At 42.0% G+C, this 60,443-nt stretch overlaps 3 protein-coding genes and 1 pseudogene across 3 annotated transcripts; 3 read left to right on the top strand and 1 right to left on the bottom strand.

Annotated features, from left to right (window-relative positions):
• The first annotated feature begins 16,763 nt into the window (after nucleotides 1-16,763).
• LOC139656201 (ovarian cancer G-protein coupled receptor 1-like) lies at nucleotides 16,764-20,697 on the top strand. Its single transcript, XM_071533704.1, has 3 exons — nucleotides 16,764-16,904; nucleotides 17,571-17,758; nucleotides 20,145-20,697. Exons 1-3 carry the CDS (start codon nucleotides 16,764-16,766, stop codon nucleotides 20,695-20,697), a joined length of 882 nt encoding a protein of 293 aa, XP_071389805.1.
• Nucleotides 20,698-29,365: 8,668 nt separating this feature from the next.
• Nucleotides 29,366-32,747, top strand: LOC139656200 (G-protein coupled receptor 4-like; annotated as a pseudogene).
• A 4,686-nt stretch (nucleotides 32,748-37,433) lies between these two features.
• On the top strand, nucleotides 37,434-42,482 carry LOC139656199 (G-protein coupled receptor 4-like). The gene is made up of 4 exons (XM_071533703.1): nucleotides 37,434-37,492; nucleotides 38,105-38,257; nucleotides 38,964-39,151; nucleotides 41,936-42,482. The coding sequence occupies exons 2-4, from the start codon at nucleotides 38,120-38,122 to the stop codon at nucleotides 42,480-42,482; spliced, it is 873 nt and encodes a 290-aa protein (XP_071389804.1). The 5' UTR covers nucleotides 37,434-37,492; nucleotides 38,105-38,119.
• Nucleotides 42,483-54,662: 12,180 nt separating this feature from the next.
• On the bottom strand, nucleotides 54,663-56,754 carry LOC139656197 (G-protein coupled receptor 4-like). The gene is made up of 3 exons (XM_071533701.1): nucleotides 56,596-56,754; nucleotides 55,785-55,972; nucleotides 54,663-55,215 (listed from the first exon to the last, which is right to left on the bottom strand). Exons 1-3 carry the CDS (start codon nucleotides 56,752-56,754, stop codon nucleotides 54,663-54,665), a joined length of 900 nt encoding a protein of 299 aa, XP_071389802.1.
• Nucleotides 56,755-60,443: the final 3,689 nt, after the last annotated feature.

Below are 60,443 nucleotides of genomic sequence, written 5' to 3'. Positions count from 1 at the left end.
GACTGACAGTTTTTCTTGATCACTGAGATAACATTGATTTGGCATGAAGTTGGTTCAGTTAAAAAAAAACAAAAAAACTAGTAGCTCTGATGTAGAAAACTACTTTTGCCATGTTGCTCGTAGCTTAGCTAGCTACATTTTTCTGGGGGATAGCTTCAGTGTAGTGGAGCTTCATTTAATGTAGAGTAACTGGTAGCTTAGCTCACTACATTTACATTACATGTACATCACTGCATACAAGTAGCTTGCCCAACACTGCATTTATGGTTTATGTTTTCAATTATTACTCACAGTTTTTTTTTTTACTACATCTTGTAAAACACATTAATTGTTTGTAATTCTGTATCTTTAAATAAAGCTTATTATCATCATTATCATCATTGTTATTTTGAAAATAAAACTTGGTCCAGATACATTTCTTCTTCTTCACAGGAATGATTTTAGCATTGTAAAGACAGTCTGTCTTAAATTGTAGCTATGCCACAGTAAGATGAATTCTATCAGTATTATCCTGTAGCCTCTTGACACAGGACACATGGTGTACAGTAGTTTTAATAGCAGGTAATGCTCATAACAGCCGTACATAATCCCTGTTACTCACATAGGATTCAATTCCAGCTAATTTTTATATTTGATGTCTCTGCATCACAAGTTCATAGGGAGCAATGTAATTCTGCAGCAGCGTTGCCTCAGCCGGAGATTTGCTGAAATTGCTTGAAATTGCTTGGATTGTTATCCATCTCTGTTCATTTAGTTTACTTTAGTTTGCTACAGTCAGAGCCACAGTGTCAACAAATAGACTGTTAGAAATAAAATTAATACTGTGTTTTTTTTATATGAATAACACACTCTGCTTTTTTGTTCTTTGTTCTCAGAGTAGAGTGTCTTTTTTCTTTACCATAATGATGTAATCAGTGCATGTACGTGTGCATGTCCACAATATATGGTTATGAGACATTTTGAGTGTTCTTATAGGTGGACAATATTATATGTTATCCATACGTGTTTCCATATTAAGTGAGGTTCTGGGCTTTGAGTCAAGAAACCCGAACTGTGGGTTGTATTTGAGCCAAGTGGGTTTGGCTCTGTGCCAAGATTTACAATTTTGTTTAATCTATATAAGTGAATCCTCTCCACTCCTTTCTTTGTCACTTCTTTGTTGCTTGTCTGGAACACTGAACTGAACCATGCATGTCTGAATAAAGAATCCACAGAAGACTCTTGAACCATTGCTCATTCAATTTGACCCACAAGGTGAAGCTTATTTTTCCTCTACATTTTGGCGACAAGGATCGGATGGACACAGCACTGAGCGCCGTCTGAGACTGAGTTGAGTGTCAAACTGCTGGCAGGAGTCTCCAGAGACTCAGGGAGAATTCCACTCCATAAAAAGGGAGGTCTGGATCCCGCCTGACACCAGCGAAGGCGCCGTTCAGTGGGTCGTCCATCCGTTTTAAAGAGCAAGTGGTGAGTTTCTGTGAATTCTTTTTCATAAGAAGTGAGTCAATGAGATTGTAAAGGCTTCTGGGAGGTAATCTCATGTGTAGTTGCAACAAGAGAGATAAAGAGAGAAAAATCCTAGGTTAATGGGGGGCCTAAGAGCAAGGCCTTAAGAGAAGAAGAAAAGAAAAAGAAAAAAAGAAAAACTGTTTGTGATATTCTGTGAGTGAATGGGAATGGCGCTGTGATATCAGTGTCCTGTGGGTATTTATCCACACAAAGGGTACGTTGCTCTGAACGAAAGTGTCGTACAAACTACCTGGCTGATATCATGGTACATTCCATTGGCATTGTGTGAATGATGTTGTGAAAAGAGTGATGGGTATATAATAATAGTGTATATTATAATAGATGATAATAATAATAATAATAATAATAATAATAATAATAATAATGATAATAATAATAATAATATATGATTATAATAGGGTGTATAGTGTAAAAAATAAATGTGAGAAGAGACATGACCTATTTAGTGGCCAACAGCAAATATAATTCAGAAAACAGGCACTTATTGTGCTATTTAATGTAAAAGACTTTGATATAGTAATTTGTTACAGGAGATATTATTGTATGGTCCAGTCATCCAGGGTGGTGAAAAAGAAAAAAAAGAAGAAAGTGAGTCAGGGTGCAGAGCAGAGAGAGCAGAGAGGGGAGGGGGAGCTTGTCGGTGCCAGCATCATAAATTTTGTCTAGGGAAGAGGCTACACTAACCTTCTGGGGAAAAAAAAAAACACAACTGAGAGCGAGATGGAAAACACACTAGGAAAATTAGAACAACTTTCTGACCCACTTGCGGGTCCTGTTAAAGTAATGGCAGAAAAATGGGGTAAAAGCATGGTTGATGACGTTCTGCTCTGGCACTACGTCACTGAAGGTATTTTCCCCATGAGAGGCACTTTGAGCGTAAACTGTTTAACTAGATGTAGGACAATGTTAGAGGAAAGTGACTATCAGAAGGAAGAAAAAGAAAAGTAGAGACAGAAATAGGGATCTGCCTCCCCCGTACGCTCTATCTCGCACAGCTCCACCCTCAGGAATGCGTGATGACAAGGGTGATGATGAGAATGATGACGACGATGATGCGGCCCTGCAGGCAGCAGCCTCAGCCCCTCCTACATCTCAGGCCCCACCTCCACCACCCACTGTTTATCCATCTCTTCAGGGAATGGGAGGGTCTGATCTCAAGAAGGAGGAGGCTTCATCGGGGCTTTCACCCCTTCCTTCCAATGTAGGTTCCGCCTCTTTCTCTCCTGTTTCACATCGCCCACAGACCTGCAGCATGGCAGCAAAACTAGAGACAGAGACAGTGACCCAGATGCCTATGATGATGTATCCAAATCCGCAACCAGATGACGGTCAAAGCCTCTGGGAACCACATGTATTGGTCTACAGGCCATGGCAATCTGATGAACTGAAGGAAGTTGCCAAATAATTGCCAGACCCCCACAAAACTGGAGGTGAGAAATGGGAGATTGCAATGAAACAGTTGTTGACAATAATAATAATAATAATGATAATAATAATAATAATCACTTTATTTGTATAGCACTTTTCTAAAAACAATGTTTACAAAGTGTTTTACATACAATAAAACCCAAAAGCAGTGATGTGATTAGGAGGGATTTAAAAGATGAAACTGATTTAGCTAGCCTAATTTCCTCAGGCAGGTCATTCCAAAGTCTAGGCGCTCTAATAGAGAAAGCGCAGTCACCTTTAGTCTTGAGCCTAGACTGTGGAACAACCAAAAGGGCCTTGCCTGAGGATCGAAGGCTGCGTTCCGTCTCATAAAGAGTTAAAAGGTCAGACCTTTCTGTGCTTTAAATGTAATCAGTGAAATCTTAAAATCAATTCTAAATCTCACTGATAGCCAGTGCAGATGTGCTAGGACTGGGGTAATATGGTCTCTACGTTTAGTGCCAGTTAAAATTCTAGCTGTAGCATTTTGAACAAGTTGGAGATGTGAGACTGATTTTTGAGGTAGGTATAGAGAGAGTTGCAATAGTCTAGGCAAGATGAAATAAAAGCATGAATTACCTTCTCTAAACCAGCATGAGATAAAAATGACTTGATTTTTGATACATTTCTTAGTTGAAGGAAGCAGGACTGCACGACTCTCTTTACCTGCTCCTCGAAAGTCAGGTCACTGTCAAAAATCACTCCTAAGTTTCTGGTCACAGGCTTTATGTTAGATGATAAGTCACCTAGATCATGTAAAATAAGATTTCTTGCATTGGGCTGCCCAAATAAGACTATTTCAGTTTTGCTTTCATTTAACTGAAGAAAGTTTTGTGACATCCACCACTTAATGTCCTTGAGACAGTTTCTGAGAGTATTAAAGCATTTGGGATCATTATGTCTTAGGGGTAGATATAACTGTGTGTTGTCAGCATAGCTGTGAAAGGAAACATTATGCTTACGAATTATATGACCAAGTGGAGGGAGAAGAGGATGGGGCCAAGAATTGAGCCCTGTGGAAGGTGATGTCTGCTGATGTACAATGTATAATCCTACGGAGTTAGAAGCAGTATGCCGTAGGTGTTTTCTGTTAAGATGGCCAAACATCAAGCCAGCCAGCTGGAACACAAACTACGATCCAGGCTACCAGGAATACTGAGACCAGGTGGATGAGCTCTTCTTTGCTGTGAAAACCTGGCCTGAAATTTACAGGACCAAGCTGAATGATGGTGAGTCTGCCACTGATTACCGTGTTAGAATGGAATCTGTGTTTGCTGCCCATTCTGGTGTTGACCAGGATAATGATGCCTACAACAACCTGCTGAAGAATGCTTGACACGAGGTCTCCATTCAACTCTGAAGAGCCAAACCGTGGCTTCGTGCATCGCCTGGGAAACCAAACCCCTCAGCGAAGTCTGGGCTCATGTCCTCCACACTGAAAGGAACCAAACTGACATAGAGCAGAAACAAAGTAAGAAACTCCAATCTGCACAGTTAATGTTCTATTAACAGGCTGGAAATCGGGGCAGTGAAGCACACAGAGGACACGGCTATGGACAAGGCTATGGACAAGAACCACCCATGCAGCCTCCTAACCAGCAACGCCTGCAATTCTACAACTGTGAAGGGTATGGCCATATGGCTTGTGACTGTCTGTCAAATCGCATGGCCTACAAAGACATGAGAATGCACCTGATGGATCCTGGCCACATGCAACCTTCAGGACTGTCTGTGAATGCTCCAGGATTCCAGTCAGCAAGCCATAGGAGACAGCGGGGACAGGTCAGATAAGTGAACAGCATAGCTCAGATGAATAGACAGACACTGAACCTATCATAACTTATGGTCAATATACTAAATTAGACCCACAGAAACAGGAAGCAGCTAAATTAAGTATGAAAGTAGGAAATGTAGTGGTGTCCTTTTTGGCTGGACCGCAACAGCGGGGCCAGCCCTACAAACGCGAATGTCTGTCACTGACTGACTGACTGACTGACTGTCTGAGTGACTGAGTGATCAAGTTACACCATTGGTCGGCCGTGGCACGTGGCACATCATAGCGTCACAGAGCCAGACATTTAGGTTTCGTTTTCTCCGCCGTCTAGTTTCTCCGCTGAGATTGGGAGCCCGTTTCTCCCACACAGTAAGCAGGCTGACCAATATCATGCATGTAAGCTGAAGCTAAAGTAGAATCTATACAATTATATCATATCACCGTTTATGTCGATGCATATGCGCGAGCTCAGTCCACCTGAAATCCTCTGTTCTGTCGGGGGAGAGAGACACACAAACAAGCATGGAGGTTTCATCACGCCGAGGGCTTATTGCCGACCTTCCCGAAGTTTCCCGGGGCCACGGTTCCGGCCAGTGCCACTAGCTGGGCGCCGATTTGTTCCCGGTGATCCGGCCGAGATTTCGGCCGGGGTCCCGACGACGATGCGCCCCCGGTGTCCGGCGAACAGCGTTTTCGGCACCGACGGGTAACAGGGCACCTGCCGCTTGGAACGACAGGATCAATGCGGGCCGTGGGTGGAGACGACAGCGGTGGAGAGAGAGACGGGACGCGCTGGAACGTTCAGTATGGATGTATGGACTATTATTCTGTATTAGCAGTCTACAGCCAGGGGTTAAAGTGGGCCGGAACGATCTGGAACGGCGTTCCGGCACCTTCGATTAATAAGTAAATAAATCTGTTTGGCAGTTTCATAGGCTACATAATAATGACAAGCGAGTTCACAGGGCTGCCAACTCTCACGCATTGACCGAGAGACTCACGCAATTGACATTTTTCACACGCTCTCACGCCACAAGTCTATTTTCTCACGCAGTGAAAAACAAATTCATAACTGATAACGTCGCGACGTGAAAAAAGGAAACTGACAGCAGGACAGACGAGACAGAGCAGCACAGCGCAGCGAGTTATTCAGACCATCTGAATAGCGAGAAATATACACAAATTATTATATTATATTATTATATATATTATATTATTATTATATAATTATTATATTGTAATTTATTCCAATGCATGCAGCTCTTCTGCGTCTCTCCCTCTCCTCTTGCGCCGTGCGCACGCAGGCAGGAGTGAGAGTGAGTTGCTATGGTTACGGGGACGCTCTGTGTCTGTCGCTCTGAAACTTTCTCATGATTCCCAATAATAGTTTTTTTAGGTTAGTATGCCTATGCAAGATCATGAATGTAAGCACCTCCATGCTGAAATCTAGTAATATAACATTTTGGTTAATATTATACAGGGTTGCTGTTTCTTGACTTAATCCAAGAGGTTAGGTGGTGTAGAAATGCAGGAAATTTGTTTTCAATTACTATTTTTTTCTGACCCCCCCCACCAATTATGTATCTACCCCCCGTAGAAATGCAGGAAATTTGTTTTAAATTACTATTTTGTTCTGAACCCCCCCCTCCGAAACAGGGTTCCCCCACCTGCCAAATCCCACTTTAACCCCTGTCAGCAGCGGAGTTAGTTACACCATTGGTCGGCCGTGGCACGTGGCACACTCATACACGGTCCAGCCATATACTAGGTTTTGACCTAGTCTTGTTGGCTGACTGGTGCTGATGTTTCCATTGTGCAGTCCAAATTACTCCCAAATGCACCTAAATCAACAAAATTTCTTAAAACAGTTGGCTCATCAGGAGTCCCGGTGTTAGAACCGATTTCTGAACCACTTTCTGTCACTTATGGTGATTACACAGGAGATCATCCTTTCTTGCTGACAGATTTCTGTCCAGTTAATTTGTTGGGGCGTGATCTCATGTGTGCTTTGGGAATAAATAAGTACTGCAGTCCAGATGGCATTATTCTCTCTTCTAAAACACTAGGTATTTTTATTATGACAACACATGATGGTTACTTCTGGCTACTGGCTACTTCTCACAGAGCATGTAGATGGGGATGTTCTTTTTCACCAAGAGTCAGACACCACTCCCTCTTCTTTTCACATGCCAACAACTGAAGAAGAGGATATGCTTTCCATAGTTCCACCTACACTATGGCTAAATTTGATTTTGGCTGTATGAAAACTGCTACACCTACAGTGGTAGAACCTAAATCCTCTTTCAGACCATGTAAGAGACAATATCCCCTCAGCCCAGAGGCTGTAAAGGGAATTGCTCCTGTTATTGAGTCACTGAAAGAACAAGGTGCCATTGTGGAATGTCCTCATTCTCCTTGCAACACCCCTCTTCTGCCTATTAGAAAGCCATATGGTGGTTGGAGACCTGTTCAGGATTTGAGAGCTGTAAATGATGCTGTGCAACACCCAGCGCCCACAGTACCAAATGTGGTAACTCTAATGTCTCAAGTCCCATCTGATTCTTGTTGGTTTACTGTGATTGACCTGGCAAATGCTTTTTTCAGCATTCCTGTGCATCCTGACTCCAAGTTCTGGTTTGCCTTCACCTTTAATGATAAGCGCTACACATGGGCCCGTATGCCTCAGGGTTTCTCAAGCAGCCCAACTCTGTTTGCTTTGGCTGTAGCTGAGAACCTCTTAGGTTGGGAACCCCCTTGTGGTAGTACATTGATACAGTATGTGGATGATCTTCTGTTGTGTTCTCCCTCTGAGCAGGCCTGCAAAACAGACACTGTCTCCCTTCTCTGTTTCTTAGCAGAGAACGGACACAAGGTCTCAAAAGACAAATTCCAGCTGGTTTCACAGTCCGTATGCTATCTAGGACATGTAGTCACACCTGACAGTCGAAAACTCGGTCCCGAACGCGATACAGCAATCTTGGAGGTACCAAAACCTTGAATAAAACAGCAAATTATGTTGTTTTTGGGTCTTGTAGGCTACTGCCGCCCATGGATACGTGACTATGCAGAGATATCTCAACCACTGTATGACTTTGTGTTCGGTGGTAAACATTTGGCCATGACTGACCCCCTGACTACTGAGGCTGACAAAGCATTTACTGACTTGAAATTGGCTCTTTCTAGTTCTCCCTGTTTAGGACTCCCTGACCACAAAAAATCCTTCAATCTGTTCGTCTCTGAACGAGATGGGTTTCAGCTCTTTTGACTCAGTCCCATGGTGACAAGCAACGCCCTGTTGGCTATTTCTCTAAACACCTGTCTACAACTGAAAGAGCAATGGTCCCGTGCCTCAGGTCTGTTGCTGCAGCTACTGAAGCTGTCCTTGCAACTGCTGACATTGTTGCTATGTGTCCTTTAACTGTTCATGTACCACATACTGTCCATTCTCTCATCCTTCAGGCTAAGACTGCTTACCTGACTCCTGCAAAGATGCTACATTGGCAAAACGTTCTACTCACTATGTCTCATGTTACTCTGGCCACGCCCACAAAGTCGTTATTTTTGGCAGAGTACCACAATTCTGTCTTTCTGCCACCGAGCTTGATGCAAGAAGACGACTGCTCCACAAGACAGATCGGAGAAAGAAAACACAAGTAAGACATGGAATAACTTTGATTTTCGGTTGGTTAGTATCATGTTCTAGAAAGCCATGATTTATGGCTATTTTGCACCGGGGGGGTTTTACCTAGCGCAGTTAAACTTGACATCGGCTAACGTTATGGTTAATGTAAGGAGTGAATGAGGCAAATATTTCAGTTGTTAAGTTAATTCGACTTTTGAATGCAATATACGTAAATAGCTATTTCTTTTACCTATTCACTCAACCTTAGCCAATGCCAGGTTCAAACCCGCCAGGATTAATTTAACCGCACTTGGTTAACAGTCTATGCTAAGCTATGCTAACAGTTGACACTAGCCTAAAATTAGCTTGCTTACTACAATCTTACATTACTTACAAGCTAACGTTAATTCAAGCCTTCCAAAAAAGTAGAATTTACGTTGCATGGTTTATTATAGAAAGCGGTCGTATTTGGTTAATTACTGACCCCCAAGATGTCTTTTCACCATTTTGAGAAGTACTGAGAACATGTGGGCAGGGCTGCTCCTCACAGATACAGAGCCTCATCTTCAGTGCTTCTTTTCTTCACCTTTTTTTGTTTTGTTTTTTACAAATTATAACATCCAGTCACACCTGAAATGATGTTAACAGTTGTCGTACATTTGACAAATTTGTGTTGTGCTTTTATTTTATAGGCAGCAACGACAGCAATGCTGTTCAAAGTTCAGTACCAAGGAAAGAAGAGGTACATCAAACTAAATGGAGCCTCATATTCTACATTTCTCAAGGAAGGTAATGGGTTTATATTGATAAAACAGATCAACTCAAGATCATGCAGTTGAAATTTTAGATTTGAATTCCAAGTTTTAACCTGAACTTACTGTTATGACTCTGGTCATTTGTGTTGTTTGTGTGGGTTAACAGCTCTCTTCTCTCCTCCTCAATGTGTGCATTCCAGTGTGTGCATTCAGAGTGTGTGTGTGTGATGAGATTCAGGTGTTGGTGTTCTCCTGGATTGGTTTAGGGGACGGGATTTCTGCTGGCTGATTGGCTCACTTAGCCTCAGCCTACACCTTACTAAACACTATTCACTATTATTTGTGTATTCTCAGCCAAAGAGAAGTTCAGCATCCCCAATGACACTAGCATGTATCTGATGGATGAAACGGGAGGAAAAAACAAGCATGCTTTGGACTATTGTTGATGCCTATTCAGTGATTGGTAAGCGATTGTACAGTTAAAGTCAGGTGCACATAAATGGTAAACCAGTACACATGAGCAGCCATAACTACAATTGTGCAGTTGGAATTTTGTGTACAACACGCAGATACATACCAATCACTTTTTGGGAATATTAACCTTAAACTGTATGCTTTTCTCCCCGCATCATTCGTAAGAAAAATTTTGTTCCTTGGAGTTTTAAAAGTACTGATGCTACAAAGTTAGTAAAAATGCTGTTGATGACTAATTAACTATGTAACTATGTAAACATAGTTTGGCCTACAGTTGGACTTTATCCTCTTTATGTTAACATAGTTTGGCCTACAGTTGGACTTTATACTCTTTATGTTAACATAGTTTGGCCTACAGTTGGACTTTATCCTCTTTATGTTATGTGCACTGCACATATGTCAAATTGCTCAAAATCAGCTTGTGCTGTTCCCTACTATGACGCATATAGTCACTCTTTTGAGATTGAGGTGCCAAGGTGTTTTATTTGCAGAAAGCTGTGGAGAATAAAAACTGAAACACTGAAGAAAATAAGTGATTAAAAGGTGTATTGAAGGGTCACAGCTTCACCATACAACCAGTGAACTGATATTCAATTACAAGCCAGCAAGCATGAAAATATTCGGTCAAAGAACGGAAGATGCAAACAAAACCATACTCTACTATTACAATGACTAGACCTTAACAGCTAAATTATAGTGCGTTATTTTGATTTTGTTCCCTACCCCACCCCTTCAGGTCCTACAAGACTTCCAGCTGCTGTTTGGAGAAGAGACCTCATCAAAACCTCTGGAGAAGTGGGGACCCAAGGGATATAACATGCGGTGTGCCACACGGCTCAATATTGGGGCCTCTTTTATTCCTCATTTATGTAAATGACATGCTTTACATAATGCAATTACAATTACAATTTCACATTTGGCAGACGCTTTTATCCAAAGCGACTTACACATGAGATTTGCATACAACACAAGCAAGTTTCTAGATAGGAGAGAACAACGAGAGTAAGTGCTATAGAGCTAAGTTCTGGTCCAACAGGACAAAGGTGCTACGAGACAGTGCAACAAGCTAAGTTCTGGTCCAACAGGACATAGGTGCTATGAGGGAGTGCTACAAGGCAGTGCTATGAGGTAATGCATAGAGTGCATCAAATGTTTTTTTTTTTTTTTTTTTTTTGCTTTACATAAAATGCAGGCTTTTATTGTATGCTGATGGCTCTTCTTTACTGGTGGCTGGGAAAAGTATCCACCAAATTGAGGTCACTCTTAGTAGAGAGTAAGAAAATGTAAGGGAGAGTGGCTCATAGACAACAAGCTGTCATTGCACCTGGGCGAAACTGAGTCAATTCTGTTTGGCACTAAGCGTAGGCTGTAGAAGGCAAACAGGATAAAGGTTACATGCAATGGAAATGAAATCGTATCGCAGGCTTGTGTCACATACCTTGGCATTACTCTGGATCAGTCACTCTCAGGTGAATTTATTGCTGAGAAAATACTATACAAAAGTGCCTGTAAACTCAAGTTCCTGTACCGCAGAACGAGGCAGTTTGACATTAAGATTAAATAACTCCTTGTAACAACACTGATACAGTGCCATTTCGATTATGCCTGTTCTGCATGGTACAGTGGCTTGACAACGAAACTAAGGAACAAGATGCAGGTTATGCAAAATAACATCATTCATTATTTACTAAATGTACCTCCCAGAACTCATGTAGGAGGTAACAAATTCAAGAAGGTGGGCCTGTTGCCAGTGCAGCTCAGGGTGAAACAGCTGAAACTCAACCACATGTATAACATCATCAGTGGTGCTGCTCCTGACTACCTGGGCTCGCAGATAGTCATGGTCCATACACAGCATGGACACAACACCAGGGCTAGTGTGCGCTCATGCAAGGTGCCACGAGTAAAGTGCGTAGCTCGGAGCTCCTTTTTTTTATACAGGGACCTTACTGTGGAACAGCCTTCCACTTAGCATCACACTGTCAGAATCCAGAGAGGTTTTCAGAGGTCAGGTCCGGGCTCATCTCTGGGGTAAGATGACCAGATAGATAATGACAGGCAGGTCCTGTGAGCATATTGTGTTTTTTTTCTTCATCATTATGTTTGATTTGTGAAATGCTGTTAGGACGTATTGAGTGTGACTAAAAGGGAAGATACTAGGACAGGGATTGAAGTTTCATGTCTGTTGTTTTTATATTAGGTTGTCTTTGGATTTTTGTTGCTTGTTGTTTTAGAGGATTCTATGGATGTTATGTGTTACTGTCTGTCCTGTTTTCTGACATCAGGGACCTTGTTGGAAATAAGTGTTCTCACTTTTACATGTTATCCCTTGGATTCATTGTCTTCTATATCCATTAATAAAATCAATCAATCAATCAACGTTCCTGAAGACAAAAGTCGTAAAAGAAGCAAACAACCTCACCAAGACACTCATGCTTGATTCCCTCATCCATTCTGCAGAGGAGAACCCTAATGAAGATGAAGATGTCCCAGGTAACTGTCAATTGAGGTCAAATTAGTTTATGTCCAGCCACCGTTTGTCAAACACTGATCCAAGTTGCTCTCTCTTATTACCAGTGACAAGTCTATAGTACTTGTATTTCTATAACATGAGCGTTTAGATTTGTAGTATTGACTGCTTTATTAGATGTTTGCCATGCTGAGATTGTTTTTCCCTCTTAAAGTTGGGATAGTGACATGGCCTCGCTGCTGCTGCTCCTGCCTCCACCACCCGGTGGGAAGAAGAGACCTGCGAAGATCAGTGTCCGGGAAGCTTTGGATCATGTAGTCAAGTTTCACAAGGTCAGTGGGCTTAGATTTGTGCCAGTTATTTTCATATCAAAGTGTCATTTGCGATGTAGTTTAATGTTTGCTAATTCTATTTTACAGTCATGCCGCAGCCTTCAGGAGGTCACTGGTTCAGACCAGCGGAGACAGCCGTACATCCTGCCAGTTGGGACATCAAGAAACAGCATCCATGACTACATTGTGGTGGACGGTCAACTCCTTCTCTGCAAGGCTAAGTAAATGATGGCAGACAATCTGCATGTTGACATGGACTGTGAAGTTGATGTGGCCTCTTGGATTCTTTGTTTTGGTACAGAGTATCGCTCAGGTCTCCTGGTTTGTTTGAAGATAGAGGAGGGGATGCCAACATTTAGTCAAATAAAAGACATTGTTGGGTTTGGTGAACAGTATTTTCTTGTAACAGAAGATTTTGAGACACGTGGTTTTGCAGAGCATCTTCATTCCTACCATGTGCTGGAGGGAGGTGGGGGGAAATGTTTCTTTGCTGAAAGTTGACCAGTTGCGTTTCTTTAAACCGTTTGACCTGCAGACAACTTATGGTTTTGACAGAGATGACCAATATGTTGTTCCTGTTCATGTATTTTTGTAAGAAATTTGTCATTTTAGTGGTTGCCATGGACATTTTTTTTTGTTTGTTGGTGATTAACTTTATTGTAACAGGACTGGGACAGTTTACTTTGCGAAGCATCTTCAGCACTTCCATGATGGTCAGTTCAAGTAGATTTTCTTTAAAATTCAGAAATTTGCTATAGTTTTGTTAGATTAGAGCGATATTGAATTCCTAATACTCAGTCAAACTAATGTACATTGGTGAATTTCATTTGACATTTTATTTAAATTGACTGAACAGAAGGTGATTTGAGTCCAGCTTGCTTCATTACAGAGAGAAGACAAAAATGTTCTCATGTTGATCTTATCTGCTTTTTCTGAGCCATTTGAACAGCAATCAGTGTATGGTATTATAATACATATAGTCTGTAATGTATGCATTGTAGAGATGACCAATATGTGGTTGCATTGTTTTTGAGAAACTGTTTTATACTGTTTAAAAAGCATTTCACTGCTTTAAAAAAAAAAAAAAAGTGCAAGTGTCTGTTTGCCGGAAAGTTTTGAAATAAAATCTGAGGTGGACTACATTTAAACTCTCACTGGTGTTTATGAAGCTCTGAATTGAAGTAAAATGTTACCTTCAGTAAGTGTAAGTTTAAGTGTAAGTTCAAGTTGAAGAACGAGAGGAAACCACTCTGCATCGTATGTGCTAGTAACCTCTCCAGAGTGGTGACCCTCTACTGAGTGTAAAGCTCATGGGTTGAAGACAACATGCTTTATTGTGTTCCTTTTTTTTCCCTCATTTATGTGTTTTTTTTCATTCATATTGATTGAAGCTTGCTTGTAACTCTTAGAAGTAATGTTTTCCTCACTAAATAAGTGATGCATTCATAGATTAGGATGCATCTAGTGTTATTTTATTTTAATCTTAGTTGTCTCTCTGTGACAAAAGGGAGGAAAGTAAGAAATAAAGTGAATACTGTGTTTTTTTATATGAATAACACACTCTGTTTTTTTGTTCTTTGTTCTCAGAGTAGAGTGTCTTTTTTTCTTTACATGCCATAATGATGTAATCAGTACATTTACGTGTGCATGTCCACTATATATGGTTATGAGTGGTTTGGAGTGTTCTTATAGGTGGACAACAGTATATGCTATCCATACATGTTTCCATATTAGGTGAGGTTCTGGGCTTTGAGTCAAGAAACCCGAACTGTGGTTTGTATTTGAGCCAAGTGGCTTTGGCTCTGTGCCGAGATTTACAATTTTGTTTACTCTAATCTATATAAGTGAATCCTCTCCACTCCTTTCTTTGTCACTTATTTGTTGCTTGTGTGGAACACTGAACTGAACCATGAATGTCTGAATAAAGAATCCACGGAAGACTCTTGAACCTTTGCTCATTCAATTTGACCCACAAGGTGAAGCTTATTTTTCCCCTACAAGATCAATAAAGATATCCCTGTGACCTCAGAGTAATTCTGTATGATACAGAAGTGCTAGGTAAAGAACTAAGAGCCAGGGAGAAAAGGTACAAACTTTTTGTTTCTTTTCTAAACATGACAGGAGGATTTTTAGTACCAGTACCAGAGGAAGATGGACATGATGAAATCAGTCATCAGCTTTTCTTATGTTTCAGGAAATACATGTCAACTTGGATGATTCCTAGCAAAGAAGCTGTTATCTGTTCATTAGAAGCAGCATCAATAATTTGTAGTAGCTTAATACGGCTACTACAAAACTAAAAGTCGCACAAATAAGGCCATTGTGTAATCGTGTTACTTGAGTTAGTGAGATAAACAATGAGGGTGGCAGGACAGCCGAGCGGGCCCTGGCATTCAGATGAACCTGCCAGTCAAGCCAGTAGGGCCAGTCAGACTAAGCAGATACAATGTGGATATGCGGCCTGCTGAGTTGGCCGGGCATCTGCTCTCTGCTTGGGCAAGTCAACATGATCGCATAAAAAGTCATGAAATGAGTAGGGGTGTAACAATACACTCAGCTCACGGTTCGGTACGATACACGGTACATGCTTCATGGTTCGATACAATGATGATATTTTTAACAAAGTTTAAATGGAAACAAATGACTGTAGAAGATTCTTTGCTTATTGTTTAGACAAAATGTCAAAAAAACTATTTTTTTTACTTTAAGTTTAACCTATACCTACAGTTTATTTTATAATGGTTTCTTCCTTTGTTATATATTTTTCAGTGCAAAAAGCAAATAATGGAATCTGTTGAATAAAATAAATCAGCTTTTAACAGCAGATGCTTTTCTAAATGAAACAAATTGTAAATTAAAATAAAATGTCTCAACAAGGATGTCCTCTTTACAATTTGTGCAAATGTCTGAACATGGTTAATCTAACATTCTCCAAACACCTTAGTTGGCCAGGCAGGCCACAAAACTTAAACTTAAATTAAAACAACAAATATGTTCACCTAGGAGGACATGTTTTTTTTGTTTTTTTTGTTTGTTTTTTTAGAAAATTAGCATGTCAACATTTTCAAGCAGCAGCTGGCACCTTTGACACACACTGCCAGAATTTGGTAGTGACAACCGAATTTATGAATGCGAATGAATTTGCATCTGTCTGGTCACTCTGGAGCAGAGAGGAGTAAATTGCCACTGTGTCTGTACGGATAATCTCTGTAACCATAGTAACGTTTATGATCACAAACTCTGAAACGCAGACTTACTTTAGTTTCTACAGTCAGAGCCACAGTGTCACCAAAACAGATCAATAAAGATATTCCTGTGACCTCAGAGTAATCCTGTATGATACAGAAGTGCTAGGTAAAGAACTGACAGCCAGGGAGAAAAGGTACAAACTTTGTTAAACATGAGAGGAGAATGTTTAGTACAAGTACCAGAGGAAGATGGACATGATCGAATCAATCATCAGCATTTCTCATATTACAGGAAATGCATGTCACATCTGACAAGTCCTAGCAAAGAAGCTGTTATCTGTTCATTAGCAGAAATAGATAACTAGGAAGCTGCTGTGGGGGATTATTCACACTATAACTGCTGAAGGTTGGCTGTTTGGATGCAGACAAAGAAACAGCGGACCTTGGCAGATGCAACACATTCAGGTAGTGGTCCAGCAGCTTTCAAAACGTACATTTATGTTTTATTATTTAGCATACAAGAAATGTCATGCTGTCACTTCTTAGAACATATTTTTTATAGATAGGCTTAAATGTAGTTTGTTCTTTTTTTTTTTACCTGTTTTAGTCCTGCTGTATATGCCTGTTTCATTCGTTTATCAATTCTGCTTTTAATGAATTCCTAAATTCTTTATTACTGTTATTGTTATTTGTAGTAGTAACAGTAGTATTAACAGTAGTGAATAGCATGATGTCTATTCAGCCTGAGGAGCCACATGCTCCCTTGGAGATTTGATATCCGAAATCTCTCAGATATACAACTAACCTTTTCTCTTGCTTTTCCTTTTCTGGTATTTATTATTTATTCCTGATGATTCTAATTTGCCATAGCATTGCATCTCAGTAAAACAACTTTTGTTTCCTCTTCCTCATGTCTTAAGTTCCTTCCACAAGAACGCTGTATTAGAAAGTGCAGCTGCCGCCTAGATGCCAAGTCCCTTTCTTCTGTGGTTTTATTAACTATGTTATCTATTGTTTAGCAGTGAGGACATGTTTATGTGAACTTATGTCTCCTCAACAATTTGGGGAACACTATGTCTCTGGTAGCAGTAGCAGTAGTGGAGGTAGTAAGAGAAGTGTTGAGTAGAGGCTAAGAAACCCTCCACCTTTCCCTGACCTGCTCTCCCCAACAACAGGTCTCACTCTGAAGAATGGAAGCTTTGCACAACAACACAACCTTAAAGAACGACACATATGATGACTTCTCAACCGCTGTACATGTGACAACATGGATCGTCATCTCCATCGGCCTTCCTTTGACCTTGCTGGCCATCTATGCTCTGGTTTCCCTGGTGCGATAATTATGATTGAGATCTATTAATTTGTGTGTGTACTTGTCTATCTTTGTCTATCAGTCTTTCTGTTATTTATCTATTCATGATGTCACATGCAGGTGTGTGAATTATGATTGAGATCTTTTCATTTGTCTCTGTGTCTATCTGTTTGTCTCACTATCAGTTATTTATCTATAGTCAATGAAAGGTGATTCAGTTTTTTTCAAGCACTACGTTCATTTATTTTCTACCCACTTATTCCTTTTCTGATTCACTAGAGACTGGAGCCTTTCCTACTAGATTCATAGCTACAGGCAATTTAGTGTCTTTGAAATGTAGGAGGAAACCTCCGCTGTGACAGGGAGAACATGCAAACTCCTCACAGCAGGGCAGGGAATCAAACCTGCGTCCTTCCTCCTGTGAGGAAACAGTGCTAACCACTGATCCACCGTGTCAGCCCTGTTAAGCACTACAGTGTAGCATTTTATTAAATCATCTTTATTCTGTCAAGTTCTGCTTATTGTTTCATCCAAGCCTTGATTCACATATTTCATTTATTTGTGTCTTTGTTCAACCATTATTTCATCTACACATCTATGCATTCATTAATTTATTTGTGCATTTCAAATACATATATTTCTACTTTCTCAGGTCATTCAGTTCTTTCTACCACTGTTCCTGTAGGTGCGAGGCGGCCAGGTTGCTCCGATCTACGTCATCAACCTCCTCGTCTCCGACCTCATCCAGCTCTGCTGCATGGTCGTCCGGGAGGCAGCACCCTTGGGACTCACCCGCTCTCTTTTCTCTTATCTTTTCTACAACATGGGGATAACAGCCAGTGTTGGCTTCATGGTGTGTGTAGCCCTGGAAAGGTAGCTAACCATCTGTGTGCGTTTGTGTGTTTCCTAAGCATCTATCTATCTATCTATCTATCTATTTCTATGCTGCGTTCAAATTCTGTTCGAAATATTGTAATTACGGCTAGAGTGTAATTGAACAGCCCAATAAAGTGGTAAACACAAATGGGAAAGTTGAATTTTACATGATATCCAAGTTACATTACAATATGAATTACATAACTGAATATTCTCCTCTAGTATCTCTGTACCACTTGGTTTTACAAATAGTCACCAAAAAAGCTGCTTGTTTCAGAGTGTGTTTTGTTATTTCAGACTAAAAACTACTTGAATTCACGATGAGACATTGAAAGCTTTCAAACTTCAAACATTCAAACTTGAAAGTATGAGTTTAAAAGGAGCACATGAAGGCAGCAATACATAAAGTTTCCTTTCTGTTGACTCAACAATATAATTATAATTATAGTTAATATAATGCATTTAATAATAATAATAATAATAATAATAATAATACAGTTAATTTGTAATGCACTTTTCATGACAAGTAAATCTCAAAGTGCTACAGAGTAAAAAATAAAACAGATGCATAAAAACAGATAAAACTGGAAGGGCACTCGGAGAGTGCAGACCTCCGCCAAGGTTCATGCTATTATTGCTTGTAGTGGAGATAATAGTAATAGGCTCAGACTGGGCGCTAGTTAGGTGTTTGTCACTAGGTTCACCCCGGGGGTGTCGGCCAGAACACCACTTAAGGTCACAGTTTCCAGAGTATGGATAAATAAAGAGCTGAGAGGTAGATATGTGGGTGACTTCCTTTCTTTACTTCTCCTTTGCAGCAACACATACAAGTATTCCAGTGCTCATGCAATAACAACTGGATGTTATGGTTGTGGTTTCCTATGAAGAAGGAATAACAAAATACAACTGGATGAAGAATAACAAACATATACATACATTAATTTCACCCATATGCATTAATATGCATGATATTACCGACTTAATATAAACAGTAATTGTAAACAAATGAAGTAATCAAATGACTACAATTACACTTCTCTCTCTCCTTTACACTATCACAGAAACAAAAACAAACCCAAAACACTCATTACACGGGTTTCTCAGACATATTAACACTGTGATAAGTTACTACTAATGTTGACATAACACTTCCTGTTGTTTATAATTCGTGTTAAATCCGTATTTTAGCTTAATCATAAACCACTCTCAACAGTACCAATAACAGGTAATAAATGTATGAACATGTTCTAAACTCGACATGACATATTTCAATCCGACGTGCTAAGTCAGGTAAGCTGACGGCCATAACTAGCGTGCATGAAACCGGCTATCATTAGCGTAGTGATCACATGGCGAGCACCTAGGCTCCGACTTCTCCTTCACATTAGCTAACAGAAGTTATCTATAGCTGCATCAACACAAGGAAATACAATACCACATCGAATGCAGCGGATAAATACTCACTCTTTCATTCACGCACAGATCGCTTGTAATAAAGTTATTGCACTGCACAACCGTCGCCCATCACTTGATTGAAGCACATGACCTTTTTACTGTGTGACGTCAGTTACGATATAACACCATCAGGTAGGTAGGCTCACCCTATAAAATTATCAGCACTGGATAAACAGATACCTAACAGCACATCAGACATAGAATCCCCATACGGGCAACAGTACTTAATACTCTAACTTGTAACTTTGGGGCCTTTTCTACATTGCTTGTTCGTGAGTCGGATCCGGATCCGCTCCAAAATTTAATGGGTTCTTCCTTGGCCCATGCTACACCCTTCCACAAAGTTTCATGAACATCGAGCAAGTAGTTTTTCCGTAGTCCTGCTAACAGACAAACAAACAGACAAACAAACAAACGGCACCGAAAACATAACCTCCTTGGCGGAGGTAATGGACTAACAGCAAAGATCATTAAAAGCAACACAAAGGAAAAAAAGGCCTGATTAAAAAGGAAAGGTTTATAGACAATGCATAAAAACAAAGAGATAAAAACAACAACACAAAGTTAAGGAAAGGCTCTGTTAAAAAGGAAGGTTTTTAGGCCCCATTTAAAAGCACTTGTTGGATCACTGCATTTGGTTTGTATTGTGTATTGCTATTTAAATGTATTCTAACCTATTTAAAACATGTGTCCACTAAATGTTCTGCTTGTCCAGAATCCTGAAATCTTACCAGCCATGTTGGCCGGCAAAAAAAATCTCTAAAAGAAAACCTGGACGTGACTGATGGGCCAGTTGCCTTACACTGCGTACTTCACAATAACAATGCTGAAACAATATATAATTCAGCCTATCTATCTATCTATCTATCTATCTATCTATCTATCTATCTATCTACCTATCTATCTATCTATCTATCTATCATTACAGGTATTTGATCATTGCCTGCCCACTGTGGTACCGCTTCAGACGCACCATCAAGTTCTCTCTGGTGGTCTCCTTCATGGTCTGGGCCTGCTCCATCATCCTCATCATTGTCATCTATTTTGTGAGGCACTTGTCGCTCATCCTCCTCTCCATCTTCGTCATCCTTCCCTTCCCCCTGCTCATCTTCTTCCTGGCTGGGACCCTTAAAGCTCTGTCTGCTTCCATCGCTGTCCCCCCTGAGGAGAAACGACGAATCATGGGAGCCTTGGTTCTGGTGCTGCTTAACTACACGCTGCTGTTCCTGCCCACGATCATTTGGGTCCTGGTGGCAGCAATAAGTTGGATTTCCCTCACTTTTCATCCTACATACAAACTACGTTTTATCTTAGTCCAGTTCAGTCCTCTTGTGGACTTGGTTCTGTATGTTTTCATGAAGAAAGGAGCCGTAGACAAGCTGCTGGCCTGCCTGTGTCGGTGCAGGATGACCAGAGAGCAAGAGCAGGGACAGATCAACACCGTGAATGACGATACCACAGAGAGGGTCAGCTCCGTGTAGGAAGAGGAGGAGAGGGAGAGAGAGAAGGGGGAGGGAGGGGGAAGAAATGGAGGGAAAAGAGGAGGTGAAGAGAAGAGATGGGAGGAGCCTCCCACCACCTAGAGTAGAGTCACTGATAACTGTTGGGAATGTGACACCTGAGAGTTGAGTTAGGGGGAGCAATTTTTGTCCAGGGGGGTTGGTGGTACCAACCTCTGTCTGTTTTTTTTGTCTATTTGTCTCTCCATCCATCCATCACACATGATATGTCACAGTGTCCACAGACTGGATGTTGGTGAAATTTAGGGGAATAATGATCTCAGCCCTGCATCTTCATAATTACACTGATTAGCCCAAGAGTGGATGCTACAATTACACATCAAAACTGAACATTTTAATAACCAGTCCCACATCACATGTTTGAATTATATGAAATTTGGTCTTTTAATCCCCTGGGAACTGTTGTCCATGCTTTTATTTTGTCACATCTGGACTATTGTAACTCCCTGTGCACCTGTCTCACTCAGAAGAGTAGATCCAGATTACAGTGAGTCCATAATGCTGCAGTCAGACTCTGAACAGGAACTAAGAAGAGACAGCTTATTACCTGTATTTTAGCTTCACTTCATTGGCTCCGACTGAAAATTAGGATTGATTGTAAAATCTTACTGAGCACATTTAAGACACGCTTTGGACAAGTGTAGTAGTAAGTAGTAGTAAGCCGTCCCGGTGGGGATCCCTATTTGCCTCAGCCCACCCAAGGTTTCTTTTCCTACTAGGTTTTTCTTGGGAGTTTTTCCTTGTGTGCATTTAGGGTCTAAGGCTGGGGTGCCAGGTACGTTAGGCTATGTAGAATAGGTAGATTGTTTGTCTTGCTAAATCTGCTCTTGCCTACCTGTGTGTTTTTGCTATGTTTGTCCTACATAACTTTGTTCACCATTGATTGTGTTTAGTTAGACCTAGCTAGACACATTCTCTGTAAAGTCCTCTGAGACATGCTTGTGACAAAGGGCGATATAAATAAACTTGACTTGATGTGTATAGCTACAGTATATCTCTAAGCTTTTAACCCCTTATGGGCAACCTGAGATCCTCAGGCAGCGCTCTTTTAATTGTTCCACAGTCTAGGTTGAAGACTAATGGTGCTTTCAGTCTACGGGCTACAAAGCAACAGGAAGTCATTCGTTTTCAATGGAAGCCGTCGACATGAAGCTACAAACACCAGAGCGTAAAATGTAGCAGTGCGTCGGGCGAGCGCAGCTACAAACTGAAGTTCAGCTGGCTTCAACTTTTTTCCACGCGGTGAAGCGCAAACAAATCAAGGTAGTGTAGGGTCGTTATATATTTAAGTTATTATTGTTTACTTGATGAATTAAAAGAACGAGTTTTTGCCAAATAAAATAAAAACTAGACAAATGCAACATTATCATACTGATAACGACAGTCTGACATTATCAGTTGGTGCAGCACTTTTCTGCTCCGTTGGCAACAGTGTAGCTTGGTACACCAGACCGTTCTGTAGCTTTTGCAGCCCGTGGTCTGAACGCACCTTAAGGGAGACGGAGCTTCCTCCATCAGGCTCTGAGGCTCTAAGACCTGCTGATAAGATAAAGCTAGGCCCATTCATCTGCAGTTACTGTTTATGTTTTTAACTACTGCTCAAAAATAGATTTCATTTTTTATTTTGTATTGTAAACCAAGTTTAATTGTAATTCTGTATCTATAAATAAAGTTCCTTATTATTATCATTATTGTTATCATCATTATCATCATTATTATTATTAGAATTTTGAAAATAAAGCTTGGTCCAGATATACCAGATGTATTTCTTCTTGTTCACAGGAATGGTTTTAGCATTTTAAAAACAGATTTACACAATTTTATGAAAAGCTAGGCCCATATTCCTCACATTATTTATTGCTCACATTTTTTATTTTGTAAACCACATTAACTTGTTTGTATTTCTACATCTATAAATAAAGCTTGTCATTATTATTATTATGATTTTTATCTTTATCTTTATCATTATCATTATCGTCACCATTATTGTTTTGAAAATAAAGCTTGGTCCAGAGAAATTTCTTCTTGTTCATTCTTGTTCCCATTCATTTGAATGAAGCCATGAAAATAGACTGAAAACTGACATTTAACATGTTTTTGAACAGATTCAAAAACAGATCACACTACTGTGACTTTCAGTTGATGTTTGGTCTTACTTTTTAGAACGCCATTTTGCCAAATAGCATTTTTATTGATAGAAGAGAACATTCACTAGCAAGGACCACACCATCAACAAGATGTGTTTAAATGATTTATTGAAGGAAGACTGATGAGCATGGTTTCTGGTAGCTGAATGCGTTGTGGGGAGGCTTCGTAGGGAATCCGCCGCGGCACCCGGGCCACGACGGACCCACAAGGGGGAGGAAGGAGAGGGAGAACAGGAAGAAAGAATAGGGCGGGGGGGAGGGGCGAAGAATACGAGAGCGAAAGGGGAAGAGAGGGTTAGGATGGTATTTAAGGGATGCCGGAAGAGGCGCGGTTGAGGTGTGGTCCTGCTCCTGAAACTCGCTAGGTAAGCTTCAATTCACTAGCAAGGACCACACCATCAACAAGATGTGTTTAAATGATTTATTGAAGGAAGATTGATGAGCATGTTTCTGGTAGCTGAATGCGTTGTGGGGAGGCTTCGTAGGGAATCCGCCGCGGCACCCGGGCCACGACGGACCCCCAAAAACCTCCAGTTACTTAAGGAGATAAGATTGGGCGGATATGAGATCTTTGAGATCTGAACGGATGTAGCGGTGATATGTTTGGGAGGACCAACGGCCCATGAGTTGAATGAAGTGTTCTGGGATGCCATTGCGGGAGGCTGAAGTGATGGCTCCGATCCTGAAGGAGTGTCCGGAGTAGTGAACGGGAGAAATGGTGGACAAGGAGAGTACGTGGCGGAGGTGATGGTGGAACCAAAATCAAGTAGCCACTCGTCTGGATTCGGAGACGAAGAGAGGATCTGAAGATGTTATGCTCTGGGATTTCCGGAACGCCGAGTAGTCTGCGAGGGTCTGGAAGGGATTCAGTGGCGATTGGACTTTGAAGTAGAAGACGGGTGTAGGCTGACCGGATTGATTGGTTTTGGTTCGCTTTAGGTGGAATACCATGGTGTCTTCTGAGAAATATGACAAGTCTGAAATGCAAGCGTGGTGGCGCGGGTCGAAGTGGACGGTTGAGGCGGTGAATTCAGAGCATCTGAAGAAAGCGAGTAGTAATATGGCTTCTAGGGTTCGAGCTACGTGGGGAGTGCCGTATCCGGAGCGGATGGTGTGGATGCAGGCTGACAGCAAGTCGGCAGTAAGAAGAAGGCGGTGAGGATTTTTTGCTGGCTCTTGACGTAGGAGTCCTTTGAGGAGCGAAGTTATCTGAGGATGGCTGGAGGCTAGGCTCGGACTGCCGGTTATGAGTTTGGAGAAGAAGCTGATGCCGCTAAGATAAACTTTGATGGTGTGTGTTTTGATGGCCATCACGGAATGGGAATAGGTAATGAAACTAGTCAGGGTGACGAGATCGAACGACGGGAAGGTTATGTTATGCTGGACGTGAAAGTGACAGAAACTTTCCAAGCTGTCCAGTAGGATGATAGGGTTGTGGGTGATAGGCTGTTGATGATGGAGTTTTGGGATTCGACGATCAGGGGTATTAGGGCAGGATTTACGAGTTGAAAGTCGATGGCGTTGGAGTGGCCGGGAACATCGGCTGCGCGGAGAATATATTGGTGTGTAACAGAGTGCCGGACGAGGCGGCGCATGAACGGCATGATGGATGGAGAGTTGGAGCGTCCTTTGTTGATTATGTCAACAACTACGAGGTTGTCTGAGTAAATAAGGATGGCCTTGCGGGACCATTCGTGACCCCACGGAATGGCGGTGGCTATTATGGGGTAGATTTCGAAGAGAGCGGAGGAAGCGACCTGGCATTCGTTTGCAAGCTCCGGGGCCATTCTGCTGCGAACCATCTTCCGCTGTAGAAACCCCCAAAACCGGCATCTGTGTACAGATTGATGTCATGCGGGTGAGTCAGATGGTCATCATAAGAGAAGGTGATCCTGTTTCAGTTGGCGAGGAGGTTGAGCCACAGACGGAGTTTGGCGTGGCTTGGACTGTCCCGGGAGATGGAGGTCAAGAGAGATGGGGCGGAAGAAGCGATGGCTAGCAGGTGAGAGATAAAGGCCCGCCCTTGTGGAATGATGCGAAGGGCGAAGTTGGGATGGCCTAGGAGGGAGAGACGTTGGCGTTTGGAGCAGCACGGGGCGAGCAGGAAATTGGAGATCAGAAGGCTGATTCGATTGAGCTTTTTTCGACTGGGAGAGAAGCCTGAAACAGAATTGTGTCAAGAGTGATTCCTAGGAACTCAAGGGATGTGGAGGGGCCCTCCATTCTCTGCAGACAGGGGAACCCCGAGGTCGGATAAAACCAGAGTGAGTATAAAGTCAGAGTGACCAGGCCGGAAGAAGGTGGCGATGAGGGAGGGGAAATGCACGTAAGGCACGTATGGGCTGCACGGGCAGCGAAGATGCGACAGTAAGTTTCGGTGTCGAGAATACCCCAGTATGTGGCCTTGTTGAATTGCAGAAGGCGGCGGCTTCGGAGGCAAAGTGGGTGTGATATTAGTAGAAACCGTTGCCTCCAAAACGGAGGGCCAGATTAAGGACGGTGGCCATATAGTCGTACAGTTCCTGGCGGCGGGTGGGAAATTGTGAACAAAGAACGTCTCTGTAGAGAGAGAAGGCGTAGGCGAACTCGGTGGGTGTAAGCTCTCTGGAACGGGTGGGTGTTCCCTCTTTCAGGCGGAGAAGGGTGCCTTCATGTCCTTCGAGGAATCTATCGACGGGTAGTTGGTGGAGGGAAGGCATGAGAAGGAGTGCAAGGTCTATGTAATTACCATCGATGATTTGTTTACATAGATTAGCGGGAACCGGAGAAGGACGGGAGGCGAAGGTATAAGGAGGACGAATGGGAGGATTAGCCATAGGCAAGGTGAAGTTGACGGTTGCCTGCTGGGCTGGAATGGTTTGAGAGAGGAGATCGGAGTTAGGTGCAGCAGGAACTTGCTGCAGCGAGAGCTGTGGAAGAAGCTCGGTGCCAGCATCCCGGTGCTGGAAGCCCCGGCTAGAGCGAGCTGCTGCGGTTGCTGGAAGCGGGCGGCGGGAGGCGCCGGCATCCCGGTGCCGGAAGCCCCGGCTAGAGCGAGCTGCTGCGGCTGCTGGAAGCGGGCGGCGCCAGCATCCCAGTGCCGGAAGCCCCGGCTAGAGCGAGCTGCTGCGGTTGCTGGAAGCGGGCAGTGGGAGGCGGCGGCATCCCGGTGCCGGAAGCCCCGGCTAGAGCGAGCTGCTGTGGTTGCTGGAAGCGGGCGGCGCCGGCATCCCGGTGCCGGAAGCCCCGGCTAGAGCAAGCTGCTGCGGTTGGTGGAAGCGGGCGGCGGGAGGCGCCGGCATCCCGGTGCCGGAAGCCCTGGCTAGATCGAGCTGCTGTGGTTGGTGGAAGTGGGCGGCGGGAGGCGCCAGCATCCCGGTGCCGGAAGCCCCGGCTAGAGCGAGCTGCTGCGGTTGCTGGAAGCGGGCGGCAGGGGGCGCCGGCATCCCGGTGCCGGAAGCCCCGGCTAGAGTGAGCTGCTGCGGTTGCTGGAAGCGGGCAGCAGGGGGCGCCGGCATCCCAGTGCCGGAAGCCCCAGCTAGCGCGAGCTGTTGCAAATGCTGGAACTGGATGGCGGGGGGCGCTGTGTCATTTGCCCTGGATGGTGTAGGCTGTCGGTCCTGGTGATGAGAACCTAGATGGGAGGTGGAGGGTCCTGGAACTCCGGTGTCGGGCACTCCAACTGACGTGGCTGATTGTGCAAGATATTGACGGGAGGTGGTTGCTGAAACCCTGGTGTTATGTGGTCTGGCTGGTGATCCAATTTGTTGCTTTTGTTGCCGCACTTTTTGCTGCTTTTGAGCTGGAAGGCTGACGTCGCGACGTGTCGTTGGGGTGCGCGTGATGATGTCACCCGGAAGAGCGCTGTGATGGAGCAGGGTAGGGGAAAGGTAAAGAGTGGAGCTGGCATCCCGGTGCCAGTGACGTTCGCTGAGGGGGGAAGCTGTTGGGAGGAGAGAGGAAGGGTTGAGTGAGGACCTGGCATCCTGGTGCTGGAGGCGTTCATTGTGGGAGGAAGCTGCTGAGATGGGGGGAAAAATAGGGTGAGCAACTGGCAACCCGGTGCTGTTCGTTGAGGGAGGAAGCTGCTGAGATGGGGGGAAAAATAGGGTGAGCAACTGGCAACCCGGTGCTGTTCGTTGAGGGAGGAAGCTGCTGAGATGGGGGGAAAAATAGGGTGAGCAACTGGCAACCCGGTGCTGTTCGTTGAGGGAGAAAGCTGCTGAGATGGGGAGAGAATAGGGAGAGCAACTGGCAACCCGGTGCCGTTCGTTGAGGGAGGAAGCTGCTGAGATGGGGGGAAAAATGTTGTTGCTCTCTCGCTACACCGGAGGGCTCTTCCTCGGATGGATGGAGTTCTGGGATTGTAGCTTCTGGGTGGAGGAGACCGGATTTTTGAGCGATGGTGTGGTTGACTCTCTGGAGTGTTGCCGACATCCATTGAGGTTGCTCGGGTCTCGGGTGCAACCAGGAGGTTTTCGGTGTCGGTTGCTGGGTGTTGAGGTGAATCTTCCGGCTGAAAGGCCTGAGCGGAATGGACGGAACCGGACGGAGCCGGGAAGAAGAGGTCGTCGTCGGACGGGCTGAGGCACAGGTGATCCATCGGGCGTGACTCCCGGAGAGGAGAGGTGAGTAAAGTCTGGTATACTTTTCGATGCTGGCCTATGCCTAGCTTGGCTTGGTGTGGCAGTATGCGAGCTGTCAAACGTTCCGCACGTAAACGAGAACGAAGCGCAGAATACGAGAGCGAAAGGGGAAGGGTTAGGATGGTATTTAAGGGATGCCGGAAGAGGCGCGGTTGAGGTGTGGTCCTGCTCCTGAAACTCGCTAGGTAAGCTTCAATAGCGGAGGAATACCACTTATGGGCAGTAAAAATCTGAATGCTACAAACTCGTCCAGCTGCATCCGATCTTGGTGAGTAGTTTATATTCTGGTTTACATGGTGGTTAAGTGCAGAGTAACCCCCATGTTAAAACTAAGTGGAATATTTCTTTAAATTTTATGCCGCAGTAAGCTGAATTCTATCAGTATTATCCTGTAGCCTCTTGACACAGGACACATGGTGTATGAGTTCATAGCCAGAGTTCAGCCACAGTAGTTTCAATAGCAGGTAATACTGATAACAGCGCAGCTTTTTGTTATACTTCATGTCTCAATTTTTATATTTGATGTCGCAGCATGGCAAGTTTATAGCGAGCAATGTAATTTAACTGCAGTCAACTTTTCTTGAGGCAGTGATACACAGAGCAGCTTTTTGTGGCGGCTCTAGAAAGCAGCAGTGTTGCATCAGCAGGAAATTTACCAGGAAATGTTTGAAATTTTTGACTTCTTGTCTCACTTTGTTGCTTAGATCGTTATCCATCTACGTTCAATTAGTTTAGTTTAGTTTAGTTTCTACGGTCAGAGCCACAGTGCCACCAAAATAGATCAATAAAGATATTCCTGTGACCTCAGAGTAATCCTGTATGATACAGAAGTGCTAGAACTAAGAGCCAGGGAGAAAAGGTACAAACTTTTTGTTTCTTTTCTAAACATGACAGGAGGATTTTTAATACGAATACCAGAGGAAGATGGACATGATGAAATCAAACATCAATTTGTATCTTATTGCAGGAAATGCATGTTAAATCTTACCAGTCCTACCAAGAAGCTGTTATCTTAGAAGCAGATGTAGATAACCAGGAAGCTGCTGTGGGGGATTATTCACACTATAACTGCTGAAGGTTGGCTGTTTGGATGCAGATGAAGAAACAGCGGACCTTGGCAGATGCAACACATTCAGGTTGTAGTCCAGCAGCTTTCAAAACGTACATTTATGTTTTATTATTTAGCATACAAGAAATTTCATGTTGTCACTTCTTATAACATATTTTTTTATAGATAGGCTTAAATGTAGTTTGTTCTTTTTACCTGTTTTAGTCCTGCTGTATATGCCTGTTTCATTAGTTTATCAATTCTGCTTTTAATGAATTCCTAAATTCATTATTACTGTTATTGTTATTTGTAGTAGTAACAGTAGTATTAACAGTAGTGAACAGCATGATGTCTATTCAGCCTGAGGGGCCACATGCTCCCTTGGAGATTTGATATCCGAAATCGCTCAGATATACAACTAACCTTTTTTCTTGCTTTTCCTTTTCTGGTATTTATTATTTATTCATGATGATTCTAATTTGCTATAACATTGCACCTCAGTAAAACAACTTTTGTTTCCTCTTCCTCATGTCTTAAGTTCCTTCCACAAGAACGCTGTATTAGAAAGTGCAGCTGCCGCCTAGATGCCAAGTCCCTTTCTTCTGTGGTTTTATTAACTATGTTATCTATTTTTTTAGCAGTGAGGACATGTTTATGTGAACTTATGTCTCCTCAACAATTTAGGAAACACTATGTCTCTGGTAGCAGTAGCAGTAGTGGAGGTAGTAAAAGAAGTGTTGAGTAGAGGCTAAGAAACCCTCCACCTTTCCCTGACCTGCTATCCCCAACAACAGGTCTCACTCTGAAGAATGGAAGATTTGTACAACAACACAACCTTAAAGAACGACACTGGAGTTTTTGTCGGGGTGGAGCGTTTCTTCCCAGCTGCCTTACATGTGACGGCATGGGTCGTCATCTCAATCGGATTTCCTTTGACCTTGCTGGCCATCTCTGCCCTGTACTCCCTGGTGCGAGAATTATGATTGATATCTATTAATTTGTCTGTGTACATGTCTATCTGTTTGTCTGACTATAACTTTATAGGCAGTGAAAGGTGATTAGGTAGTTTTCAAGCACTACATTCATTACACTGGGTTTTTGTCTGTATGTCTGCTTGTCTGCGTGTCACTAACACACATAACTTGCTCCGCTCAGTGTTGTACTTTGCAAATATTTACAAAGGCAAGGACCTGCACTATTGTTTTTTCCTCCGACCCTAACCCAAAGATTGCTGGCGCAGTCCACTGAACATGTCGCAGTAAGATCCTATTGGACTGGCACCACCTTGTTGTTTCGAGGTTATGTCCCATGTCCCAAGCTTTGTACAACAACACAACCTTAAAGAACGACACGTATGATGTTGGCGAGACATTTTTTTTCTTCCCAGCCACCTTACATGTGACGGCATGCATCATCATCTCCATCAGCCTTCCTTTGACCTTGCTGGCCATCTGTGCTCTGGTTTCCCTGGTACAATAATTATGATTGAGATCTATTAATTTGTCCATGTACCTGTCTATCAGTCTATCTTTGTCAATCAGTCTTTCTGTAATTTGTCTATAGGCAATGAAAGGTGATTCAGTACTTTTAAGGCACTACATTCATTTATTTTCCACCCATTTAATCCTTTTCTGATTCACTAGAGACTGGAGCCTTTCCTAGTAGATTCATAGCTACAGGCAATTTAGTGTCTAATCCACCTGACTTGCATGACTTTGAAATGTAGGAGGAAACCTCCGCTGTGACAGGGAGAACATGCAAACTCCTCACAGCAGGGCAGGGAATCAAACCTGCGTCCTTCCTCCGATCCACCGTGTCGGCCCTGTTAAGCACTACAGTGTAGCATTTTTATTAAATCATCTTTATTCTGTCAAGTTCTGCTTATTGTTTCATCCAAGCCGTGATTCATGCATTTCATTTATTTGTGACTTTATTGTAACCATTATTCATCTACACGTCCATGCATTCATTCATTGATTTGTGCATTCTGTTATTCCACATATCTTTTATGCACTCAATGATTATTTCATTCTTTTCATTCAAATGCATTTATTTTTTTATTTTTTACCACTGTTCCTGTAGGTGCGAGACGGCCATGTTGCTCCGATCTACGTCACCAACCTCCTCGTCTCCGACCTCATCCAGCTCTGCTGCATGGCCGTCCAGGTGGCAACAACCAGGGACTCACCAACTATGTTTTCTCTTATTTTATCCACAATATTGGGGTGGCGGCTAGTCTTGGCTTCATGGTGTGTGTAGCCCTGGAAAGGTAGCTAACCATCTGTTTGTGTTTATGTGTTTCCAACACATCTATCTATCTATCTATCTAGTAGACCTAAATGATACTGGAGAAAAATGGCATTGCAATATTTTTTGGTTTTTGCAATATATATTGCAATATTAAAAAACATGAGTTACAGAATTCCACCAGATATACGCAGCTCTTAACTTCAATAGCTCTATTTGAAAAGCATTAATCACTGTAGCAATGATTAGGGTTGTCGTGTATGTGGATATTTGGTGATTTGATTAGTTAGCCTGTAGTTCACCCTTGTGTCAGTTGAAACACCGATGAAGTTAATATTAAACAAATAAACATGTTAAAATATCAACTGCATAACTAATGTGAATATTCTCCACTTTATTCTGCTGTTTCAGCACAAAGTAGCTCTGTACCACTTGATTTCTAAACTAGTCACCAAAAAAACGACTTTTGTTTCAAGGTCTGTTTTGTTATTTCTGACTAAAAAGTACTTGAATATAATATGAGTTGTATTATATAGACCATATATATATATGTATATAGACCAAGTTTCCTTTCTGTTGACTCGACTCGTGAATATAATGCATTTGTTAGATCACTGCATTTGGTTTGTATTGTGTATTGCTATTTAAATTAATTCTAATTATTTAAAGCTACACTAATGGGATTTTCCAACCACTAGGTGGTGACAGAAACCGCAACACATTTGTAAACTCACACAGCAAAACTACTGGGCGACGGAAGCCCTTAAGGACAAACCGTGCATAAAGGCTAATGGCTAAAATAAACATACATATGGAGAAATAGCCGCCGGTTACGAGTCTCGCTTTGCCAGATTTTTCTCCCGCTGAAGGTTACAAGTCCCACAATGACAAATGAAGAGGTAGGTAGCAAGTTTACTAGTTGAACAAGTTTACTCGCTCGCTTCATCGATTCCGCCAATACGAGAATTTTTTTCAGGAATGGGAGGGGGAGAGTGCCGCTTTCAAACAGTGAGGGAGGAGACAACCTCGTTTTAAAAAAAGGAAAAGCTGCTGAATGGGTCGGGAGGAGCATCGATTCGGTCCGAGTTTGACAACAAGCTTTAGAAAAGGAGTGAAAATAACAGGGCTGGTCCGCATGTGTGGCTATTTGTTTATATCATTACGTCTCACTGAAATCTCCACATACAGCACACGTTAGTTTCAGGATTGGATATAGGGTCTTAAATCGCTTATTGCAGGTTTAAAAGATGTGTCCTAAATGTTCTGCTTGTCCAGAATCCTGAAATCTTACCAGCCATGTTGGCCGGCAAAAAAAAAATGTCTAAAAGAAAATGTGGACGTGACTGATGGGCCTACTATCTATCTATCTATCTATCTATCTATCATTACAGGTATTTGGTCATCGCCTGCCCACTGTGGTACCGCTTCAGACGCACCATCAAGTTCTCTCTGGTGGTCTCCTTCATGGTCTGGGCCTTCTCCATCGTCATCATCATTGTCATCTATTTTGTGATGGACTTCTTGGGTGCAATGATCCTCCTCTCCAGCTCTCTCCTCCTCCCCTTCCCCCTGCTCATCTTCTTCCTGGCTGGGACCCTCAAAGCTCTGTCTGCTTCCATCTCTGTCCCCCCTGAGGAGAAACGGCGAATTGTGGGAGTCTTGGTTCTGGTGCTGCTTAACTACACACTGCTGTTCCTTCCCACGATCATTTGGTTCTTGACGGCAGCAACAAGATCATCTGGCCCAATTTCCAATCATGACCTGCGTTACATCTTCATTCGGTTCAGTCCTCTTGTGGACTTGGTTCTGTATGTTTTCATGAGGAAAGGAGCCGTAGACAAGCTGCTGGCCTGCCTGTGTCGGTGCAGGATGACCAGAGAGCAAGAGCAGGGACAGATCAACACCGTGAATGACGATACCACAGAGAGGGTCAGCTCCGTGTAGGAAGAGGAGAGGGAGAGAGAGAAGGGGGAGGGAGGGGGAAAAGATGGAGGGAAAAGAGGAGGTGAAGAGAAGAGATGGGAGGAGCCTCCCACCACCTAGAGTAGTCACATCTGGACTATTGTAACTCCCTGTACCCCTGTCTCACTCAGCAGAGTAGATCCAGATTACAGTGAGTCCATAATGCTGCAGTCAGACTCTGAACAGGAACTAAGAAGAGACAGCTTATTACCTCTATTTTAGCTTCACTTCATTGGCTCCCAGTGAAAATTAGGATTGATTTTAAAATCTTACTGAGCACATTTAAGACACATTTTGGACAAGTGTATAGCTACAGTATATCTCTGAGCTTTTAACCCCTTATGGGCAGCCTGAGATCCTCAGGCAGCGCTCTTTTAGTTGTTCCACAGTCTAGGTTGAAGACTAATGGTGCTTTCAGACTACGGGCTACAAAGCAACAGGAAGTCATTCGTTTTCAATGGAAGCCGTCAACATGAAGCTACAAACACCAAAATGTAAAAAATTTAAAATGTAGCAGTGCGTCGGGCGAGTGCAGCTACAAACTGAAGTTCAGCTGGCTTCAACTTTTTTCCACGTGGTGAAGCGCAAACAAATCAAGGTAGTGTAGGGTCGTTATATATTTACGTTATTGTTTACTTGATGAATTAAAAGAATGAGTTTTTGCCAAATAAAATAAAAACGAGGCAAATGCAACATTATCATACTGATAACGACAGTCTGACATTATCAGTTGGTGCAGCACTTTTCTGCTCCGTTGGCAACAGTGTAGCTTGGTACACCAGACCGTTCTGTAGCTTTTGCAGCCCAGGTAACTGCAATTCTGTATCTATAAATAAAGTTCCTTATTAATATCATCATTATTATTATCATCATTATAACGATTATTACTATTATCAGAATTTCTGTCTTAAATTTTATGAAAAGCTAGGCCCATTCCTCTGTATTTATTGTTTATGTGTTTAATTATTGCTCATATTTTTTTATCTTGTAAACCACATTTACTTGTTTGTAATTCTACATCTATAAATAAAGCTTGTCATTATTATTATTATGATTTCTATCTTTATCATTATCATTATCGTCCAGAGCTTGGTCCAGATAAATTTCTTCTTGTTCATTGCAATGGTTTTAGTATCGTAAAGACAGCCTGTCTTAAGCTGAATTCTATCAGTATTATCCTGTAGCCTTTTGACACAGGGCACATGGTGTATGAGTTCATAGCCAGACATAGGCGGCACCAGGGAGGGGCTTGGGGGTGCTGTAGCTACCCCTAGGATAGCCATAGCACCCCCCTAGCACCCTCAAGAAATGTCTGTGGTTTATTTAGAAATTTTTAATTGTGAATACTATAATTTATAATTTGAAAAATGAATAAACAAAAACAAATTAATAAAACAAACCGATTATTTTTAGACTAAAAAAAATAAAGCCAACACAGGTGATCTGATTCAAAAAATAGCTGCGCCAATGGGCGCAGCACACATTGAAATTTTGACCTTCCACTTCCTGTTAGCCAGAGGCCAGAGTGCAATTTTTTGTAGCATTAGCTAAGTTACCATGGATCGTTTTTTAATCCATAAACGTCCACGTGAGGGACTCAATCAAAACCTGGAAACGAGAGTGATTGTGAACCTAATACAGGTGACAATAGGTCTCATGAAGCTGTAGACACAACGCTAGTAAGGCAAGGCAAGGCAAGCTTATTTATATAGCACATTTCAGCAACAAGGCAATTCAAAGTGCTTTACATAAAACATTAAAAGCATCGAGACAAAATTAAAAGGATAAAATTCAAATAAAACACCAAGAAAAATAAAGTTCATTAAAGAGCTAAGAGAATAAAAACCCAAAAGAAAATAGGCTAAAATAGAACAGGGCAGGTGTAAAATACAAGAATAAAGGTTACAGTGCAGTGAGTTGAATAGTTATTTGATGTCATAAAAGGCAGCCCTAAACCATTCAGTGCTTTATAAACCAACAGTAGTATTTTGAAATCAATTCTTTGACAGACAGGAAGCCAGTGTAAAGACCTCAGAACTGGAGTGATGTGATCCACTTTCTTGGTCTTAGTGAGGATTCGAGCAGCAGCGTTCTGAATCAGCTGCAGCTGTCTGATCGATTTTTTAGGGAGACCTGTAAAGACTCCGTTACAGTAGTCGAGTCTACTGAAGATAAATGCATGGATAAGTTTTTCCAAATCCTGCTGAGACATAAGTCCTTTAATCCTTGATATATTCTTAAGGTGATAGTAGGCTGACTTAGTAATTGTCTTAATGTGGCTGTTGAAATTCAAGTCTGAGTCCATGACTACTCCAAGATTTCTGGCTTGGTTTGTGGTTTTTAACATTACCGATTGAAGCTGTGCACTGACTTTTAATCGTTCTTCCTTGGCTCCAAAAACAATTACTTCAGTTTTATCTTTGTTTAATTGAAGAAAATTCTGACACATCCAGTCATTGATTTGTTCAATGCACTTACTCAGCGTTTGTATGGGATTATAGTCCCCTGGTGATATGGTTATGTAAATTTGTGTGTCGTCTGCATAATTATGGTAACATATTTTGTTGTTTTCCATAATCTGAGCCAGTGGAAGCATGTAGATGTTGAATAGAAGAGGCCCCAGAATGGAGCCTTGGGGAACTCCGCATGTAATTTTTGTCCGCTCGGATGTGTAATTACTTATAGACACAAAGTAGTCCCTGTCCTTTAAATAGGATTCAAACCAATTTAGTACTGTGCCGGAAAGTCCCACCCAGTTTTCCAGTCGGTCCAGTAATATGTTGTGGTCGACCGTGTCGAATGCAGCACTGAGATCCAGTAATACTAAGACTGAAATTCTGCCACTGTCTGTGTTTAAGTGGATGTCATTGAAGACCTTAACAAGGGCAGTCTCAGTGCTGTGGTGTGGTCGAAATCCTGACTGGAAGACATCAAAACAGTTGTTTAGTGCCAAGAAGTTGTTCAGCTGTTGAAAAACGGCTTTTTCAATGATTTTACTTAAAAACGGGAGGTTTGATATGGGCCTATAATTGTTCATTAGTGATGTGTCTAGGTTGTTCTTTTTTAAGAGTGGCTTGATGACTGCAGTTTTCAGGGCCTGTGGAAAGACACCTGAGAGAAGAGACATGTTTACAATTTGTAGAAGGTCTGAGGCCATACAATTTGAAACATTTTTGAAAAAGTCTGTTGGCAGAATATCAAGGCAGCAGGAGGAGGATTTCAGATGTTGTATAATGTCCTCCAGGTTTTTATGGTTGATCGGATAAAATTGTGTCATGGTATTTGAATTGATTTTAAGTGGACACAGGGACAACACATATAGGGTTAGGGTTTAGGGTTAGGGTTCGACACTCTGTCTAAAAGAAACTCTGGATGTGACTGATGGGCCAGTTGTCTTACACTGCATCCTTGATGATAATGATGTTGAAACAATATGTATATCATTCAGCCCTACTATCTATCTATCTATCTATCTATCTATCTATCTATCTATCTATCTATCTATCCATCTATCTATCATCACAGGTATTTGGTCATCGCCTGCCCACTGTGGTACCGCTTCAGACGCACCATCAAGTTCTCTCTGGTGGTCTCCTTCATGGTCTGGGCCTTCTCCATTGTTCAGCTCATTGTCACCTACTTTGTGATGTGGAGATTAAGTGGATGGGGCGAATCCATCTTCCTCTCCATCTTCCTCCTCCTCCCCTTTCCCCTGCTCATCTTCTGAGACGGCGTGGGAATCGTGGGAGTCTTAGTTCTGGTGTTGCTTAACTACACACTGCTGTTCCTGCCCACGATCATTTGGTTCTTGGTGGCAACAACAATATCATCTGGCCTAATTTTTGATCATAACCTGCGTCTCATCTTCATTCGGTCCAGTCCTCTTGTGGACTTGGTTCTGTATGTTTTCATGAGGAAAGGAGCTGTAGACAAGCTGCTGGCCTGCCTGTGTCGGTGCAGGATGACCAGAGAGCAAGAGCAGGGACAGATCAACACCGTGAATGATGATACCACAGAGAGGGTCAGCTCTGTGTAGGAAGAGGAGGAGAGGGAGAGAGAGAAGGGGGAGGGAGGAGGGGATCTTTTAACCCCCTTATGGGCTGCCATAAAGACAAAAGCCTATTTTAAACTGTATGCCACAGTAAGCTGAATTCTATCAGTATTATCCTGTAGCCTCTTGACACAGGACACATGGTGTATGAGTTCATAGCCAGAGTTCAGCCACAGTAGTTTCAATAGCAGGTAATACTGATAACAGCACAGCTGTTAGTTTAGTTTAGTTGAGTCTAGTTTACTTTAGATTTTAAGTTGGTTTAGTTTAGTTTGCTATGGTCAGAGCCACAGTGTCACCAAAACAGATCAATAAAGACATTCCTGTGACCTCAGAGTAATCCTGTATGATACAGAAGTGCTAGGTAAAGAAGTAAGATCCGGAGAGAAAAGGTACAAACTTTCTGTTACTTTTCTAAACATGACAGGAGGATTTTTAGTACAACTACCAGAGGAAGATGGACATGTTGAAATCCATCATCATTGTTTATCTTATTACAGGAAATGCATGTCACATCTGACAAGTCCTAGCAAAGAAGCGTTTATCTGTTCATTAGAAGCAGAAGTAGATAACTAGGAAGCTGCTGTGGGGGATTATTCACACTATAACTGCTGAAGGTTGGCTGTCTGGATGCAGACGAAGAAACAGCGGACCTTGGCAGATGCAACACATTCAGGTTGTGGTCCAGCAGCTTTCAAACTATAAAATTATCTTTTTTTATTTAGCATACATTGAATTTCATGTGGTAAATTTCTTAGGTTTACATGTAGTTTGTTCTTTTTTACCTAGTTTAGTCCTGCTGTATATACCTGTTTTATTCCTTGTTCAATTCATCTTTTAATTACGGTGTAACTTCATTATTATCATTATTGTTATTATTAATATCATTGTTTTTTTATGTTTTTTTTTTGGTGTTTTTTTTTGTAACAGTAGTATTAACAGTAGTGAATAGCATGATGTCTATTCAGCCTGAGGGGCCACAACATGCTCCCTTTATGATTTGATATCCGAGATCTCTCAGATATAAAACTAACCTTTTTTCTTGCTTTTCATTTTCTGGTATTTATGATGTATTCATGATGCTTCTAATTTGCCATTGCATTGCTCCTCGCTAAAAAACTTTTGTTTCCTGTTATTTATGTCTTAACTTCCTTCCACAAGAATGCTGTATTAGAAAATGAAGAAAATATTAGAAAAAACAGGTACCTCCTGGCTGCCAACTCCCTTTCTTCTCTGGTTTTATTAAGAAACCCTCCACCTTTCCCTGACCTGCTCTCCCCAACAACAGGTCTCACTCTGAAGAATGGAAGCATTGTACAACAACACAACCTTAAAGAACGACACATATATCTTCTCAACCACTGTACATGTGACGGCATGGATCGTCATCTCCATCGGCCTTCCTTTGACCTTGCTGGCCATCTGTGCTCTGGTTTCCCTGGTGCGATAATTACGATTGAGATCTATTAATTTGTGTGTGTACTTGTCTATCTTTGCCTATCAGTCTTTCTGTTATTTATCTGTTCATGATGTCACATGCAGGTGTGTGAATTATGTTTGAGATCTCTTCATTTGTCTGTGTGTGTCTATCTGTTTGTTTCACTATCAGTTATTTATCTATTGTTTTTTTCAAGCAGTACATTCATTTAGTTTGTGCCTACTTATTCCTTTTCTGATTCACTAGAGACTGGCACCTTTCCTAGTAGATTCATAGCTACAGGCAATTTAGTGTCTTTTAAATGTCGGAGGAAACCTCCGCTGTGACAGGGAGAACATGCAACCTCCTCACAGCAGGGCAGGGAATCAAACCTGCGTCCTTCCTCCTGTGAGGAAACAGTGCTAACCACTGATCCACCGTGTCGGCCCTGTTAAGCACTACAGTGTAGCATTTTATTGAATCATCTTTATTCTGTCAAGTTCTGCTTATTGTTTCATCCAAGCCTTGATTCACGTATTTCATTCATTTGTGTCTTTGTTCAACCATTATTTCATCTGTGCATTCATAGATGCATTCATTCATTTGTGCATTTTGTCATTCCTCCAATCTTTTATTTACTCATTAATTCATTCTTTTTAATTGATTCATTCAAATACATTTATTTCTACTTTCTCAGGTCATTCAGTTCTTTCTACCACTGTTCTTATAGGTGCGAGACAGACATGTTGCGCCGATCTACGTCATCAACCTCCTCGTCTCCGACCTCATCCAGCTCTGCTGCATGGTCGTCCAGGAGTTAACACCCGGGGGACTCACCAGCCCTCTTTTGTCAAATAGAATCTACGATACTGGGATAACAGCCAGTGTTGGCTTCATGGTGTGTGTAGCCCTGGAAAGGTAGCTAACAATCTGTGTGTGTTTGTGTGTTTCCTAAGCATCTATCTATCTATTTCTATATCTATTTCTATGCTGTGTTCAAATTCTGTCGGAAATATTGTAATTACGGCTAGAGCGTATTTGAACAGCCCAATAAAGTGGAAAACACAAATGACAAAGTTGAATTTTACATGATACCAAAGATGCCAAGATGTGACATTCTCACTCTTTGTTTAACATTTATAGAACAACTTTTTCCACACTGTTATACAATTAGAGCTGTCCCAAATACCATTTTTTGGGCTTCGGAGCTTTGGTGCGTGACCCCCACCCCCCCACCTTCAAACTGCTTTGCTTTCCATACACGGGCAACAGTTCACCCGACAAAGTTCACACATAGTCACAGTTCCTCCTCACAAAAACACAGCGCTGAAAACATACTTAACATACATAAAACTTCAATTAATACCACGGGCTTTTATTTGCTTCAAACACTGAGCTCAACCAGCCTATATTTGGGACAGGCGTCTATATGGGACAGGCCTTTAATTCCTTTTGCACAAAAGAAAGAGAGCGCGAGAGAGCGAGCGGTGGTCGAGCGAGCTAGAAAGTGAATGAAGAGAGAGAGCGGTGGCAGCGAGAGAGCTGGCGAATCAGAGAAATTAAACATTATTTTCTGCATGTTTCACAGCGGTTACGTTCTAAAGCACAGAGAGAGGGAGAGCCCCGTATCAAAATACTGGTAGCCTACCTTAGAAAGGATGAAAGCAGAAAAAAGATCAACGGAGAAATGTCTTGCTGCTGCTTCTGCGTTTTGTTCAGCAAATTTGACAACTGACAGCTTGAATTTCAGGTCGTAGTTTTTTCTCTGTGCCGCCATGGCGATCAGCAAATGTGACTGACGTTTGAATGCAAGTAAAAAAAAAAAAAACTGCTTCGCAGCGTCAATGGCAACCGGCTTCTAATTGAGACCGGCCTTTATTTGTCAAAACGTGTAGCCCGGCCAGTAAAAGGGACTTGGCGTTTAATTGGGACTCTGCTTTTAATTGAAGTTTTACGGTATAACATAAAGTTAGAGACAGGGGCTCAGACAAGCGACTTCCCCTTACAAAAGTAAACTCTGACTCTGCAAGAGCGGAAGTGTGACGTCACTGTATAGACACCCAAGCAGCGATCATTACATATAAAATTACATTTAAAAAAACGAATATCCGAATCCCAAAATTGAAAACCGAATACCTACCCAACAAACGAATATCCGAATAGTCGAATATTCGGGTCCAGCCCTAATTACAATATGAATTACATAACTGAATATTCTCCTCTTCATTCTGCTGTTGCAGCACAAAGGAGCTGTGCCCCACTTGGTTTTACAAATAGTCACTGAAAAAGCTACTTTTGTTTCAGGGTGTGTTTTGTTATTTCAGACTAAAAACTACTTGAATTCACAACGAGTTGTATTTACTGTCAAGCTTGAAAGTACGAGCTGAAAAGGAGCACATGAAGGCAGCAATACATAAAGTTTCCTTTCTGTTGACTCGACTGTTAATATAATGCATTTAATAATAATGATAATACATTTAATTTGTAATGCACTTTTCATGAGTAAATCTCAAGTAAATCTCAACGTGCTTCAGAGCAAAAAAAACAGATGCATAAAAACAGATAAAATGAACCAACAGCAAAGATCATTAAAAGCAACACAAAGGGGAACAAGACTAGGTCAAAACCTAGTATATGGCTGGACCGTGTATGAGTGTGCCACGTGCCACGGCCGACCAATGGTGTAACTAACTCCGCTGTAGACTGCTAATACAGAATAATGCCGCTATTCCACCGCATAATAGTCCATACATCCAGCGTGTCCCGTCTCCTCTCTCTGCCGCTGCCGTCTCCACCGCACCCACGGCCCGCATCGATCCTCCCGATCCAAGCGCCAGGCTTTCTAGTACCCATCGGTGCCGAAAACACTGTTTTCGGGTCCCGATGGGTCCGTCGGGACCCCCGCCGAAATCTCGGCCAGATCACGGGGAACAAATCGGCGCCCAGCTATCGGCACTGGCCGGAACCGTGGCCCTGGGAAACTTCGGGAAGGTCGGTAATAAGCCCTCGGCGTGATGAAACCATGCTTGTTTGTGTCTCTCTCTCCGCCGACAGAACAGAGGGCTTCAGGTGGACTGAGCTCGCGCATATGCATCGAAATAAACGGTGATATGATATAATTGTATAGATTCTACTTTAGCTTCAGCTTACATGCATGTTGGTCAGCCTGCCCCCGATCTCAGCGGAGATACAAGATGGCGGAGAAAACGAAACTTACATTTCTGGCTCTGTGATCATATGATGTGCCACGGCCGACCAATGGTGTAACTCGATTCAGTCAGTCACTCAGTCACTCAGTCAGTGACAGACATTTGCGTTTGTAGGGCTGGACCCGCTGTTGCGGTCCAGCCAAAAAAAGCCTGATTAAAAAGGAAAGGTTTATAGATAATGCATAAAAACAAAGAGATTAAAAAAACAACACAAAGTGAAAAGGAAAGGCTCTGTTAAAAAGGAAGGTTTTTAGGCCCCTTTTAAAAGCATTTGTTGGATCACTGCATTTGGTTTGTATTGTGTATTGCTATTTAAATGTATTCTAACCTATTTAAAACATGTGTCCACTAACTGTTCTGCTTGTCCAGAATCCTGAAATCTTACCAGCCATGTTGGCCGGCAAAAAAGATCATTCAAAAAAAAAATATCGTTCAGCCATACTTTCTATCTATCCATCTATCTATTTATATATCTATCTATCTATCATTACAGGTATTTGGTCATCGTCTGCCCACTGTGGTACCGCTTCAGACGCACCATCAAGTTCTCTCTGGTGGTCTCCTTCATGGTCTGGGCCTGCTCCATCGTCCTCATCATTGTCACCTACTTTGTGAGGCACTTGTCGCTCATTTTCCTCTCCATCCTCCTCCTCCTCCCCTTCCCCCTGCTCATCTTCTTCCTGGCTGGGACCCTCAAAGCTTTGTCTGCTTCCATCTCTGTCCCCCCTGAGGAGAAACGGCGAATCGTGGGAGTCTTGGTTCTGGTGTTGCTTAATTACACACTGCTGTTCCTGCCCACGATCATTTGGTTCTTGGTGGCAACAACAATATCATCTGGCCTAATTTTTGATCATAACCTGCGTCTCATCTTCATTCGGTCCAGTCCTCTTGTGGACTTGGTTCTGTATGTTTTCATGAAGAAAGGAGCCGTAGACAAGCTGCTGGCCTGCCTGTGTCGGTGCAGGATGACCAGAGAGCAAGAGCAGGGACAGATCAACACCATGAATGACGATACCACAGAGAGGGTCAGCTCCGTGTAGGAAGAGGAGGAGAGGGAGAGAGAGAAGGGGGAGGGAGGGGGAAGAAATGCAGGGAAAAGAGGAGGTGAACAGAAGAGATGGGAGGAGTCACTGATAACTGTTGGGAATGTGACACCTGAGAGTTGAGTTAGGAGGAGCAAGTTTTGTCCAGGGGGGTTGGTGGTACCAACCTCTGTCTGTTTTTTTTGTCTATTTGTCTCTCCATCCATCCATCACACATGATATCTCACAGCGTCCACAGACTGGATTTTGACGAAATTTAGGGGAATAATAAATCTCAGCCCTGCATCTTCATAATTACACTAATTAGCCCAAGAGTGGATGCTACAATTACACATCAAAACTGAACATTTTAATAACCAATTCCACATCACAAGTTCGAATGATATGAAATTTGGTCTTTTAATCCCCTGGGAACTGTTGTCCATGCTTTTATTTTGTCACATCTGGATTATTGTAACTCCCTGTACACCTGTCTCACTCAGCAGAGTAGATCCAGATTACAGTGAGTCCATAATGCTGCAGTCAGACTCTGAACAGGAACTAAGAAGAGACAGCTTATTACCTGTATTTTAGCTTCACGTCATTGGCTCCCAGTGAAAATTAGGATTGATTTTAAAATCTTACTGAGCACATTTAAGACACGTTTTGGACAAGTGTATAGCTACAGCATATCTCTGAGCTTTTAACCCCTTATGGACAGCCTGAGATCCTCAGGCAGTGCTCTTTAAGTTGTTCCACAGTCTAGGTTGAAGACTAATGGTGCTTTCAGACTACGGGCTACAAAGCAACAGGAAGTCATTTGTTTTCAATGGAAGCCGGCGACATGAAGCTACAAACGCCAGAGCGTAAAATGTAGCAGTGCAAGCGCAAACAAATCAAGGTAGTGTAGGGTCGTTATATATTTACGTTGTTATTGTTTACTTGATGAATAAGAAGAACGAGTTTTTGCCAAATACAATGAAAACTAGACAAATGCAACATTATCATACTGATAACGACAGTCTGACATTATCAGTTGGTGCAGCACTTTTCTGCTCCGTTGGCAACAGTGTAGCTTGGTACACCAGACCGTTCTGTAGCTTTTGCAGCCCGTGGTCTGAACGCACCTTAAGGGAGACGGAGCTTCCTCCATCAGGCTCTGAGGCTCTAAGACCTGCTGATAAGATAAAGCTAGGCCCATTCTTCTGCATTTACTGTTTGTTTTTAATCATTGCTCACAATTTTTTTTATCTTGTAAACCACATTTACTTGTTTGTAATTCTACATCTATAAATAAAGCTTGTCATCATTATTATGATTTTTATCTTTATCATTATCGTCACATTATTGTTTTGAAAATAAAGCTTGGTCCAGATATATTTCTTCTTGTTCATTGGAATGGTTTTAGCATTGTAAAGACAGCCTATCTTAAATTGTATGCCACAGTAAGCTGAAGTCTATCAGTATTATCCTGTAGCCTCTTGACACAGGACACATGGTGTATGAGTTCATAGCCAGAGTTCAGCCACAGTAGTTTCAATGGCAGGTAATACTGATAACAGCATGGCCTTGCATAACCCCTGTTACTTAATGTGATTAAATGGCAGCTACATTTATATATTTAATGTCTCAGCATGGCAAGTTTATAGTGAGAAATGTAATTTAATTGCAGCCAACTCTTCTTGAGGCAGTGATACACAGAGCAGCTTTTTGTGGCGGCTCTAGAAAGCAGCATTGTTGCATCAACAGGAAATTTACCAGGAAATGTTTGAAATACATTTTTGACTTCTTGTCTCATTTTGTTGCTTGCATCATTATCAATCTATATTGGTTCAAATTAGTTTTATTTACTTTAGTTTTTAGTTTAGTTTAGGTTGCTATGGTCCGAGCCGCACTGTCAACAAAACAGATCAATTAAGATATTTCTGTGAACTCACATTAAAAGGAAGATGAACATGATCGAATCCATCAGCTTTTCTTGTATTTCAGGAAATGCATGTCTACCCTGACAAGTCCTAGCAAAGAAGCTGTTATCTGTTCTTTAGAAGCAGAAATAGATAAATAGGAAGCTGCTATGGGGGATTATTCACACTATAACTGCTGAAGGTTGGCTGTTTGGATGCAGATGAAGAAACAGCAGACCTTAGCAGATGCACCACATTCTGGTTGTGGAACAGCAGCTTTCAAACCGTAAAGTTTGTGTTTTATTATTTAGCATACATTAAATTTCATGTGGTCACTTCTTACAACACAGTTTTTATAGATAGACTTACGTGTAGTTTGTTCTTTTTGTTAGAGATGGTATGATGAGGACCCAAATGCAGGACACAGACAAGGTGGTGCTGGCAAGGAAAAAAGGTTTATTTGCAGGGAAGGTGCAGGACTTGGCGTGGACGAGGGAAGCGTGGCAGGCAGACAGGGAGACAGGCAGACGGGTGATGATCCACAGTGGTCCAAACAGGCAGGGAGACACACAGGGAGATCCTGGACACAGGAGAAAGACGATGAGTGGCAGAGCAGCTCTGAAGACCAGCAACGTGGACGGGACTGCTCAGGAGGTCGGCGACGAAGGCTGGGCCACGCTGGAGGTAGACGACGCAGCTGGAGGTCAGGGAATGCAGCCAACACCAGAAGATTAGGCTGCAGGTTGGGGCAGGCTGCGAGATCAGCTTCCGTCGTCAGGAGTTCAGAACCGGAATCCGGCGGCGGGAGTGCAGGACCGGAGACAGGCGGCAGGAGTGCGGGACCGGAGAGCAGGACCGGTACTGGCATTACTGGAGTCACTGGTGTAGACCGGAGATTGAAATGCAGGACAGGAGGCCGGAGACTGCAGTGCTGGACCAGAGGCCAGGGACTGGAATGCAGGTCCGGAGGATGGAGACTGGAGTGCGGGACCTGGCTGCCGAGCAGGCTGTGTCAGCTGGGAGCCCGGCAGGTGAGCCGGTGAGGCCATGGAAACAGGGGGTTGCTGAAACACAGCCGCAGGAGACTGCAGCAGAACAGGAACTGAAGTTTGCTGCAACTCAGGAGTCAGCGGAACGCTGCAGCACAGGAACAAGGGACAACTGTGGCTCAGGAACAGGGAACTGCTGCAGCTCAAGAACAGAAGGCTTTTGCTGCTCAGGAACAGGAGACTGCTGCGGCTTATGGCGACCTTACACCAAATGACTTTTCAAGAGATTTCACTGTTGCAGACAAATTTCCAATGTCGGAATAAAATCATGAGAGTTTTGCTAGAGTTGTTGCGCACTCCCGTCATCTCGATCGTTTGGTGTAAGGTGGTCAGAAAACTCAGTCCAAGCTGTCTTAAGTCAGTCTTTTTCTCGTCTTGACGTTCTGATCAAATCAAACATGTGTAATATTATCGGAAGTCTTTAGTCTTGGCTCATGCAAATAGTGAAGTTCAATGACGTGAACATTGTCAACAACCAATAGTTGCGCTCTCTCTGAAGGAAAAATAGTGGACAGAAATTGCTGTAGCCCTCGAAATCCCTGGTGAGTATGCTATATGCTATAGCTAGCCAGCTAACCACTGTCCCGAACGGGGCTACTTGCAAAGCTAACATTAGCTACTGTAATGTTTGCTATTAGCCTATGAGCTAACCGTACGTTTCAGCTGAAGATCGCTAGCTTCAATCATATAAATCTGGCTGCTCCCTTCCTCTCTCCCTTTCTCTCATACATACGCTATATGTGTGTGTGTGTGTGTGCGTGTGTGTATGTGTGTATGTAGGAGGGGGATTTACTTTGTAGAGGTGTTCACAAGTCAGTCCATGTTTACAATCTATTGGAAAACTCTGAACAGTAGGGGTAGCCCTTTTCAAAGTCTTCTAGTGTATGGTAGGCAGTCTTTGCAAAATCTTATAGTCTGTGACTAAAAACTCAATGACTTATGACACATTGTCTATAGATGTGAGCTGGATGTGAGAGGGTGTCAGACTTTAGTCTTTTCAAAGTCTTTTCAAAGTCTTCTAGTGTATGGTAGGCATTAGCAGGAACAGGAGACTGCTGCGGCTCAGCAGGGACAGGAAGCTTTCGCAGCGCTGGAACAGGGGATTGCTGCTGCTTGGCGGGAACTGGGGATTGCTGCAGCCCAGCCAGAACAGGCTGGAACTCAGCGGTGGTGCTGGGCAGCAGAGACTCTGAGGCACTGGGGGACGGAGACTCTGAGGCGATGGGCAGCGGAGACTCTGAGGTGCTGGGCAGCGGAGACTCTGTGGTGCGGAGCAGCTGAGAGAGCCAATGGCGTCAGGAGCCATGGGGACCTCGCCGCAGAAGTACAGGCTGGAAGCTAGCAGGCTGGAAGCTAGCAGGCCCAAAGCTAGCAAACTGGGAGGCAGGCTGATGGCAAGCAGACCGGAGTGCTGGCTGAGATACAGTCTGGAGTCTAGGATGCAGGTGGCTATCATGCTGGTGGTTAGCAGGCTGTGAAGCAGGCTGAAGGCTAGGAGGCCCAAGGCTAGCTGGCAAAGAGACTGGCTGGTGATTATTAGGGAAAGGAGACCACGCCCACACACAATCAAGACAGAGAGAGACAGACAGGGGAGCACTGGGAACACAGGGAAAGGGAAACACAAGGAAAACACAAGGGCTAGACTGGGACCATGACATTTTTTACCTATTTAGTCCTGCTGTATATGCTGTTTCATTCGTTTTTCAATTCTGCTTTTAATTAATGTTTATCTTCATTATTACGGTTATTATAATATGCAGTAGTAATAGTGACTAGCATGATGCCTATTCAGCCTGAGGGGCCACATGCTCCTTTAGAGATTTGATATCTGACATTTTTCTTGCTTTTCATTTTCTGGTATTTATGATTTATTCATGGTGATTCTAATTATGCTTGCCATCTGTTCCCTGTATTCTTTGGTGTGTGAATTATTTTTCTGTCTTTGTTAATTATCTATAGGCAAGGCACTACTTTCATTCATTTTGTACCCACTAACCCTTTTCTGATTCACTGGGACCAGAGCCTTTCCTAGAACATTCATACCTACAAGCAGTTCAGTGTCTAATACACCTGACGAAGAAGGAAGGAAGGAAGAAACATGCAAACTCCTCGCAGCAGGGCAGGGAATCAAACCTGCGTCCTTCCTCCTGTGAGGAAAAAGTGCTAACCACTGATCCACCGTGTCGGCCCTGTTAAGCACTACAGTGCATTTTATTAAATCATCTTTATTCTGTCAAGTTCTGCTTATTGTTTCATTGCTTATTGTTTCATCCAAGTCTTTATTCATGTATTTCTTCATTAAAGGAATAGTTCACCCCAAAATTAAAATTCAGTCATTATTTACTAACCCTCATGCCAGTTGAAACTCTGGTGAAGTTTGTTCACCAGAGTCCATGAAACAATTCCAGAGCTTCCCAGCACAACTTCATAGCAGCATTCTCCAAACAAACTGAAGTCTTTGGGGAACGATCTTTAGAGTTCTGAAAAATACCCGTAAAATTACTCCATACAGCTCTTGCTGCATTATCCAGGTCTCCTGAAGCCAACGATCGCACAGTGAGTGGAAAAGACCGATATTGACGCCGTTATTTAGAGCAAATCTTCTCTACAGCCAGTTGAAACAGTTGCGCAGTCGTGAATCAGCTCCACTTTCTTGTTTACACTCCTAGTCACAAAAACTTAAAAACTTTGCTGAAAGACTTATAATACTGTCCACATACTTATCAGACTTTCATCTACTCACTTTAACACTATATGTAAATTATTTCACGTACCTCTGTTCTTTGTAGAGACGCAGCCGGTGTTGCGCGCAGGACTGTCCCCCCATTGTAAATACACGAGTCAGCTTCAGAATTCCGCTTTTCTTCTGCAGACTTCTGGATGGTAATCCTCTGAGGAGAAAGTTCACTACACAGCCGGACTACACGGAAGGATGTAGCAGAGAAATTGTCATCCAGCGATCTAGCCGGATCGTTGTGAAAAGTCACAGCTGTATTCCGAGTCTCACAGGCTTCTCTGTTGAACCATCTGGGAAGACCTCTTGCTCGGATCTCATATTTTTTAAATCTCGGCACTGGGGAGAGAAGCTACAACAGCTGGGAAACACCAAACACCGAAAAGGTAACGTTAGGTCCGCGTGAAGCTTTTTCAGTTTGTGCGTCGTAGCCCTATGACTAGGAGTGTAAACAAGGAAGTGGAGGAGATTCATGACTGCACAAGCGCAACTGGTTTTCAAAATCAACTGGCTGTAGTGTAGTGGCTGTTGCTCTAAATAACGGCGTCAATACGGTCTTTTCCACTCACTGTGCGATCGTTGACTTTAGGAGACTTGGATTATGCTGCAAGAGCTGTATGGAGTCATTTTATGGATATTTTCTGTTCTTTTTCTGCTCGTTTCGTGCTGGAATTCTCTGGGATTGTTTTATGGACAAACAAACTTCACCAGACTTTTACCTGGCATGAGGGTGAGTAGATAATGACTGAATTTTCATTTTTGGGTGAACTATTCTGTTAAGTTTTTCCTTCATTCAACCATCCATGGTGTTCATTCATTTATTCCTGCATTATTTCATTCCTCCTTTCTCTTTTACTCTTTTACTCGCTCACTGATTAATTATTTTAATTTATTCATTCAAAAATATTTTTCTTTACTTTTTCAAGCCATTCATCTTCCTGTAGGTGCAAGATGGCCATGTTGCTCCAATCTACGTCATCAACCTCCTTGTCTCCAACCTCATCCAGCTCTGCTGCCTGGTCGTCCGGGAGGCAGCACCCTGGGGAAACATCAACTTTGTTTTCTCTTATCATATCTACTACATTGGGATAACAGCTAGTGTCTTCATGATGTGTGTATCCTTGGAAAGGTAGCTAACCATCAGTGTGTGTTTGTGTGTTTATGATACATCTATCTATCTATCTATCTATCTATCTATTAATTAGGTCTAAACATAAACAATATTGGAAAAAAATTGACATTGCATTATTTTTGTTTTTGCAATAAATTGCAATTTGCAATATTAAATTAATTTCACTAGATATACGCAGCTTTTAACTGCAATAGCTCCATTTGAAAAGCATGAATCACTCTAGTAATGATTACGGTTGGTGTGTTTGTGGATATTTGGTTATTTGATATTACCATCAGGCAGTGTAGCCAAATTGAGTTCACCCAAAAATGTAAATTAGGTCATTATACTCAAAATACCGGTGAGGTTTGTATGTCCACACAACACACAGAATGTTTGCTAACACAGCTCTGTGTTAAACAAATTTCACCCTGGTTCCAAAAAGGGCAAAACAAATGACCATAAAACTACTCCAAACATCATCTGAGTATTCTGATTATTACAGTATCAATTACATTACTGATGTGAATATTCTCCTCTTCATTCTGCCACTGCAGCACTAAGTATCTCTGTACCACTTGATCACCAAAGTGTCACCAAAAAAGCTGCTTTGTTTGAGGGTCTGCTTTGTTATTTCTGAGCAAAAAGTACTTGTATACACAATGAGTTGTATTTATATAGGTCAAATTACGAGTTTACAAGGTGCGCATGAAGGCAGCAATACATAAAGTTTCCTTTCTGTTGTTGAATATAATGCATTTGTTTGATCACTGCATTTGCATGTCTAAAAGAAACTCTGGATGTGACTGATGGGTCAGTTGCCTTACACTGCATCCTTGATGATAATGATGTTGAAACAACATGTATATCATTCAGTCCTACTATCTATCTATCTATCTATCTATCTATCTATCTATCTATCTATCTATCTATCATTACACGTATTTGGTCGTCGCCTGCCCACTGTGGTACCACTTCAGACGCACCATCAAGTTCTCTCTGGTGGTTTCCTTCATGGTCTGGGCCTTCTCCATTGTTCAGCTCATTGTCACCTACTTTGTGATGTGGAGATTAAGTGGATTGGGGGAATCCATCTTCCTTTCCATCTCCCTCCTCCTCCCCTATACCTATACTAGAAGCCTTTACCTCGATATAGTAAGGTCAGCAGTATCAAATGCCTTGGATAAATCTATTGCTGAATTCAGTACGCAGTCAGCAGTGGGTTTATGTTCTCAAACTAACCTGCTTTGTGGCAGGTTTACTTGAGGCTTACTTGAGTTAAACCCGACTGAGCCTGTAGCATTTAGTTAGGAGTTAGGTTTGTTAGACCCGCAAACGTAATAACGTCCCACAAACGTAATAACCCACAAACGTAATACAAATCTGCACCTTTTAATGTAATAATCCCACCAACGTAATAAGTTTCCCACAAACGTAATAGCAGTTGCCTACCGCAAATGTAATACGTAATTTCCCGCAAACTTAATAACTATTACGTTTGCAGGGATTTGTTACGTTTGCGGGAAGGTGAAAATCTTCAGCTTTCAAAATTGTAATAACTTCCCACAAATGTAATAAATCACTAATATAATCAAAATCTGCAGCTTATACAAGTTGCTAACTCTAAATATCTTCAAAAGCCAATGACATTTTCTTCCCACATATTGTTGTCCTTTAGGTTCTTGCCTGTTTAGACTGATCAAGTGTTGTGTATACAAATGAGCAATAAATCCCAAACATATTTATTCCAGATTTCTTCAAGGTTTTACTACAAAGACAAGTGCAAAAAAACACAGGATTGGCAAAAACTAATCATCGTGTCCTGGATTGTCAACTATAGCAGATGACTCTGCTATAGTTGGATGTATCAGCAAGGGTGTGGAGGCTGAGTATAGGGCTGTGGTGGGAAACTTTGTCACATGGTGTGAGCAGAACCATCTGCAGCTCAACGTGGCAAAGACTAAGGAGCTGGTTGTGGATCTGAGGAGGGCCAAGACACCGGTGACCCCTGTTTCCATCGAGGGGGCCAGTGTGGACACTGTGGAGGACTACAAGTACCTGGGAGTGTACATTGACAATAAACTGAACTGGGCTAAGAACACTGATGCTCTCTACAAGAAGGGCCAGAGCCGTCTCTACTTTCTGAGGAGGCTGAGGTCCTTCAACATCTGCCGGACAATGCTGAGGATGTTTTATGAGTCTGTGGTGGCCAGTGCTCTCCTGTTTGCTGTGGTGTGCTGGGGCAGCAGGTTGAGGGCAGCAGACGCCAACAGACTCAACAAACTGATCCGCAAGGCCAGTGACGTTGTGGGGGTGGAGCTGGACTCTCTGGTGGCAGTGTCACAGAGGAGGATGCTGTCCAAGTTACATGGCATCTTGGACAATGTCTCCCACCCGCTCCATGACTTGCTGGTCAAGCACAGGAGCACATTCAGTGCAAGACTCATTCCACCGAGATGCACCACAGAGCGCCACAGGAACTCATTCCTGCCTGTGGCCATCAAACTTTTCAACTCCTCCCTCAGAGTGTCAGACACTCTGAGTCAGAAGACTAGCTCTTGAACTTATTTCACCCTGTCAGCAGTTATAACCCATAACTTATAACTTATATCTAACTGTGCAATACCTATTTTTTTGTGCAATAATTCAACTGCAATAATTCAACTGTGCAATACTTATTAATTATTTAATTATTTACACTGGTGTATGTATATATTGGAGTATGATGCATATTGTACAGAATTCTTATTTCTCTTATTTCTATATTATTATTATTATTTTTATTCTCACTGTTATATATTGTAGTATAATGCACATATTTTACATACTTCTTACTTTCGTATTTCTATTTTTCTTATAATTTCTTATAATTTCTCTACGCTTGTATATATTCACTTCTACAATGTGAGCAGCTGCAATGTAACCCAATTTCCCCTCGGGGATCAATAAAGTATTTCTGATTCTGATTCTGATAATTAAAGAGGAATTCCACAGTATTGCAGGTTGGTCAGTTTTAACTACAAATCTATCTGAAGGATTTAGACATTGAGAAATTAACACCATGAATATTTATCTTTTTATGATATTTTTAATGTATATAAAATTAACCCCCCCTCCTCCAATGTGATTATAGGACATTTCAATGGTCTTCTCCTTGGGGACAGAGGCTACCCCTGCCTTCCCACCCTGATGACCCCCTACCCTCACCCTGAGCCTGGACAACAAACGCACTTCAACCCGGCCCACTGCAGGACAAGAGCAAAAATAGAGATGACCTTTGGCATCCTCAAAGCCAGGTTCCAGTTCCTGCGTGGGCTTAGGGTCACCCCAGACAGGGCATGTGACATCACTGTGGCATGTGTGGTACTCCACAACATTGCCACAATAAGGCGAGAGAGATGCCCTCACCCTGTGGACAACGACCCTGAGGAAGATCATCCACTTGGCCTTCTTGACCACAGAGACGGTCAAGTTCTCAGAGACACAATCTGCCATAACCATTTCAGTATTTAACAACTCAACACCACCACCACCACCCCAGTCATACATCAAATAAAGACAATTTGATTTGCATTGTGCATCATTGTTGCTTCTTTATTTCCTGCAAATAAAATACATGCTTTATTAACTCTGGCTATGAACTCATACACCATGTGTCCTGTGTCAACAGGCTACAGGATAATACTGATAGAATTCAGCTTACTGTGTCATACAATTTAAGACGGGCTGTCTTTACAATGCTAAAACCATTCCGGTGAACAAGAAGAAATTCATCAGGACCAAGCTTTATTTTCAAAACAATAATGGTGACGATAATGATAATGATAAAGATAAAAATCATTATAATAATAATAACAAGCTTTATTTATAGATGTAGAATTACAAACAAGTAAATGTGGTTTACAAGATAAAAAAAAATGTGAGCAATAATTAAACACATAAACAGTAAATGGAATGGGCCTAGCTTTTCATGAAATTTAAGACTGTTTTTAAAATGCTAAAACCATTCCTGTGAACAAGAAGAAATATATCTGGACCAAGCTTTATTTATAGATACAGAATTGCAGTTAAACTTTGTGTACAATACAAAATAAAAAATGTGAGCAGTAGTTAAAAACATAAACAGTAAATGCAGATGAATGGGCCTAGCTTTATCTTATCAGCAGGTCTTAGAGCCTCAGAGCCTGATGGAGGAAGCTCCGTCTCCCTTAAGGTGCGTTCAGACCACGGGCTGCAAAAGCTACAGAACGGTCTGGTGTACCAAGCTACACTGTTGCCAACGGAGCAGAAAAGTGCTGCACCAACTGATAATGTCAGACTGTCTTTATCAGTATGATAATGTTGCATTTGTCTAGTTTTCATTGTATTTGGCAAAAACTCGTTCTTCTTATTCATCAAGTAAACAATAACAACGTAAATATATAACGACCCTACACTACCTTGATTTGTTCGTGCTTCACCGCGTGGAAAAAAGTTGAAGCCAGCTGAACTTCAGTTTGTAGCTGCGCTCGCCCGACGCACTGCTACATTTTACGCTCTGGTGTTTGTAGCTTCATGTCGACGGCTTCCATTGAAAACAAATGACTTCTGTTGCTTTGTAGCCCGTAGTCTGAAAGCACCATTAGTCTTCAACCTAGACTGTGGAACAACTAAAAGAGCGCTGCCTGAGGATCTCAGGCTGCCCATAAGGGGTTAAAAGCTCAGAGATATACTGTAGCTATACACTAAAACGTGTCTTAAATGTGCTCAGTAAGATTTTACAATCAATCCTAATTTTCACTGGGAGCCAATTAAGTGAAGCTAAAATAGAGGTAATAAGCTGTCTCTTCTTAGTTCCTGTTCAGAGTCTGACTGCAGCATTATGGACTCACTGTAATCTGGATCTACTCTGCTGAGTGAGACAGGTGTACAGGGAGTTACAATAGTCCAGATGTGACAAAATAAAAGCATGGACAACAGTTCCCAGGGGATTAAAAGACCAGATTTCATATCATTCGAACTTGTGATGTGGGATTGGTTATTAATATGTTCAGTTTTGATGTGTAATTGTAGCATCCACTCTTGGGCTAATTAGGTGTAATTATGAAGATTCAGGGCTTATTATTCCCTTAAATTTAATCAAAATCCAGTCTTTGGACACTGTTAGATATCATGTGTGATGGATGGATGGAGAGACAAATAGACAAAAAAAACAAAAAACAGACAGAGGTTGGTACCACCAACCCCCCTGGACAAAAATTGCTCCCCCTAACTCGACTCTCAGGTGTCACATTCCCAACAGTTATCAGTGACTCTACTCTAGGTGGTGGGAGGCTTCTCCCATCTCTTCTCTTCACCTCCTCTTTTCCCTCCATCTCTTCCCCCTCCCTCCCCCTTCTCTCTCTCCCTCTCCTCCTCTTCCTACACGGAGCTGACCCTCTCTGTGGTATCGTCATTCACGGTGTTGATCTGTCCCTGCTCTTGCTCTCTGCTCATCCTGCACCGACACAGGCAGGCCAGCAGCTTGTCTACGGCTCCTTTCCTCATGAAAACATACAGAACCAAGTCCACAAGAGGACTGGACCAAATGAAGATGAAACACAGGCTAGAATGAAAAATCGGACCATTGGAACTTGTTGCTGCTGCCAGGAACCAAATGGTCGAGGGCAGGAACAGCAGTGTGTAGTTAAGCAGCACCAGAACCAAGACTCCCACGATTCGGCGTTTCTCCTCAGGGGGGACAGAGATGGAAGCAGACAGAGCTTTGAGGGTCCCAGCCAGGAAGAAGATGAGCAGGGGGAAGGGGAGGAGGAAGGAGATGGAGAGGAGGATCATTTCACCCAATAAGTCCACCACAAAATAGATGACAATGATGAGGACGATGGAGAAAGCCCAGACCATGAAGGAGACCACCAGAGAGAACTTGATGGTGCGTCTGAAGCGGTACCACAGTGGGCAGGCGATGATCAAATACCTGTAATGATAGATAGATAGATAGATAGATAGATAGATAGATAGATAGATAGTAGGGCTGAATGATATACATATTGTTTCAACATCATTATCATCAAGGATGCAGTGTAAGGCAACTGGCCCATCAGTCACATCCAGAGTTTCTTTTAGACATGCAAATGCATTATATTCAACAACAGAAAGGAAACTTTATGTATTGCTGCCTTCATGCGCTCCTTGTAAGCTCGTAATTTGACCTTTATAAATACAACTCATTGTGTATACAAGTACTTTTTGCTCAGAAATAATCTTATCTCTAATCACATCTTGGCATCTTGAGTATCATGTAAAATTCAACTTTCCCATTTGTGTTTACCACTTTATTGGGCTGTTCAAATACCCTCTGGCCGTAATTACAATATTTCCGACAGAATTTGAACGCAGCATAGAAATAGATAGATAGATAGATAGATAGATAGATAGATAGATAGATAGATAGATAGATAGTTAGATAATTAGATAGATAGATAGATAGATAGATGTGTTGGAAACACAAACACACAACATAAACACAAACAGATGGTTAGCTACCTTTCCAGGGCTACACACACCATGAAGCCAAGACTAGCCGCCAACCCAATATCGTAGATAATATGAGAGAAAACATAGTAGGTGAGTCCCCTGGGTGCTGCCACCCGGACGGCCAGGCAGCAGAACTGGATGAGGTCGGAGACGAGGAGGTTGGTGACGTAGATCGGAGCAACCTGGCCGTCTCGCACCTACAGGAACAGTGGTAAAAATAAATGAGTGACCGGTGAAAGTAAAAATAAATGCATTTGAATTAATGAATGAATTAAAAGAATTAACTAATCATTGAGTGAGTAAAAGATATGAGGAATGACAGAATGCACAAATCAATGAATGAATACATAGACGTGTAGATGAATAATGGTTACAATAAAGTCACAAATAAATGAAATGAAACAGTGAGCAGAACTTGACAGAATAAAGATGATTCAATAAAATGCTACACTGTAGTGCTTAACAGGGCCGACACGGTGGATCAGTGGTTAGCACTGTTTCCTCACAGGAGGAAGGACGCAGGTTTGATTCCCTGCCCTGCTGTGAGGAGTTTGCATGTTCTCCCTGTCACAGCGGAGGTTTCCTCCTACATTTCAAAGACACTAAATTGCCTGTAGCTATGAATCTAGTAGGAAAGGTTCCAGTCTCTAGTGAATCAGAAAAGGAATAAGTGGGTAGAAAATAAATGAATGTGGTGCCTTAAAAGTACTGAATCACCTTTCATTGCCTATAGACAAATTACAGAAAGACTGATAGACAAAGATAGAATGATAGACAGGTACATGGACAAATTAATAGATCTCAATCATAATTATTGTACCAGGGAAACCAGAGCACAGATGGCCAGCAAGGTCAAAGGAAGGCCGATGGAGATGATGATGCATGCCGTCACACGTAAGGTGGCTGGGAAGAAAAAAAATGTCTCGCCAACATCATACGTGTCGTTCTTTAAGGTTGTGTTGTTGTACAAAGCTTCCATTCTTCAGAGTGAGACCTGTTGTTGGGGATAGCAGGTCAGAGAAAGGTGGAGGGTTTCTTAGCCTCTACTCAACACTTCTTTTACTACCTCCACTACTGCTACTGCTACCAGAGACATAGTGTTTCCTAAATTGTTGAGGAGACAAAAGTTCACATAAACATGTCCTCACTGCTAAACAATAGATAACATAGTTAATAAAACCACAGAAGAAAAGGAATTGGCAGCTAGAATGTACCTGTTTTTTTTCTAAGGAAGGAACTTAAGACATGAGGAAGAGGAAACAATGTTGTTTAGTGAGGTGCAATGCAATGGCACAATCACCATGAATACATCATGAATACAAGGAAATTAAAAGCAAGAAAAAGGTTAATTTTATATCTAGATTTTAGAGATTTTATATCGACATTTCAGTTATCAAATCTGAATTCTCTATATAAAAGTGGCCCCTCGGGTTGAATATGTATGATGCTAGCCACTACTGTTAATTCTACTGTTACTACTACAAATTATAATGACAGTAGTAATAAAGTTAGACATTAAAAGCAGAACTGAAAAATGAATAAAACAGGCATATACAGCCGGACTAAAATAGGTAGAACGAACAAACTACACATAAGCCTATCTATAAAAAATCTGTTCTAAGAAGTTGACCGCATGAGATTTAATGTATGCTACATAATAAAACATAAAATTTACGTTTTGAAAGCTGCTGGACCACAACCTGAATGTGTTGCACCTGCCAAGGTCCGCTGTTTCTTCATCTGCATCCAAACAGCCAACCTTCAGCAGTTATAGTGTGAATAATCCCCCACAGCAGCTTCCTAGTTATCTACATCTGCTTCTAATCTACAGATAACAGCTTCTTTGCTAGGACTTGTCAGATGTGACATGAATTTCCTGTAATAAGAGAAACGCTGATGATTGATTCGATCATGTCCATCTTCCTCTGGTACTTGTACCAAAAATCCTCTTGTCATGTTTAGAAAAGAAACAAGAAGTTTGTACCTTTTCTCCCTGGCTCTCAGTTCTTTACCTAGCACTTCTGTATCATACAGGATTACTCTGAGGTCACAGGAATATCTTTATTGATCTGTTTTATTGACAGTGCGGCTCTGACCATAGCAACCTAAACTAAACTAAAAAAGCAACCTAAACTACACTAAAAACTAAAGTACATGAAACTAAACTGAACAAACATAGATGGATAATGATGCAAGCAACAAAATGAGACAAGAAGTCAAAAATGTATTTCAAACATTTCCTGGTAAATTTCCTGTTGATGCAACACTGCTGCTTTCTAGAGTCGTCACAAAAAGCTGCTCTGTGTATCACTGCCTCAAGAAGAGTTGACTGCAATTAAATTACATTTCTCACCATAAACTTGCCATGCTGAGACATTAAATATAAAAATGTAGCTTCCATTGAATCACATGTTAGTAACAGGGGTTATGCAAGGCCATGCTGTTGAATACCTGCTGAATACCTGCTATTGAAACTACTGTGGCTGAACTCTGGCTATGAACTCATACACCATGTGTCCTGTGTCAAGAGGCTACAGGATAATACTGATAGAATTCAGCTTACTGTAGCATACAATTTAAGACAGGCTGTCATTACAATGCTAAAACCATTCCAATTGTAACCGGGTTGAAATTACATATTTATTTTTATGTTTGAAACTTCAACAAATCCTGATAAATATTGAAGAACCTGTTTTGTTTACGTTCAAGGTGTGTTTTGTAGCCTAACCAGAGCCGTCTCTACTTTTTGAGGAGGCTGAGGTCCTTCAACATCTGCCGGACAATGCTGAGGATGTTTTACGAGTCTGTGGTGGCCGGTGCTCTCCTGTTTGCTGTTGTGTGCTGGGGGCAGCAGGTCGAGGGGAGCAGACGTCAACAGACTCAACAAACTGATCCGCAAGGCCAGTGACGTTGTGGGGGTGGAGCTGGACTCTCTGGCGGCAGTGTCACAGAGGAGGATGCTGTCCAAGTTACATGGCATCTTGGACAATGTCTCCCACCCGCTCCATGACATGCTGGTCAAGCACAGGAGCACATTCAGTGCAAGACTCATTCCACCGAGATGCACCACAGAGCGCCACAGGAACTCATTCCTGCCTGTGGCCATCAAACCTTTCAACTCCTCCCTCAGAGTGTCAGACACTCTGAGTCAATAGACTGGCTCTTGAACTTATTTCACCACTGTCAGCAGTTTATAACCCCATAACTTATAATAAACTTTATATTTAAACTGTACAATACAGATTTTTGTGCAATAATTCAACTGTGCAATAATTATTTATTTAATTATTTACACTGGTGTATATATTGGAGTATGATGCACATATTGTACATAATTCTTATTTCTCTTATTTCTATATTATTATTATTATTCTCATTGTTATATATTGTACTGTAGTATAATGCACATATTTTACATATTTCTTACTTTCTTTTTCTATTTTTCTTATAATTTCTTATAATTTCTCTATGCTTATATATATTATCTTCTACAATGTGAGCAACTGCAATGCAACCCAATTTCCCCTCGGGGATCAATAAAGTATTTCTGATTCTGATTCTGATTCTGATTCTATTCAAACTGAAGCGTTAATACCTGTACTGTCACTTTAAGGGGTCGTACTTTTTGACGTCAATGCTGCGCCACTAACTGAGAGGAGTTATGTATTATTTTCCTGGTCATAGTTTAACTTTTATTTTGGTTTGTAGACAATGCAAACGTGGCGGTATGCAATTATAAATGTTAGTCTTAAGATTGTGAACATGCCAGCTATGTGTCATTCGAATATAAACTTTGTAAATGCACTTTTGCAAGTTTTATAGTAGACACGTGTTTCCAAGTGTTACAGGGTTTTCTGTGTGTTTATATGCTAACAGGGGCTTGATGACCCGTGTGTGTGGAAGAGACTGCATGTTACAGAGCATTTCTATTTGTTTTATTGACTTGTACAGGTATGTGCATTCTGTCTGTTCATTATTACATAAGTATCTATACTGGTTATATTTAATATGTTTAGAATTCATATGTAATCAAATGCATTGAGCATTTCTACATTTTATTTCATTTATTTTCATATTCTTATTCAAAAGCACTTTTGCTGTTAATAAGATGAGTTGTATTAGTCATGTCTGATATGCAAAGTGTAAATTAACATGTCAGTCAGCTATGCTAACTGAGAGGAGGGGCTTGATGACCCGAGTGTGTGGAAGAGACTGCATGTTACAGAGCATTTCTATTTGTTTTATTGACTTGTACAGACACAACCACCATCCAGTCTTCAATAAAAGAGCAACCAGTAGCTGTTTGTGGTCCGGGTCCTTTCTTCAGTCAGCACAGCCATAGAACACAACACAGATCACACAGAAGTTAACGGATGTGCATCCAGCCAGATATTGGACTGTTGCAGGCCAGGCACACCCGGTACACAATGAACAAGAAGAAATTTATCTGGACCAAGCTCTATTTTCAAAACAATAATGGTTACGATAATGATAATGATAAAGATAAAAATCATGATAATAATAATGACAAGCTTTATTTATAGATGTAGAATTACAAACAAGTAAATGTGGTTTACAAGATAAAAAAAAATGTGAGCAATAATTAAACACATAAACAGTAAATGCAGAGGAATGGGCCTAGCTTTTCATGAAATTTAAGACTGTTTT

This window comes from Centroberyx affinis, unplaced genomic scaffold (genome assembly GCF_046629955.1).
Source record: "Centroberyx affinis isolate AG114_WGS23_722 - 3 ecotype Tasmania unplaced genomic scaffold, CSIRO-AGI_Caff_v1 ptg002406l_1, whole genome shotgun sequence".
Taxonomy (NCBI): domain Eukaryota; kingdom Metazoa; phylum Chordata; class Actinopteri; order Beryciformes; family Berycidae; genus Centroberyx; species Centroberyx affinis.
The sequence above is the reverse complement of the archived record's forward strand: the minus strand, read 5'-3'. Positions and strand labels throughout refer to the sequence as shown.

What these genes read in the sequence shown, in the direction of transcription:
- LOC139656201 (XM_071533704.1), top strand. Translation starts at nt 16,764, where the DNA reads ATGGAAGCTTTGCACAACAACACAACCTTAAAGAACGACACATATGAT. An exon ending in TCTATGCTCTGGTTTCCCTG is followed by an intron (nt 16,905 to 17,570) that starts GTGCGATAATTA and finishes CTGTTCCTGTAG; the next exon opens with GTGCGAGGCGGCCAGGTTGC. An exon ending in GTGTGTGTAGCCCTGGAAAG is followed by an intron (nt 17,759 to 20,144) that starts GTAGCTAACCAT and finishes CTATCATTACAG; the next exon opens with GTATTTGATCATTGCCTGCC.
- LOC139656199 (XM_071533703.1), top strand. Translation starts at nt 38,120, where the DNA reads ATGGAAGCATTGTACAACAACACAACCTTAAAGAACGACACATATATC. An exon ending in TCTGTGCTCTGGTTTCCCTG is followed by an intron (nt 38,258 to 38,963) that starts GTGCGATAATTA and finishes CTGTTCTTATAG; the next exon opens with GTGCGAGACAGACATGTTGC. An exon ending in GTGTGTGTAGCCCTGGAAAG is followed by an intron (nt 39,152 to 41,935) that starts GTAGCTAACAAT and finishes CTATCATTACAG; the next exon opens with GTATTTGGTCATCGTCTGCC.
- LOC139656197 (XM_071533701.1), bottom strand. Translation starts at nt 56,754, where the DNA reads ATGGAAGCTTTGTACAACAACACAACCTTAAAGAACGACACGTATGAT. An exon ending in TCTGTGCTCTGGTTTCCCTG is followed by an intron (nt 55,973 to 56,595) that starts GTACAATAATTA and finishes CTGTTCCTGTAG; the next exon opens with GTGCGAGACGGCCAGGTTGC. An exon ending in GTGTGTGTAGCCCTGGAAAG is followed by an intron (nt 55,216 to 55,784) that starts GTAGCTAACCAT and finishes CTATCATTACAG; the next exon opens with GTATTTGATCATCGCCTGCC.